General features: G+C 35.4%; 1 long non-coding RNA gene across 3 annotated transcripts; it reads left to right on the plus strand.

Moving 5' to 3' along the window:
• Positions 1-12,117: 12,117 nt before the first annotated feature.
• LOC110743288 lies at positions 12,118-28,790 on the plus strand. Of its 3 annotated transcripts, none has more exons than XR_002522099.2 (4): positions 12,118-13,089; positions 16,693-16,792; positions 19,519-19,673; positions 28,611-28,790. It is a non-coding gene; the product is annotated as an uncharacterized LOC110743288 (long non-coding RNA). The 3 variants fall into 3 exon arrangements; XR_002522097.2 differs by having other exon boundaries at positions 19,525-19,673; XR_002522098.2 differs by having other exon boundaries at positions 19,569-19,673.
• The last annotated feature ends 43,299 nt before the right edge of the window (positions 28,791-72,089 follow it).

A 72,089-nucleotide genomic window follows, 5' to 3' on the forward strand; every position in this document is an offset into this window, starting at 1 on the left:
TACAATTGTATGAAGAGGGAATAACCAGACAGAGGTTTAGAAATTGACTCTATTTATTAGTTCTACTTTTCCCCCTTAGTGTTTTACGAAGAATTGTAAAAATTTTTCTGTGCATCTGAACCCAAATCACATATCAATGTAGACAGATTACAATAATGGTGAGAAGCACACACTCTAAAACAAAAATGCTACTATCTGAATCTTAACTATACTATTTGCTGTTAATGTAGGCAAATTACCAGTTTTCTGCATTGGTACAAAATGATGAAATAGCAGTACTTGTTTCGTAAGATGAATTTAATAATTAATTATGTTAACACACATAAAGCTCTTTGAAAATTAGGTGGCACAGATTGAGTCATTTTTGTTTGCTAATATTATTAAAATATTAATGTATTAGTCAGGTTTCTTCAGAGAAACAGAACTAATAAGATGTGAATATGTAGTTGACCCTTGAATAACACAAGTTTGAACTGAACAGGTCCACTTATATGTGGATTTTTTCCAATAAATACATTTGTCTCTCTATATCCTTGCATTCACAAGGAAACATAGATAGAAAGAACAGTATTATTAATAGAAGAAACCCATGAATACAGAGGGCTGACTTTTCATATACATGGGTTCCTCAGGACCTAATGCAAGACCTGAGTATGCATGGATTTTGGTATACGAGGGGTTCCTGGGACCAATCCTTCAATCCTTTGGATATAACAACGGACAGTTCTCTCTCTCTCTCTCTCTCTCTCTCTCTCTCTCTGTGTGTGTGTGTGTGTGTGTGTGTGTGTGTGTGTTTGTGTGTGGAGAGAGAGAGATTTTAAGGAATTGGTTCATACAAACATGGAGGCTAGTAAATCTAAAATCAGAAGGATAGGACAACAGCCTGGAGACATGGGGAGGAACCAATGTTTCAGTTCAAGTTTAAAGGCAGTCAGCTGGCAGAATTCTTTCTGGCTGAGGGGAGGTCAGGCTTTGTTCCAGTAAAGCCTCAACAAATCGGATGAAGCCCATTCATGTTATGAAGGTAATCTGCTTTGCTCAAAGTTTACCTGCTTAAATGTTAATCTCATCCAAAAAACACCTTACTAGAATCATCCAGAGTAATATTTGACCAAATATCTGGACATTGTGGCCCAGCCCTGTTGACATATAAAATTAACTATCACAATTGTCACAATTAATAACACAGCATTCCCTTAAATTAAATAGTTCTGCTAACAAAGAAAAAATCTCCATCTTTTGCCTTTTAACCTCTAAATATAAAGAAGCACTTGGTTTATTTAATTATTTTACTAATAGAGGTATATAAGCAGTAAAACGTCTTTATTTCAATACACTTAAGTCTGGACTTTCAATTACTTCATTCCTCAGAATTATTTTACATCTTATTAATAATTGAATTTTTCCCACACTATCATGAAATAAAAATATAAATTATAGTTCACAATATGGGTAGCAGATTGAATATAGAGTTGAAACTTGAACAATACTGGCAAGAGATGTGTTGACCTACTCTGTTACTGTTGAAAATCTGTGTATAACTTTTGTCTCCCCCAAATTGCAACAACTCATAGTCTCCTGCTGACCTTATTGATAACTTAAACAGTCCATTAACACATGTTTTCTAGGTTAGGTATACTGTTTACTGTATTCTTACAATCAAGTAAGCTAAATAAAAGCAAATGTTATTGAGAAAATCATAATGAAGATATGTTTATTATTTATTAAGTAGAAGTGGGTCATTGGAAAGGTTTTCATCCTCATAGTCTTTACACTGAGTAGGCTGAGGAGAGTCAAGAGGAGAAGGTTGTTCTGCTGTTTCAGGTGTGGCAGAAGCAAAAGAGGTGAAGGAGGAAGCAGGAGAGGCAGTCACACTCAACTCACTGTAACCTTTATTGAAAAAGAATCTGCATATAAGTGGACCTGAACAGTTCAAACCCATGTTGTTTAAAGGCCAGCTGTATTTGTCAAATATAAGATGATTCCAGACATAATTATTTTATTGTTAAAAATGTGAAAGGAAAGTATCTTGTGCCCCCAGAGTCACTAAGAAAAACTCAAGCTGGCAACTGCTTAGGGCAAACCTGCTGCCATTAGATTCAAAGTCACCCCTCTGCGCACTGAGACAGATGCATATCTGATTTGCCTCCTTTGGAAAGGCTAATCGGAAACTCCAAAGAATGTAACCATTTGTGTATCACCTATCTGTGCTTCCCTCCCAGCTTTGAGTCTTCCTGCGTTCCCTTAAAGTTTGTACCACATTTCCAGACCAAACCAATGTACTTCTTACATATATTGATTCATGACTCATGTCTCCCTAAAATGTATAAAACCAAGCTGTGCCCCAACCACCTTGGGCACATGTCATCACAACTTCCTGAAGCTGTGTCACGGAGTGTCCTCAGTCTCGGCAAAATCAACTTTTTTTTTTTTTTTTTTTGAGACGGAGTCTTGCTCCGTAGCCCGGGCTGGAGTGCAGTGGCCGGATCTCAGCTCACTGCAAGCTCCGCCTCCCGGGTTTACGCCATTCTCCTGCCTCAGCCTCCCCAGTAGCTGGGACTACAGGCACCCGCCACCTCGCCCGGCTAGTTTTTTGTATTTTTAGTAGAGACGGGGTTTCACCGTGTTAGCCAGGATGGTCTCGATCTCCTGACCTCGTGATCCGCCCGTCTCGGCCTCCCAAAGTGCTGGGATTACAGGCTTGAGCCACCGCGCCCGGCCAAAATCAACTTTCTAAATTGACAGAGATCTATCTCAGATATTCTAGGTTCACAAAACACTGAAACGTATTGGATGAGTCCTACTATATACAGGGATTAGGTATATGTCTATTAAGCAACGATGCACATATGCTAGCTGTAGAGGAAAGGATGACCATCCTGGATTTTTTTTTTTTTTTTTAACAACATAATCAGCGTTTAGACAAATGATTTTGTGGAAAATGTGGATTCATATAAGAATAATTTTTTTAAAAATACGACAAAATCAATTATATCATACTGGTGTTTGAAACTGTTTTTAATTATAAAATACAGCAAGTTGAATTAGAGCAGACAAATGTTTTAAGTTCTATATGTCAATTAAGCAAAATCATTGTTAATGTAAATATGATTTATATTTTGATTTATCTTGTTTTAGAGTATGCTTTCTAAATTTTATTTCTTCGCAAGCAAGTTTGTAATTATTATCCATAGTTTACAGAATATTTATTAGTGCTCATATCATTTATCCAATAAAATTTATAATTCCAGTGAAGATACATCAATAGAAATAAAGGAGGTTTTTTCTTTTTCATTGCAAATGTTTTAGTACAGGAACTACCACATTCCATAGAAAAATATTTGAAGAAATTGTTACTACATATAAAACACATAAGTTTAAGTAAAACAACCTGTACCAAAATTAAATGTAAAGCTAGCTCCCCCTAATATGATAACATGAACCCATTTCTTATTTTTATGGTTTAGAGTTTTGTTTTCAGCAGGTTGTACTTAAGTGTTTTATTTCATCTTTGCTCAATAGACATTGTTTTGAGTCTTACTTAACAATGTTACCTGAAGTCATGTAACTTTAAAGCTTTATTGCAACAAGAAGCATTTAGTTCACAGGATATGATGGAAGAAAACAAGCGGTTTGCTTGGAGGGAAAAATTTTCAAAGGGCCTAATTAGTAGCACTGAAAGCAGTGGTTTTGCTTAAAGACTAACAGAGCACTAAATTATTAGTTTTGAGTTGGAAAACTTCAAATGAACTCTTGAAATCTATATCATTCAAGCATGTTGACAGATTAATTATTGTTTATTTATATTCATTGTATATATATGAAAATATAAAATTTGTGTATATGTTGTTTATTCTTTGTTTTTTAAAAATACTCATAATGTCATATTGTAGAAATTAGCCTTATTCATATTTAATAAAAAGTAAGTCTGGCTTACTGTTTAGACAAGCCACTAAAACATAAAGCATAATTTTTTACATGCTCATTTGTGTGCTAAACCACCGTTCTTCATTTTAGATCATATTCAAGAATGTTTATGGGGGTCTTTTGTTAATCAGTAAGATCTTGAAAATATTTGATGTCCTCTTGCTGGTTACCCTCTGTCAAGGTACAATTACTGTGTTATTTTCTACTGTTTTCTCCCTTCTCCACTTTCCAATGTCAGCTAAAGAGGAGCTGCAGATGATTAGAGCCAGCATCTTGCTTATTATGCAAGGCTAACTTACTAAGGTGAGTATTCATTTATGGGATCTACCCTATCTTCCTGTTGAACTACCACACTGACCCTTCTTTAAAGGGTAATCAGAAGAAAGTCAGAAAATTTAGGCAACTAAGAAAGAAGATCCACACAGACAAGCATATATCCAGTCGATATTGATATAGGGGTCATCCAAGATCACATTTGGCTCTTTTGCAGGAATAGTGTGGAATATAACTATCTTCATCTACTACCAATGTAGGTGCCTGTTTTTCTCTGAGGATGGAATGTAAAATAATAAAGGGTGCCAACTATAGCAGTGGCTCTTAGTGTCTCCTTCTACATTTTCAGCCTTTCTGATTTCTGTGCATGCTGGTCTGACTTCCAACTGCTAGCACATGAGTCTCATCCCAGTGGGGCATTCTCTCACTGCCAAAGCCCAGTCAGTTTGAATTCCCAGCGGCTCTCCAAACTGGACTCATGGCTTAAGAGGACTGTGAGTTCTCCTGTAGGAGGAACTGTAGGCATCGGTGGTACCAATGGAGACTTCTGCTTACTTTTTTTCCTAAAGTGCCTGACTCTGGGCTGATTTGGGTGAGAGATCTGGTGGGATAGGGAAACAGAGACAGGTACCTCCACATTGCTCTCTTGTGCTTCCAATGACCACAACTACCTCCCTGGCTGCACTCCAGCACTTCCCCTTTGACATCCTGGTTAAATATTAGCTGTTTTTTCATTGCCTCTATTCTTTCTTGTTAGAGAGACAAACACCAGTTGCCTATAATCAACTATCTTGTTGATGTCACTCTGCTACATCTTTTAGATATTCGTGAATAACTAGAATATTGAATGAAAAAGTTATTCTATTCTCTCTATTACTGCATCTTATTTCTAAGCTTTGTAGTACAAACTTTGGTTATTTTAAAAAATCTGAGGTATGTCCTCCCTTAGTATTTAGAAAAGTTATTTCATCCACTGCAGTTCTCAAAATAATGTATATGTATTTTAGAATATGTGATCTCAAAGGTGTTGAAAAATATAATATTATGGATTTAGAATGCTTGATCATTTTAAGAAAAATCATCGTAAGATGGTAAATATTGTTATACATACTGGAAATGTAAAAATAAGCATATCTGCATTACATATTAATAAAACCACATATTAAAAATATAATTATTTTAAAAATCATTAGAAAAATTATGCAAAATAGAATATGCAGAAATGCGATGATGTAGGGAAATTCAACATCAGTATATCATAACATGAGTAGATAAATTTAATACATAAGAACTATAAACTTGTATTAAAGTAGAATTAATTCTTATTCTGTTTTATACCTTAAAATAGAAATATATTATCTTATTGAATATGTACATATTTCTATAATACCAAAAATGGCCACACAGAAAAGCCAAAAATGACCACATAGAAAAGCCAAAATTTTTGTAAGACCAAAAATATAAAACCCTTCAAACCATATTATGATATTATTACAATGTAATAAAGCTGGAGTTAAGATAATAGTAAGTATGATGAAGTACAATAATATTTTCCTAACAGTAACAGCAGTCTATCTTTTATAATCTCTCACTCAAATCCTTTCCTTTATCCACTTGAAGATCCACGTTGTGTTCCTCACATGATCAACTGAGCAGAGAATTCCTGAATTCCACTACAAAGGACTAGCGGCTCCTCTGCTCAAATTTGGCGAGGAAAGGTTCCTGCAAAGTTACTCTAACAAGACAGGAAAGTGCCTCTTATCTTGCCACTAAGTTGTACTACAGCCTTGGATTTTAAGCATTATCTACTAATAGGATAGTGATTATTTCTGTTCTGTTCATTTATGTGAAACTCAGAATTCCAGAGAGAATTGATAGTTCTATATTAAGGCAATCTGAGGAAATGCTGCCATAAGTAAAACCATTTTTACTAGCATAGCGAAGCATTATTTTAAAATGTGTATATACATATATATTAAATACCCACACACACCTCTCAAGAAATTTCAAGTGATAGAAACAACACAAAATGTAACCTTTGCCCACAGCAGAATTACATTAGAAATAATAACAATAAGATATATGGACAATCTCTAAATAGTTGAAAATTATGCAACATGCTTCCAAATAATCCATTAGCTGAAGAAGAAATCACAAAAGAAATTAGAGGAGAATTGTAATGCTCCCAACACAAAGAAAAGATACATCTTTAAGGTGATGGATATCACAATTACTCTGATATAATTATTACATGTTGTATACATGTATTAAAATGTGGTATGTACCCTCAAAACATGTACAACTATTATATAATCCTAAAAATAAAAAAAATTAATTGAATATTATTAATGAAGCATATCAGATTTCATGTGAAGCAGAGGAATAAATGCTTAGAGAAAGTGAATAGTTTCAGTGCTTACAATAAAAAGGGTAGAGGTTTAAAATAAATTACCTCAATATCTACCTTATGCAGCTATAAGAGAAGTAGTCTATTAAATCTGAATAAGGAGAAACAAAATGATAATTGGTGAAAACATCAAATAAATACAAAATATACAAACAAAAGATGACTCATTAAGACTGCTGGTTCTTTAGAAAATTTGGTTAGAAAAAATTAAAAATATCAATAAAATAAATGAAAGGATAGCTCACTTATCAGAAGGGCAATAAGAAAATATTCTGAAGAAGGTAACATTGATAAATACAACCAATTAAATACCAATAAATAAATACCTTTAAAAAAACAAAACTAAACTAAACTAAACTAACAACAAAACTGACCTAAGAAGAAATTAAGGACCAAAAAGTCCTGTTGATGCTAAAGATATTTAACATATAATTTATAATTCTTTTAAAAATCCACTAAGGAAGCTACACAGGAGTCTTTTTTTTAAATAGAAAAGAAATAAGCATTTCCCAATTTTCATATAACAGCAGTATAACGCTTATACCTAAATCAGACAATATTAGTACAAGGCAAAACATTTGTGAGGAACAAAGGGAAAGTGTGTGTGTGTGTGTGTGTGTGTGTTTTAATGGTATACAGTATGTGTTTTAATATGGTATGGTAAGACATGCAGACACAGAAATGACTGTCATGAATGAATGTGATTTTATTCACAGTTCCCTAGAAATAGAGGCATGCTGTGTCATGTCAATAGGCCAAATGTGAACAACTAGGTTCTCTCAGGAGGCAGAGAGAAAGAGAAATAAATTCAAGAAATTTGATTGTGGTTTCTGCAACAAGGAGCAGGTAAAGTAGGGTAGCTAAATTAGGATTGACTAGTTTAAAATTTTCAACAAGCTTTGGGGCATACTGGCTGTATTTGGTTGCCTGATACCTGTCTCAGGGTGATTAGGACAGGTGAATAGTGGTCCAGATTATAAGAGCCAGATATAGTTGGCTGGTGAAGGTATGAATCCATGATTTGTTTCTTTGCCTATGAAAGGCACACTCAAAGATGAGTTTTCTGCTATCTCTAGAAATTAGCTAACCCTGGGAAAGTCAGTCTGTCCAAGGTTAACAAGACGCCAAGATGTTAGAGTACAGAATACAGAAAACAAAAAGCATGATTAATATGGTGTGTAAGCACTGAAAAAAAAATGTGTTTAAATTGTATTTTTTTGGTTTTAAAAAATATATCGAACACTTTTATTATAAAACATAAGGTACTCAGATAGTTCTCATGGGACAAGAAATGTAAAATGTAAAATGTAGAAAGCTACTAAGTTTGGAAAGCAATTTGGCATGAGCAATTAATATTTTAAAATTTATATTTTATTTAAATACATTTTTAAACAGGAAATGTTATTTCCAGGAATAAGACACAGACAAGAAATACACACAAGATATATAAGTGATGTTAATCATGGAATTATTTGTTATAGTATATATTAGAAATGAAATTATATTAGAAACCTGTAAATAAAAGATTAAATAACATATAATGTATTCAATATGTAATTGAATAAATATAGCAGTTGAAAACATAAACTATTGTTATTTATCTAAAATGACATAGCTAAAATGAGGATAATATAAAAACTGTAAAAATATCTTCATAGTTTTCAAAAGTAGTAAAAAATGAAATGTTTCTAATGGATACACGTGCATATATAAAAGTATAAACATATTTAGAAAAGAATCATGCCAAAAACAGTCCAGCATCATCATGATACCAAAACCTGGCAAAGACATGAAAACAATAAAAACTTCAGGCCTGATGTCCCTGATGAATATCAATGCAAAAATCCTCAATAAAATACTGGCAAACTGAATCCAGCAGCACATCAAAAAGCTAATCCACTATGATGAAGTCGACTTCATCCCTGGCATGCCAAGCTGGTTCAACATACACAAATCAATAAATGAAGTTCATCACATGAACAGAACCAATGACAAAAATCACATGGTTATCTCAATAGATGCAGAAAAGGACATCAATAAAATTTAACATATTCAACATCTCTTCATTTTAAAAACTCTCAAAAAACTAGGTATTGATGGAACATATCACAAAATAATAAGAGCTATTTGTGACAAACCCACAGCCAACATCATACTGAATGGGCAAAAGCTGGAAGCATTCCCTTTGAAAACCAGCACAAGACAAGGACACCCTCTCTCACCACTCCTATTCAACATAGTATTGGAAGTTCTGGCCACAGCAATCAGGCAAGAGAAAAAATAAAATGCATTCAAATAGGAAGAGAGGAAGTCAAATTGTCTCTGTTTGTAGAAAACATGATTCTGTATTTAGAAAACTCCATTGTCTCACTCCAAAATCTCCTTAAGCTGATAAGCAACTTCAGCAAAATCTTAGGACACAAAGGCAATGTACAAAGGTCACAAGCATTTCTATATATCAACAATAACTAAACAGGCAGCCAAATCATGAATGAACTCCCATTCACAATTGCTACAAAGAGAATAAAATACCTAGAAATACAGCTAACAAAGGATGCATAGCAACTCTTCAAGGAAAACTACAAATCACTTCTCAAGGATATAAGAAAGGACATGAACAAATGGAAAAACATTCCATGCTCATGGATAGGATGAATGAATATTGTGAAAATGGTCATACTGCCCAAAGTAATTTATAGATTCAATGATATTTCCATCAAACTACAATTGACATTCTTCACACAATTAGAAAATAACTTGAAATTTTATGTAGAACCAAAAACAGCCCATATAGCCAAGGCAATCCTAAACAAAAAGAACAAAACTGGAGGCATCACGCTATCTGACTTCAAACTATACTACAAGGCTACAGTAACCAAAACAGCATGGTACTTGTACCAAAACAGACATATAAACCAATGGAACAGAAGAAAGATCTCAGAAAGAACACAAACGTATGCAACCATCTGATCTCTGACAAACCTGACCAAAACAAGCAATGGAGAAAGGATTTCTTATTTAATAAATGGTGCTGTAAAAACTGGCTAGCCATATGCAGAAAACTTAAACTGCACCCCTTCCTTACAGCTTATACAAAAATTAACTCAAGATGGATTGAAGACTTAAATGTAAAACCCCAAACCATGAGAAACCTAGAAGAAAACCTAGGCAATACCATTCAGGACATAGGCATGGATGAAGATTTCGTGATGAAAATGCCAAAAACAATTGCAACAAAAGCCAAAATTGACAAATGGGATCTAATTAAACTAAAGAGCTTCTGCACAGCAAAATAAATTATCATCAGAGTGAACAGGCAACCTACAGAATTGGAGAAATTTTTTGCAATCTACCCATCTGACAAAAGTATAATATCCAGAATCTACAAGGAACTTAAACAAATTTATAAGCACAAAAACAAATAACCCCATCAAAGAGCAGGTGAAGGATATGAACAGACATTTCTATAAAGAAGACATTTATGCAGTCAACAAGCATGAAAAAAAGCTCAAAATCATTGGTCATTAGAGCAATGTAAATCAAAACCACAATGAGATATCATCTCAAACCAGTCAGAATGGTAATTATTAAAAAGTCAAGAAAAAATAGACGCTGGTGAGGCTGTGGAGAAATAGGAATGCTTTTACAATGTTGGTAGGAATGCAAATTAGTTCAACCATTGTGGAAGACAGCGTGGTGATTCGTCAAGGATGTAGAACCAGAAATACCATCTGACCCAGCAATTTTATGACTGGATATATACCCAAATGAATGTAAATTATTCTATTATAAAGACACATGCACACATATGTTTACTGAAGCACTATTTGCAATAGCAAAGACATGGAGCAAATCCAAATGCCCATCAATGATCGACAGGATAAAAAAAAATGTGGTACATATACACCATGGAATAATATGCAGCCATAAAAAGAAATGATATCAAGTCCTTTTCAGGGACATGGATGAAGTTGGAAGCCATCATCCTCAGCAAACTAAGCAGGAATAGAAAACTAAACACCACGTTTTCACTCATAAATGGAGTTGAACAATGAGAACACATGGACACAGGAAGGGGAACAACACACACCGGGTCCAGACTAGGGGTGGGGAACAAGGGGAGGGGGAGAATAAGAACAAATCACTAATGCATGCAGGGCTTAAAACCTAGATGATGGGTTGATTTGTGCAGCAAACCACCATGACACTCATATACCTATGTAACAAACTTACACATTCTGCACTTGTATCCCAGAACTTAAAGTATTTTTTTTTTTAAAGGAAATAATAGTATTGAAAAAATGTGTTTAATTATATTTGGAATAGAATAGATGGAAAAGACAAAAAAGCAGCAGGTCGATGAAAGCTCAAAATATATCCCTATTATTGTTATATTACCTTTAAAATAAATGGTTTAAAACATGCAAGAAAATGTTTCTGTTCAATTCTTCTTAGTGAAATTCAATAATATATTTGAGAAAATTTACTGAAGTTTCTTTGAAATAGAGGCACAAACCTATCATCCACTTTCTCAAAAAAAGTTGTGGCAACATGAAAGAAGAGGCAGAAGCAGACAAAAGCAATTATTTGTAAGTTTGCAAAATTTATGAAAAAATGCTCGGCCGGGCGCGGTGGCTCAAGCCTGTAATCCCAGTACTTTGGGAGGCCGAGACGGGCGGATCACGAGGTCAGGAGATCGAGACCATCCTGGCGAACACGGTGAAACCCCGTCTCTACTAAAAAATACAAAAAACTAGCCGGGCGAGGTGGCGGGCGCCTGTGGTCCCAGCTACTCGGAGGCTGAGGCAGGAGAATGACGTAAACCCGGGAGGCGGAGCTTGCAGTGAGCCGAGATCGCGCCACTGCACTCCAGCCTGGGTGACAGAGCGAGACTCCGTCTCAAAAAAAAAAAAAAAAAAAAAAAAAAAGAAAAAATGCTCAAATATATTGAAAAGAAACTAAAGATGAATTTAGCTGTGGGGAAATCATCACATGAGAATTTCTGTGAACTCATCACTTCCTTGTTTAAGGAGAAGGTTAAAGTCTTAAAATATGTTAAAAATTCTTGCAATAGAGAATAATTTTATATCAACAATAATTTTGTTATGAGATTAAATTTTAAAACAAGTCATTTTGGAAAGCACTCAATTTTGATGAACATTTAAGGTTTTGTTTTTTCCCCAAACTGCCATTACTGTTAAAAAAATAAAACTGGTTGTCCATACTCAATACTATCATATTTGGGACCCCAAGTTGAAACAGATAAAATAGTCCCATAAATTTTTGGATAAACATAGTGGTCTTAATGCTTGAAACTTACATTTTTTAATATAACTTTCTTCCTCAGGAAAGGAGCTTCAGACCTCTCAAAAAAGTATCAGAGCACTGAAACTCACCAGATCATCACATTAAGTGAGATTCCAGACTTCTTGTTAATTACGATTACTTCTTTGCCCTTCTCTACTTCCGTTTTTTTTTTTTTTTTTTTTTTTTTTTTTTGATGCATTGCTTTATTTCTTCCCTGCTAAATAAACCCCTAGTTTTAATTGGTCAGGGAGATGGAGTTGAGACTGAGTTCCCATGTTCTCAGCTGCTGAGGCTGATTATAGCCTTCTTCCTTGGCAATACTCATCTGTCATTGGCTTTCTGTACAGTGAGCAGCAGGACCTAGACCAAACCCCTGCCCTCCCAATTTTGGCTGGAGGTAAGTTTTCATCTCTCTCTGGCCCTCTCTTAGTGAGCCCCAATGGTATTCCTGATTCCTTTGGAAGAACTACCTTTGTAATTTTACATCTGTGTCCAGATAGGTAAGTTTTCTTTGTGGGCCCAGACAGCACGGTCTGCTCTTCTCAGTTTGAGAAACTTTTAAAGGAATTTATATTTGCAGGTTGAATAATCCCAACTGACAGAGAGGGAAGCACCCCAACTGTTTCAGTATGGACACGCCTGTGGGTTTGTTTGTAATTGTTGTGTGAGTGTCTGGGCAAGTGAGTATCTTTTGTGGGTACCAAAGAGCAGGATAGGTTCCTCTCAATTCAAAAAATTCTAAAGAAATTTTTGTTTACAGATTGAAACTCCCTGACTCTTTCAGTTTGGACACTCCTGGGACTTGTTTGTTGTTGCTGAAGTTAGATTATGTTTTGGTGATTGTGTGTGTTTGGTATAGTTGTGGGAGATTAGGATTCAGTCAACTGATACTCTTTTCTAACACTGGCCCCAGTATTGTTTGGAATCTGGAATTTGCTGTTGAATGGGAAAATGGGATAAAAGTTCATATATCCAGACTTTTGTGCTGCTATTCTAAGCAATGTTGGGCCTGGTTAGCATGTGATGTTCTCCTTTTGTTCTGTTTGGCCCCAGTGTTCTTTGGAGTCTGGGGAGGTTTGGCCTTTAAGAATCAAACTGCCATGACAACTGCTTTACCCAACATTTTGGTTCACAGACTTAACTAAGATCAGCCATGTGGACAGATTTGTAGACTGGTGAGTTTGTATTGCTATCTTATGGTTAGAGTTCCACAGTAAAAGTTATCAGATCTTTGTTTGTGTGTGTGTATACATATCTAGGTGCATTTATTTGTATGTACATTTATTGTTATATGTTGTGTCTACTAAGTTGGGTAATAAAAGAGCATTCATAATTTAGGTAAAGAAAGTCCAAGCAAATTTCAAGTTCATGTGGCAAGTAACCTTTAATGAATAAGCTGGCTTTAAAATTATTGAACAAGTATAAGAGAAATGCCTTCAGAATTGCCAACATACCATTTTTTGTCTGGATTTTACATTTATCTCTGGTAGATATTTTGCGGTGTCTGGATTTGTCATAGAAGATTGTAAAACTATCAACACAGCCAAACAAAATGATCTCGGTTTGTGCATCTTCTTTGACAAATGAGACTAATTTAATGTTGTTAGCTGAATCGTCTGAGTTATTGGCAAAAATATCTATACAGTTAACTTTGTGGCTCTTATGTGAGCTCCTGATGTTCACTGGGTACTAAAAAATGTTTAACAAAGAAATAACTAACTTTAAATAATGATGTCTAATATCTCAGTTTTCAGAAGTTATTTAGATAAAATGTTAAAAATGATATAATTGAGTACTTGTAAATAGGATAAATGTTTGAAGTAAACTTTTGTGTAATTTAAAATCTTAAAATTATTTTTGATGCTCATTGGATATCTGGTTCATTCCCAATTAAGAAAGGGTTATGATATGGGAAAATATGTTTCTAAAGACTGTGGAATTATTCTCTAAAAAATTCATCTGATAGTTCAGGATTTCTTGCTTTCTAGGATTTCACTAAAATTCAAGGTTACTAAGAATAAGAATTATAGTTAATCTGTAATTCTGTTTATAAACTGTAACAAAATATGTGTTTTTAGTGAAAAAAATAATAATTTTGTGTAATTCAGAAGTTATCTAAAAGGTAATTCAAATTATGCACTTAACTAAGGTTATTTGTGAAACAAGGTAGTAAGGAACTAGTAGGCAGGGGAGAGGTGTAAAGAAAGTTATGGATATGAAGATATACTTTTGGAAAGGACAGTTGTAAAGAAAAGAGAACAAATTTGTATAAAATAGGTCTTGTTTAGTGAACTTTTGTCCTAAAGTAAAATGGTTATTAAAAAAAAAAAAAAAAAGGACAAAATGAAAAGGCCACTCATGTTATAGATGGTCTTTGTAAGTTATATGCAGCTCTTTCCTGTTTCTGTGTATGTCTGTCTTCATATGCATACAGAGAAAATAGAATGGTGGAAAAGTTTAGCTAGTATAATGTTCTTCAAAACCTGATAGAGATTGGACGCAGTGGCTTACGCCTGTAATCTCAAAACTGTGGGAGGCTGAGAGGGGTGGATCATGAGGTCAGGAGTTCAAGACCAGCCTGGCCAATATGGTGGAACTCCGTCTGTACTAAAAAATACAAAAATTAGCTAGGCGTGGAGGCATGTGTCTGTAGTCCCAACAGTTTGAGAGGCTGAGGCAGGAAAATTGCTTGAACCTGGGAAGTAGGGGTTGCAGTGAGCCAAGATCATGCCATTGCACTCCAGCCTGGGTGACAGAGCAAGACTTCGTCTTAAAAAATAAAAAAAAATTAATAAATTAATAAATAAAATGATAGAAAATTGGAGAAATTTGGAATTTTGCGAATTAACATTGCTCATAGTTAAGAGTCTTAGTTTTGATGAAGATAAAGAAATAAATATTATAAAGAAGTACATTGAGAGTTTAGCAATTTTTTTTTTTTTTTTTTTTTTTAGAGGGATTCTCACTCTGTTGCCCAGGCTGGAGTACAGTGGCAAGATGTTGGCTCACTGCAACCTCTACCTCCAAAGCAATTCTCTTGCCTCAGCCTACCAAGTAGCTGGGATTACAGGTGCCCACCACCATGCCCAGATAATTTTTCTATTTTAGTAGAGGTGGTGTTTCACCATGTTGGCCAGGCTGTTTTGGAACTCATGAACTTAAGTGATCTGCCTGCTTTTGCCTTCCGTAGTGCTGCGATTACAGGCATGAGCCAGCACACCCGGCCTGGCAATTCTGTTTTAATATAGTTAAGCATGAAGCCAAATTTCACACACATGCTTGCATTGCTTTATACTATATTTGCTATATTGCATAGATGGTCTAGCACTAAAGTAATTACTGGTCATGTACCTAAGTAAATTTTTTAATTGCACAAAATGGATAGTGGTATCAGTGGATTTAAAGACATTAATTTGTATACTACGAACAAAATATACACTACGTGTTCTTTTAGGCTCTAGGTAATACCCTAGCCTCTAAGGTAATCTGAGCAGGAGAAAAATTGGGGGTTGGTTTTCTGTGTGTTTGTTTTTGTTTTAATTGTTATTTATTTGCTGCATGTTCTTTTTTGGGTTTTATTTTTGTATACATAAGTTACAACTATTTTTTTTTTTTTAGTTTCTAATGGAAGGCTTTTATTTGGTTCTATGAATAGTCATTGTGTTTATTATGCATTTCCAACAATTCATCATTTGTTCTTTTTATCTAGAATTCTAAGCTACCTTTGTCAAACCTGAAAAAATTGATAGAGGGCACCAGCCATTTAAAATTTGGTTGGTTATGCTTACTTCTGCTGCTCTAGAAAACTACAAAAGCTTTAGGAGTCCTGGCCAAAAAACAAAACAAAACAAAACAAAACAAAAAAACCCAAAGACCTATTTTACAAGCTCTGAGTAGAAATAGTACACTATTTGTTATTTAAAAAAGCAGGGAAGAATCAAAATGTTCAAGTGATGTCTATCTCCAAGGTAATTCAACTTAATGATTTGAGTTGGTTTCAGATTTTTCCCAATGGGTAATGAAGAAAAACTGTGATGTGGTTACAAAATTATAATGTTAAATAATTGTTGGCCCTATATTTAAGGAAGTTATATTGGTTGGAAATTTTCTCAAGCTACTTTAGTTGTGCTTACTATTATTAAAATTAAATGATCTTCATTAGAATTAAGTAGTGCTAAAAGTCTGAGACTTTCTAGTGACCTTTGATCCTGAGCCATTTATCATTGATGGACCTTCATGTGTGTACCTGAAAATAAAACTATTCAAGTGTGACACTGGTTTGAAGATTTTAGTGATGAAAGTGACCTAATCAGTTGTCAGTACTGTATCTAGAAACCAGTCTTGGAAAGACACAATGATGCTGTTTTAAATAGTTGAAAAGCAATTATTGTGTGCTTTTGTTCTTAGTTTTTCCTTGTTTTATTGTATAATATTTAAGTGAAAAGAGTTTATTTATCCTTATATTGAACTTTCAAAACTAAAACTTGCATTTACTATTTTTTTAATGATGGAGAGAAAAGTTAGTTGTCTTACTTTAATAAGTTTGGCATAGGACTTAGTACATTTTCAGTGCTCTTGATCACAGTTCTGTCACTAGAATCCTAGCAATTAGACATTAGCAGCGAGTAATCAAATTACTTCAATACAGTGGTTTGAAATGCTACAGACAGTAATTCATAGACACCAAATCACAGTGTTTTAATTTGTGACATGTTAGAGAGTATGATAGAACTTTCTGTAGTATAAATGTTCTTTTAACTAATTATTGTGCTGTTAAGTTACAGGACTTTGACTCTCTGGATCTGAAGAAGGCACCAATCCCTGCTAAACCATGAATATTGACACCAGCTGCAGCATCATCTTCAGACTCAGGAGAAGGTGACAATCAAAATGAACTGCTTTTGTGAGACGTGGGGCCAGAAATTAAAACTACTAAATCACTATTAAATCCCTCTAGGTCCAGGGACTATTGGCGAAATGTGAGCACATGAGTTTGTAAGGGCTGATATTGAGGGATAAAATTAATTCAGAGTTTTTCTATAAATTAAACATTAATATCAAAAGTACACTGATGCAAGTCTAGCATCTGAACCTGTGTGTCGGAATAACAGGGTTCTTTTGGAACATTAATCTCCTCTTTTTTCTTTTATTGATCTTCTTTTTGATGGAAAATCATAAAAGGTTATAAAAAGTTTACAGAAATCTTACCTGTGGTCAATCTGATTAAAATCAGATTTGTTTAAAAGATTTTATTAAAATTAGCTTTAATATTAATAACATACCATACAAAGATAAAATTTGGTTTTCTCTTTTGAAGAAAATTTTTATGTAAAAGAGGATACAAGATTTATGTTTACCTTTTGAGTAAATTGCAGGAAAACAATGGAGGGGGGAGACACAGACTTAGTTGGCCTATGCCTTACTAAGCATTATGTCTTATTGTTTGGGAAAGAATCTCCTTTCTATCAAAAGATAAATGTTCTATTTCATCATATTGGCTAAATGAATGACCATTATATAGTGACCTGTCATTCTATTTTGTGATATCAGGTGTCTTAAAACTGATATTTTTAAGAGCAATATGTCAAGTTCTAAATTCAGTTTTTTTGATGTCAAACTAACTTTCTGGATATGAGGTTCCACGAAGTCCAAGAGAGACATATTAGGTTTACTAAGCTTATGTGTTATGTTAGAATTATGCAGGAAGCATTGTCAAAATTCGGGTGGTGTTTAGTTTCCTTTGGGTTATATCTATATGTTAATAGATTGCTGTTATTGTATATTGCAGGATGATATGAGATTTCTAGAATTCTGATATGTCTTAGTAATAATTATGATTATTATGTCAACTTGTGGTATGCCACAGAAATAACCAAATTTCCTTGTCAACTGTGTCTTGAACTATGGCTGTCTTAAGATTTTTGTTATCCAACTTTTATGTTTTGCTTTGATCCTTCTCAAAATAATGGCATAATCAGCAATAGTCCAGGGCTTGCTTTTTGGAGAGAGTTCATGAAAAGGACTCTTTAAGGCAGGTTTCTGATAACTTTGGATGTTGTTCCATTGCATAGGGAAGAAACATCCTCTGTACTAATTGAAAGACTGATGTGTTTATAAAGATTATTAACCAAATATGAAACAGGAGTTGATTGCATGGACTGAACTATTAGAGGAGTGAAGTAATTTTTATGTCTTTTGTTGTTGTTGTTTGGAATATTGCTGATTCCTTTTTTTTGTTTTTTTCAGGGTCCGCAGATATTTTTTTTCCTTTGAGCTATTTATAGCCGTGATATATACTTTAAGTGTATTGAGTATACATTTTCTTTTCTTTCTTTCTTTTTTTTTTTTTTTCCCAGACAGAGTCTTACCCTATCCCTCAGGCTGGAGTGCAGTGGCATGATCTCGGCTTACTGCAACCTCCACCTCCTCTGTTCAAGTAATTCTCCTGCCTCAGACTCCTGAGTAGCTGGGATTACAGGCACCTCCCACCATGCCTGGCTAATTTTTGTATTTTCAGTAGAGACAGGGTTTCACCACTTTGGCCAGGCTGGTCTCGAACTCCTGACCTCAGAAGATCTGCATGCCTCGGCCTCCCAAAGTGCTAGGATTCCAGGTGTGAGCCACAGCACCCGGCCTTTGGTATACATTTGTAAATACAATTTGAGTCATATTTCTCTCTCTCTCTGTGCCTAATTGCCCCAGAATTTACAAACTATTTGTGAATATTCATAATTCACAGCAATATATTTGTTTGCATACATTTAATAAGAAACTGTTTCTTTTATAATGAGAGTCAGTTAAGAGACCGGGTTATTTTTCCAGGGCCTTGTGAGAGGTTGTAAAATGACCCTGTGAGAGGTTCCAGCAAAATCAGTTTAGGAAAACCTAAATGGGCCATTCTTATTGTACTCTGCGTGGGCAATCAGGCCAAGTATACGGTACTGATGCTATTTTGCAGGTGGATTGGTCCTGCTGTGATTTATTTTTGATGAAAGTAGGAGATTGGAGAGAAACATTGTGTTTCACAAGAAAATTCTAAGAGCATTAGATTAACTTTTGATTCCTGGGTAGCCACATGGTCACCCATTGCATGGAGCTCTCTGTGATAGCCCTCCTCAGTATGAAGCACTCAGGAAGACTGATGACCAGATTCCCCATGCTGGAGTGCAGTGGCACAATCTGGGCTCAATGCAAGCCCCGCCTCCCGGGTTCACACCATTTTCCTGCCTCAGCCTCCCAAGTAGCTGGGACTACAGGCGCCTGCCACCACACCTGGCTAATTAGTAGAGACAGGGTTTCACCATGTTAGCCAGGATGGTCTCGATCTCCTGACCTCATGATCCACCACCTCGGCCTCCCAAAGTGCTGAGATTACTGCTGTGAGCCACTGGGCCTGGCCTATATTTGTTTTATCTAAGTTCCTTCTTGGGGAAAGGAACTTCAGGCCTCTCAAAAAAGTATCGAAGAACTGAAACTCATCAAATCACCACATCCAGACAGTGAGATGATTACCCCTCATTCATCATGATTGCTTTCTTGCCCCTCATTTGTTCCTGTTTTGTTATACATTGTTTCATTTTTTTTCCTGCTATATAAACTACTAGTTTTAGTCTTTCAGGGCGATAGATTTGAGATTGAGTTCTCATCTTCTCAGCTGCAACGACCGATTAAAGCCTTTTTCCTTGGCAATACTCCTCATCTCAGTCATTGGATTTCTGTCCAGAGAGCAGCAACACCCACATCAAAGTCTCATGTTTTGGTAAGAAAATGACTGTAGATTTTTCATTTATAATTAAGTTATCTTTTCTCTACAGTCAATCACGATGTTCCACATGTCAAGTGTAACAATGAAAATTATGAAGTAAACATTAAGAATGATAAAAGAGTATAACACTTTAAAACTAATATTAAAAGTAAAACAGCATAAATCATATTTATGAATTTAAATAAATAGTAAGATTAAAAGTAATGTATAACTGTAAATACAAATTATATAAAGAAGATGAACAAAAATGATATAATATTTTCTTACATAACTAGAGATAAGATTTTTAGTATGTCTAAAAGAAATGCATCTTTAGTAAGGTTAGGTTACTATATTGAATAAAGAAATTATAGTTTCTAAAGGTTATAATTTATTTAATTTTATTTTTAAATTTATTTTATTTATTTATTTTTGAGATTAAATCTCTCTGTTACCCAAGCTGGAGTGCAGTGATAGCAACCTCAGCTTGCTGTAACTTCTGCCTCCTGGCTTCAAGAGATTCTCCTGCCTCAGCTTCCCGAGTAGCTGGGATTACAGGCACCCGCCACCATGCCTGTGTAATTTTTGTATTTTTAGTAGATAAATGCCTTCACCATGTTGACCAGGCTGGTCTCAAACTCCTGACCTCAAGTGATCTGCCTGCCTTGGCCTCCAACAGAGCTGGGATTACAGGTGTAAGCTACTACACCTGGTCTAAAGGTTATAATTTAATTAATCTGCTCCTCTGGTGGGAAGTTCCCAGCATAGGGCCGGCAGCATGTGGAGTGTGCCTTTGCAGTATTAAGCCTTCAGCATGGTTTCATTAAAGATTAGCTTTATGGAATACATATGCTTCTTTCACAAACACACTTCAAGCTCCTATATACAAATAAATATTGCTTGCCAGATTATTTATCATTTTTTAATTGAACACCTACTAAAATTATTTAACATAGTTGTTATGAAAGTTTATTATAAATTAAAAGATTTAAGGAAGAATTTAACATGGAGTATTTTTTAGTAAAATTAGTTTTCTAGAGGTAAGGTTTGTAATATATCTGGAATAATTGAAGGACAACTCAAAATGATATGCCAGGAGGAGAAAAGTACATAGTGTTTTTTAATTTGTTGTTTTTGTTTTTGTTGTTGTTGTTATAATACTTTAAATTCTACGGTACATGTGCACAACATGCAGGTTTGTTACATATGTATACATGTACCATGTTGGTGTGCTGCACCCATTAACTCGTCATTTACATTAGGTATATCTCCTAATGCTATCTCTCCCCCTACCCCCCAAGATAAGACCCAGTGTGTGATGATCCCCTTCCTGTGTCCAAGTGATCTCATTGTTCAATTACCACGTATGAGTGAGAACATGCGATATTCGTTTTCTGTTCTTGTGATAGTTTGCTGAGAATGATGGTTTCCAGCTTCATCCATGTCCCTACAAAGGACACAAACTCATCCTTTTTTATGGCTGCATAGTATTCCATGGTGTATATGTGCCACATTTTCTTAATCCAGTCTGTCACTGATGGACATTTGGGTTGATTCCAAGTCTCTGCTATTGGGAATAGTGCCGCAGTAAACATACGTGTACATGTGTCTTTATAGCAGCATGACTTATAATCCTTTGGGTATATCCCCAGTAGTGGGATGGCTGGGTCAAATGGTACTTCTCGTTCTAGATCCTTGAGGAATCGCCACACTCTTTTCCACAATGGTTGAACTAGTTTACAGTCCCACCAACAGTATAAAAGTGTTCCTACTTCTCCACATCCTCTCCAGCACCTGTTGCTTCCTGACTTTTTAATGATCGCCATTCTAACTGGTATGAGATGGTATCTCATTGTGGTTTTGATTTGCATTTCTCTGATGGCCAGTGGTGATGAGCATTTTTTCATGTGTCTGTTGGCTGTATGCATGTCTTCTTTTGAGAAATGTCTTTTCATATCCTGTGCCCACTTTTTGATGGGGTTGTTTTTTTCTTGTAAATTTGATTGAGTTCTTTATAAGTTCTGGATATTAACCCTTTGTCAGATGAGTAGATTGCAAAAATTTTCTCCCATTCTGTAGGTTGCCTGTTCACTCTGATGGTAGGTTCTTTGCTGTGCAGAAGCTCTTTAGTTTAATTAGATCCCATTTGTCAATTTTGGCTTTTATTGCTGTTGCTTTTGGTGTTTTAGACATGAAGTGTTTGCCCATGCCTATGTCCTGAATGGTATTACCTAGGTTTTCTTCTAGGGTTTTTATGGTTTTAGATCTAACATTTAAGTTTCTAATCCATCTTGAATTAATTTTCATATAAGGAGTAAGGAAAGGATCCAGTTTCAGCTTTCTACTTATGGCTAGTCAATTTTCCCAGCACCATTTATTCAATAGGAAATCCTTTCCCTATTTCTTGTTTTTGTCAGATTTGTCAAAGATCAGATGGCTCTAGATGGGTGGTATTATTTCTGAGACCTCTGTTCTGTTCCATTGGTCTATATCTCTCTTTTCGTACCAGTACCATGCTGTTTTGGTTACTGTAGCCTTGTAGTATAGTTTGAAGTCAGGTAGCCTGTAGCCTCCAGCTTTGTTCTTTTGGCTTACGATTGTCTTGGCAAGGTGGGGTCTTTTTTGGTTCCATATGAGCTTTAAAGCATTTTTTTCCAGTTCTGTGAAGGAAGTCTTTGGTAGCTTAATGGGGATGGCATTGAATCTATAAATTACCTTGGGCAGTATGGCCATTTTCACAATATTGATTCTTCCTATCCATGAGCATGGTATGTTCTTCCATTTGTTTGTGTCCTCTTTTGTTTCGTTGAGCAGTGGTTTGTAGTTCTCCTTGAAGAGGTCCTTTACATCCCTTGTCAGTTGGATTCCTAGGTATTTTATTCTCTTTGAAGCTATTGTGAATGGGAGTTCCCTTATGATTTGGCTCTCTGTTTGTCTGTTACTGGTGGTGTATAAGAATGCATGGATTTTTGCACATTAATTTTGTATCCTGAGACTTTGCTGAAGTTGCTTATCAGCTTAAGGAGATTTTGGGCTGAGACAATGGAGTTTTCTAAGTATACAATCATGTCATCTGCAAAGAGGGACAATTTGACTTCTTCTTTTCCTAACTGAATACCCTTGATTTCTTTCTCTTGCCTGATTGCCCTAGCCAGAACTTCCAACACTATGTTGAATAGGAGTGGTGAGAGAGGGCATCCCTGTCTTGTGCCAGTTTTCAAAGGGAATGCTTCCAGTTTTTGTCCATTCAGTATGATATTGGCTGTGAGTTTGTCATAAATAGCTCTTATTATTTTGATATACGTTCCATCAATACCTAATTTATTGAGAGGTTTTAGCACGAAGGACTGTTGAATTTTGTCAAAGACCTTTTCTGCATCTATTGAGATAATCATGTGGTTTTTCTCTTTGGTTCTGTTTATATGCTGGATTACATTTATTGATTTGCGTATGCTGAACCAGCCTTGCATCCCAGGGATGAAGCCCACTTAATCATGATGGATGAGGTTTTTGATGTGCTGCTGGATTCGGTTTGCCAGTATTTTATTGAGGATTTTTGCATCAATGTTCATCAGTGATATTGGTATAAAATTCTCTTTTTTTGTTGTGTCTCTGCCAGGCTTTGGTATCAGGATGATGTAGGCCTTGTAAAGTGAATTAGGGGGGATTCCCTCTTTTTCTATTGATTGGAATAGTTTTGGAAAGAATGGTACCAACTCCTCCTTGTACCTCTGGTGGAATTTGGCTGTGAATCTGTCTGGTTCTGGACTTTTTTTGGTTGGTATGCTATTAATTACTGCCTCAATTTCAGAGCCTGCTATTGGTCTGTTGAGAGATTCAACTTCTTCCTGGTTTAGTCTTGGGAGAGTGTAAGTGTCCAGGAAATTATCCATTTCTTCTAGGATTTCTGGTTTATTTGTGTAGATGTGTTTATAGTATTCTCTGATGGTAGTTTGTATTACTGTGCGGTCGGTGGTGATGTCCCCTTTATCATTTTTTATTGTGTCTCTTTATTTCTTCTCTCTTTTCTTCTTTATTAGTCTTGCTAGCGATCTATCAATTTTGTTGATCTTTTCAAAAAATCAGCTCCTGGATTCATTGATTTTTTGGAGGGTTTTTTTGTGTCTCTATCTGCTTCAGTTCTGCTTTGATCTTAGTTGTTTATTGCCTTCCGCTAGCTTTTGAATGTGTTTGCTCTTGCTTCTCTAATTCTTTTAATTGTGATGTTAAGGTGCCAATTTTAGATCTTTCCTGCTTTCTCTTGTGGGCATTTAGTGCTATAAATTTCCCTCTACACACTGCTTTAAATGTGTCCCAGAGATTCTAGTATGTTGTATCTTCATTCTCATTGGTTTCAAAGAACATCTTTATTTCTGCTTTCATTTCATCATGGACCCAGTAGTCATTCAGGAGCAGGTTGTTCAGTTTCCATGTAGTTCAGTGGTTTTGATTGAGTTCTTAGTCCTGAGTTCTAGTTTGATTGCACTGTGATCTGAGAGACAGTTTGTTATAATTTCTATCTTCTACATTTGCTGAGGAGTGCTCTACTTCCAACTATGTGGTCAATTTTGGAATAAGTGCTATGTGGTGCGGAGAAGAATGTATATTCTGTTGATTTCGGGTGGAGTGTTCTGTGGATGTCTATTAGGTCCACTTGGTGCAGAGTTGAGTTCAATTCCTGGATATCCTTGTTAATTTTCTGTCTTGTTGATCTGTCTAATGTTGACAGTGGGGTGTTGAAGTCTCCCATTATTATTGTATGGGGGTCTAAGTCTCTTTGTAAGTCTCTAAGAACTTGATTTATGAATCTGGGTTCTCCTTTATTGTGTGCATATATATTTAGGATAGTTAGCTCTTCCTGTTGAATTGATCCCTTTACTATTATGTAATGGCCTTCTTTGTCTCTTTTGATCTTTGATGGTTTAAAGTCTGTTTTATCAGAGACTAGTATTACAAACCCTGCTTTTTTTTGTTCTCCATTTGCTTGGTAGATCTTCCTCCATCCCTTTATTTTGAGCCTATGTATGTCTCTGCATGTGAGATGGGTTTCCTGAATACAGCAGACTGATGGGTCTTGACTCTTTATCCAATTTGCCAGTCTGTGTCTTTTCATTGGAGTATTTAGTCCATTTACATTTCAGGTTAATATTGTTATGTGTGAACTTGATCCAGCCATTATGATATTAACTGGTTATTTTGCTCGTTAGTTGATGCAGTTTCTTCCTAGCCTCGATAGTCTTTACATTTCGGCATGTTTTTGCAATGGCTGGTACCGGTTTTTCCTTTCCATGTTTAGTGCTTCCTTCAGGGTCTCTTGTAAGGCAGGCCTGGTGGTGACAAAATCTCTAAGCATTTGCTTATCTGTAAAGGATTTTATTTCTCCTTCACTTATGAAACTTAGTTTGGCTGGATATGAAATTCTGGGTTTAAAATTCTTTTCTTTAAGAATGTTGAATATTGGCCCCCACTCTCTTCTGGCTTGTAGAGTTTCTGCCGAGAGATCTGCTGTTAGTCTGATGGGCTTCCCTTTGTGGGTAACCCAACCTTTCTTTCTTGCTGCCCTTAAGATTTTTTCCTTCATTTCAACTTTGGTGAATCTGGCAATTATGTGTCTTGGAGTTGCTCTTCTCGAGGAGTATCTTTGTGGCGTTCTCTGTGTTTCTTGAATTTGAATGTTGGCCTGCCCTACTAGGTTGGGGAAATTCTCCTGGATGAAATCCTGAAGAGTGTTTTCCAACTTGGTTCCATTTTCCCCCTCACTTTCAGGCACCCCAATCAGACGTAGGTTTGGTCTTTTTACATAATCCCATACTTCTTGCAGGCTTTGTTCATTTCTTTTTCTTCTTTTTTCTTTAGATTTCTCTTCTCACTTCATTTCATTCATTTGATCCTCAATCGCTGATACTCTTTCTTCCAGTTGATCGAGTCAGTTACTGAAGCCTGTGCATTTTTCACGTATTTCTTGTGTCATGGTTTTCATCTGTGTCGGTTCGTTTATGGCCTTCTCTGCATTAATTATTCTGGTTATCAATCCTTCCACTCTTTTTTCAAGATTTTTAGTTTCTTTGCGCTGGGTATGTAATTCCTTCTTTATCTCTGAGAAGTTTGATGGACTGAAGCCTTCTTCTCTCATCTCGTCAAAATCATTCTTCGTCCAGCTTTCATCTGTTGCTGGCGATGAGCTGCGTTCCTTTGGAGGGGGAGATGCACTCCTATTTTTTGAATTTCCAACTTTTCTTCCCTGCTTTTTCCCCATCTTTGTGGTTTTATCTGCTTCTGGTCTTTGATGATGGTGACGTACTGATGGGGTTTTGGTGTGGGTGTCCTTCCTGTTTGTTAGTTTTCCTTCTAACAGTCAGGACTCTCAGTTGTAGGTCTGTTGGAGATTGCCTGAGGTCCACTCCAGACCCTGTTTGCCTGGGTGTCAGCAGCAGAGGCTGCAAAAGATGGAATACTGCTGAACAGCGAGTGTACCTGTCTGATTCTTGCTTTGGAAGCTTCCTCTCAGGGGTGTACTCCACCGTGTGAGGTGTGAGATGTCGGTCTGCCCCTAGTGGAGGATGTCTCCCAGTTAGGCTATTCAGGGGTCAGGGACCCACTTGAGCAGGCAGTCTGTCCCTTCTCAGATCTCAACCTCCGTGTTGGGAGATCCACCGCTCTCTTCAAAGCTGTCAGACAAAGTTGCTTGTGTCTACAGAGGTTTCTGCTGTTTTTGTTGTTGTTGTTGTTGTTGTTTAGCTGTGCCCTGTCCCCAGGTGGAGTCTACAGAGACTGGCAGGCCTCCTGGAGCTGCTGTGAGCTCCACCTAGTTTGATCTTCCCAGGGCTTTGTTTACCTACTTAAGCCTCAGCAATAGCAGGCGCCCCTCCCCTAGCCTCGCTGCTGCCTTGCGGTTAGATCGCAGACTGCTGTGCTAGCAATGAGGGAGGCTCCGTGGGCGTGGGACCCTCCTGGCCAGGTGTGAGATATAATCTCCTGGTGTGCCCGTTTGCTTAAAGCACAGTATTGGGGTGGGAGTTACCTGATTTTCCAGGTGTTATGTGTCTCTGTTCCCCTGGCTAGGAAAAGGGATTCCCTTCCCCCTTGCACTTCCCAGGTGAGGCGATGCCTCGCCCTGCTTCAGCGCTCGCTGGTTGGTCTGCAACAGCTGACCAGCACTGATTGTCCGGCACTCCCCAGTGAGATGAACCCAGTACCTCAGTTGATAATGCAGAAATCACCTGTCTTTTGTGTCGCTCGCGCTGGGAGCTGGAGACTGGAGCTGTTCCTATTTGGCCATCTTGCTCTGCCCTCCGAGATTATGTTTTAAAGGATTAACAGCAAAACTTTTGCTTCTTACAAAAAATGAAAACACCAAAACAGAATAAATCAGAAGACAGTTTATATATTTAATTTCTAAAGATTACATCTGCAATGTAACAATTTAAAACATATTTCATGGCTTATGCTGTATTTTCCTTGTTTGCAGTCACAGAAATACATTATTTTAATTCACCTAAAATCACTAAAATGTTTATTATAGGATCAAATGAAGATGAATATATAGACAATTATTTGTCATTTTGATTGTGTATTTTAAAATATAAAGCTATCCTCAGCAACCTCATTTCCACCCACTTTAATTTTCACTTGTTGTAACAGGACAGTATTTAAAGTAACATTTAATTTATTGGATCTACTATTAAATGGAGTATAATTTTCCCTTAAAATAGTCTAAAAGTACATATATATGTGTAAATATATGTATACATATATACATATTTGTATAGGTATGTATCTACACACATGCACACAGTTTAAATGTGTATATATATTTGTGTATGTATTTTAAGGTAAATTGTGACTTAATGAAATAGAAAATATATTTTTTTGTAGCATTATGTAATTAGAAACAACTGTTTGAAGTTTACTGAAAAGCTAATGAGCATGAAGTTTTGGGAGACACTTCGAATACATTGATTAGTTAGGAGAAGGTAGGAAATTGCTGTTTTAGTATCCATGATTTAAAAATTTGGCTTATTTTGTGGGACTTTTAATGATGCAACACTACCTCTAACAGTATTATAAAATCGTCCTAAGATTACAAAGTTCTTTACTTTTAAAAGACAATTAAAATTTTGCACAGTTGATGATTATACCCTCTCTCTTAAGAAAATTATAGATTCAGTAAGATATGAAAGAGATCTCATGGTTCTGAGAGCCAGTGTAAGATAGTTAACAAAAGCAACCTCTGAAGTTGCAGCTTCATATTTACCCACACTAAGATTGTATTTTAGATAATATTATCCTGAAATATACATACTATTTTCTTTTGCTGAAAAGGACAAATAAAGAATTCAAAAGTTTTAGATAATTAAATTAAGGAAGGATGACTTATGGAAATACTTGAGGATCTGTGTAGCTCCCTCTACACTTCCATTTGACTGTGTTTTCATTTACTTCCTGAAATTGTTTTAATTCCTTGGATAGCCTTGGATAACCTAGCATATCTGGAGTTAGGATAATTAGTCCCTTTATTTGAATGACTCAGAGAGGTTTAGACAAATATAGATAAAGTAGAAAACTTGTTTTAAATGTCTTTTCAATAAATAAATAATTAAATGTTTGTTCAACTAAACTTTGAGGCCAACACACTTATTGCTGCCTTCAGCAGCCTCTCTCAGTCTCCTGAATCTTAATGTTACTTTCATAATTTTGTATGTAATCTAACTAAAGAGTCAAAAAATTGTTAGGAAACCTTTCAACAGATGAGGTGACCTTTTACTCTGCCTAGAATAGTGAATCTCACAGCATGAACCACTTACCACCTGCTTCAGGATGTTTGTTTAAATTCCTTGAAGAAAGATGCAGAAATCTGTACTTATTGAATCTTTCAAAGTAGTTATTAAGCATATGAAAAATTTAGAGCCTTTAGTATCAAATAACACATTTATTTATTATATTTTCTTATAGGTACCAAAGACTTGAACTTAAAACCATAGCCTGGATCTTTCTCTTTGTCAATCTTGATGGCCACAAATATTCACGAGTCCTCACGTCACAAGAAAAAAAAGTTTTGAATTTCTCTCATCACCTTGATGTTTATATTTATGGTGTTTGAAGTTAACACTTCATATAAATGTGCCATGGGAATTGACTACCGTTCTTTACCCTTTCGTTTTTGTTTTGGTTATCCTTGTAAGCATTATCGTATTACTATGGGTTTGAAACTACAGTTTATGTGATTGAGTTTCAATATAATATTTTCATTTATATATTTCTGTTGGAGAGAGTTGACCCAGTTACTCATAAATTGAGCTGCTGTCTGGAAACATTTTCTGAAAAGAAGGAATTGAAAGAAACTAGAGTTGAGCCTTGAACAACGTGGGTGTCAGGAGCACCAAAATCCTGTGTAGTTGAAAACCTGCATACAATTTTTGAGTTTTAAAAAGTTTGATTGCTAATAGCCTACTGTTAAGTAGAAGGCTTACCAACATCATAAACAGTCAATTAACACATATTTTATATGTTTTATTAATATGTATTGTATACTGTATTCTTACAATAAAATAAGCTAGGGAAAAGAAAATGTTATTAACAATCATACGGGAGAGAAAATATATTTACTATTTATTATGTGGAAATAGATCATTGTAAAAATGTTCATCATCATAATTTTTATCTTCACATGAGTGGGGAGAGGACGGGGAGGGATTAGGGGAAAGCATTGGTATTTTCTCGGGTGGCAGAAGTGGAAGAGATGGAGGAGGTGGGAGAGGAAGCAGTAGAGGCAGGCACACATAATATAACTTTATGGAAAAACATCAACGTTTCTGTCTAAATTTTGCTTTTACATGTCTCTAAAAATATTTCTATAAGGTATCAATCCTTCTACTGTTTGCATAATTGCCATCAAAAGGAGTCTTGAATAAACATCAAAAGGAGCCTTGAATAATCAGAACTCTTCTGCCAGATTGTCTAATGTTAATTTGTTTCCATTTGTTTATGGAAATTGCTTCTTCTACATCTTCTTCCTGATTGTCTGGCATTGGTTCAGAAGTACTAGTCTCCATGAAGTTAAATCCTGGTGCTTGCTTCTCTTCCTTACTAAGAAGTGTCTTTTGTATCCTTTTTGCTGTTGTGGTGGTAGTGGTTATTGTTGCAGAGTAGAATGCTTTAATCTGTATTAAAGATATCTGTTCAGGTAGGTATCTTTTCTCTTCAATAATTTTCTTAATTGTGTCTGGAAACTTGTCTGATTCCTCTTGGTTGGTAGAAGCTACTTCTCCTGTTATCCTGACTTTTTTTTTTTAAGCCAAACCTTTCTGAAATTATCAAACTATCCTTTGCTGTCATTAAACTCTCCAGCTCCAGATCTTTCACTTTTCTTTTGCTTTAAGTTGTCATGTAATGATTAATGATGACTTTTTCTCAAATCACAGTAAAGTCTACAGGTATGCCTTTCTTATCACAATCCTGCACCCACATAAAAGCTACATTTTTGATATGAGATAAAAAGGCATTTTACAAAAAGTGCCAGGTTTTTATGTCTTGTAGCATAGCTATAGCAACAGTTTTACAAATTTCCTTTTCTTTGTAGTTATAGCCCTTATATTGGACTCATTTATTTTGAAATGGTGAGCAAGTACAGCTACAGACCTCAATCTACAGTATGTATCACATAATTCATTTTTTTTCTTGAAATATTATGACTTTTTTCTGCTTCCTTGAAGCACTTTCATCCCACTAGTGGTACTTCATATGGGTTCTATGGTGTTATGTGAAGTTTATAGTACTTCAGTAAAAAAAAACGAAAAAATACTCAAGAACTATGAGAGTTCCCTTTTTACTGTGATATGCAATTTACTAGGGAGAGGGATTGCTCAAGCAGAGATGATTAGTGTCACAGAGTGTTTTAAGCAGATACTTGCAACACTTGAGTTCACTGCAATAGCAACAGGAGGTAACTACAAAAGTATTGCAGCAGTACAGTATGTAGCAGAGTTAATTTTATACAGTTATGACTGAATGTTGGCTCAAGGTTTGTTTACATTTCTGTAGACTGTAAGTGGCTCCCTGTATAGTCTATAATTATGTGCATGAGTATTGATTAGCTTTCTATGATAGATTTGTGTATATTTTATGGTAGCAAAAAATAAATAGACTAGTATCTTCATATATTTTATGTATTCCTGACATACCTCCATTCAATTTTTCTTATTTAAAAAAGTATTTCTAGGCCGGGCGCGGTGGCTCAGGCCTGTAATCCCAGCACTTTGGGAGGCCGAGACGGGAGGATCACGAGGTCAAGAGATCGAGACCATCCTGGCTAACATGGTGAAACCCCGTCTCTAGTAAAAAAATACAAAAATCTGGCCCGGCGAGGTGGCGGGCGCCTGTAGTCCCAGCTACTCGGGAGGCTGAGGCAGGAGAATGAGGTAAACCCAGGGGGCGGAGCTTGCAGTGAGCTGAGATCCGGCCACTGCGCTCCAGCCTGGGAGACAGAGCGAGATTCTGTCCCAAAAAAAAAAAAAAAAAAAAAAAAAAAAAGTTTTTCTAGACTATGTACTTCATCTGCAAGTTTTCCAAATTTTTGCTAATCCCCAAAAAATGTTTCCAATATATTTACTTGAAAAAATATATGTATGTGTGCACCTAACTATGTTTCTCAAGGGCCAACTCTACTGGCTTATCTAACTTGCTTTATATTCCATTTGTTTTGCTCATAATTCTGTGTCCTATTCAAAATATTGCTCTTAATAAATACTAAAAGTGGATAAGACCATTTCTGAATACATCACAACCTCTGGATGCTAAATAAGACACTGCTACTGATCTGATGGGTTAATTTTAAGCTATTTCTGTACCTTGGATGCCCAGTCCAAATATCTCCCATAGTTACTGGTCCTGATTTCTAACTTTCCAGCAAACCTCATGGTTGAGATGGCAATCATTTTGACAATCTCTCATAGAGAGATTAAATTTAAAAAGCCAGATTCCCAAATAGTTGTACAATACATATCTTTGTTTAGAAATACAGAGCTCCAGTATATGTACGTACACCGCCCCACACACAGACACACACACAGACACACACACACACAGAGAGAGAGAGAGAGAGACATAGAGGAAATCAATTTTCACTTTAGATAATTTATGAGCTTATCATTTGTGTTACCTGTGACCATAATGACAGGCACAGAAAAATGACATCTACAAGATTCATGGATTAGTTTTAGTAATTTGATTTGCTCTTATTTATGAGACAGCATAGATATCACTTTCCTAATTAGTTTAGTAGTTCTATAATAGAATGCCATATATTTTTCATCTTAATTCCAGATACATAAATGAGGTTAAATGTTTTCAGCAAGTAATTCTCCTAATTCTCACTAATTCCCATCAAATATAATCAATCACAACATAGAAAAGAAAGAAAAATATCATTCGGTAGCTAATCTGAAGCTCTGTACCAAATTCATTAAGCAGGATTATTAATATATTTTCCATAATTATAAAATCTAACAAATTTACAAATATTTTATGAATATTGCTTTAAAGAGTCATTATTCTTTCCTAGTTTTAATATTTATTATCTAAAAATTAGAATTTTGAATATGTGTATATGGGTGTAAATGTATGTACCTCTCGATTCAAGAAATATTTAGAAATTCTAAGTATATCTGTCTTGCTAGAAGACAGAAATTGATAGTTTTAAGTTTCTTGAGAGGAATGCCAGGTATTTATCCTGCATATGTCAGTGAGGATAGGCTAGTCAGTGTCCTATCACTAGAATAATTTTAATTTCAAAGTAGACTAATAGGAGTTGACTGAAGTCTGCCTGTGCACATTCTTAAGTGATAATAAGTATAGAATTACTCATTTGTACAGGCTTATGTCATAAGCTTGCTGTCTAAATGATGAATACATAATTAAATTAAACAGAATTGAGACAGATGGTTCTAGCTTTTGATAAATGTGCATATCTTCATAATCAGATAATAAGTCTGCTGCCCGGAAGATCAATTGGGATATAATAACTTTGAAAACTAAATCATTTCATTGTTTGGCATTTATGAGACATGGTAAAAAGCAAATTCCATTTTAATTTACTTAAAATTTTGCTTATTGTCTTCCCAAGCACTTGTTTAAAAATGAAAAAGCAGATATTGTTATTTTGTTTCCTTCTCATACAGAATTATTTATTTTGCTCTATAGACTTCAGAAAATTATTTCAAAACAAAATTGTTTTTATTGGTAGCTTCTCCTGGGTAATAAAGAGAACATAAAGCAAAATATAAAGAATTTTAAGTAAAATATTGGATATTAATAGTATAGAAAATGAGAATAAAACTATTGAATGTAGGCTGGGCATGGTTGCTCAAGCCTGTAATCCCAGCACTTTGGGAGGCCAAGGCTGGTGGATCACTTGAGGTCAGGAATTTGAGACCAGCCTGGCCAACATGGTGAAACTCCATCTCTACTTAAAAAAAAAAAAAAAAAAAAAAGCCAGGCGTGGTGGTGCACACCTGCAATTCCAGCTACTGGTGAAGCTAAGGCAGGAGAATCACTTGGACCCAGGAGGCAGAGGTTGCAGTGAGCCAATACCGCACCACTGGACTCCAGCCTGGGTGACAGATGGAGACTCCATCTAAAAAAAAAAAATTATAAAAACCTATTGAATGTATTTTCTTTATGTATATGTATAAACTAAAAACAGATTAGTATGTGTGCTTATTCTGAGAAAATGCTTGGCTATTTGGTACATTAGTATTTGCTTTTCTATGCTTATTAAGCATTTTCAAATAAAATGCACATATGAAATTTTACTAAGAATGTATTTTAAATGTACTATATGTATATGATTGGGAAATCTAAGTGATAAGTTTATTTTTTAGGAAAATTTATTTTGCTTTTAGGCTAACTACTTATAATGTATTATTTTAATTTTTTATGCATCAATAATGCTATAACTTGCAAAGACAAGTTAATGTAATAATTCAATGTTATTATTGATGATATTTAATATTATCCTGTTAATATAGATTTACTTTTGAGGATGTTTTGGGGTTGTAAGAGTTAGTTACTTGCTTCTTTTGCCTAGTACTTTATTTTAAAATCTACTTTATTTAGTTAGTTTCAATTTAAAGAACAATACTATTTAGACATGCTTGTTTTTCAAGTGAGTTTTATCTAAGCTATTCTGTTTTTAGCAACTAGATTGACAAACAGTATAAATTAACCAGTTATTTCTAACGACTGTCAAATTGACGAGATCTAAGTGCAGATTTATTATCTAAAATGTTTTACTTTGTTGATATATTTTTATTCTCAACATCAAAATTGTATTATTTGAAATGTTCTTATTAAATTCTAGTAATTAAAACCAAAGAAATTCCTTCTTTATTCAGAAAACAAACAGTTTTTAGAACAAAGTAACAGATGTGAATAGTTATAATTGATGAAATTTAAAACTAGGAGTACAGTCTTTCTTAAGTTAGGAAACATAAATTATCTTTATAGCAGGAAAAGTAATACAAAATATGAAACACCCTTTGCATTTCATAAGTCTGATGGTAATGGTAGACATTAGACAAAATTGGGAGGTCAGAGGGGTTAATATTTACAGGTATGTGATGTTACGGAATTATAGAAAATGTGCTTCACTACAAATCTGTGAAGGCAATCCTGTTTCAGAGCATCTTTTGGTTTCTGAAACAGCCATTTTGTTTCTTATTGCTCATGAATTTTTGGAAGTTCTAAGTAGTTATTTCATATTTCCTGAGATCTTGTGATGTGCATTTGGAAGTCTATGAACTGATTTTGTTTTAATCAAAATCTTAGAGCTGTTGGCATCTGTATTAGTTTGCTAGGGTAGTAATGACTGGGTGACTTAGCAATTTATTATCTCACATGTCTGGAGGCTAGAAATATGACATCAAAATATAGGCAAGGCCATTCTATCTCAAAAACCCATAAGGAAATTCTTTCTTGCCTCTTCCTAGTTTCTGGTAGCCCCAGACTTTATTAGATTGTAACAGCATAATCCAATTCTTACATGGCATTCTGTCTATATCTATTAAGCTGGTCCTCCTTCTGTGAATATTTGAATCTATGTTCAAACTGGTGCCCTTTTTGTAAGGACACTAGTCTTATTGGATTAAGTCCCACCTGAATGACCTCATCTTTACCTTGACTACATATACAAAGACTTAATTTTCAAATAAGATCAGTTTATGAAGCACTGGTGGTTAGAACTTCAACATACAGCATCCAAGAATGTTATTATAGAAATATTATCCTCCCCTTTATTTCTTCCCATTCATTATTCTGCTTCTGACTTTATGCATTTACCAGATTCTCTGCCCCATCCCAGATGATGGAATTGATATTGATAAGCCTTAAGTTGATATTGATAAGCCACAATATATATTGATAAGCCACAATATAGTACGATTTCTCATTTGTTCCACCACATCATTTTCCTGATTTCTGATGCTGAGTTATCTAAAAGATGATGAAGGGGCAGAAATCTCCTTGGATTATTTCAGATCTAAAACTTTATTTATTATCAAGAATATACACATTGATTTTTTTAAATTTTCGGCTGAAACTATGTACTGTATTGTACTCATCAATTAATTTATGTAAAATATATTGAGTGTCTACTATATGTTCTAAATACCGAAAATGTGCTAAATAAGGAAGAAAAAGTTTATAGCTCGTGGGGATTACATACTAATCCTACATATCAAGAAAAATCTGGCCGGGCGCGGTGGCTCAAGTATGTAATCCCAGCACTTTGGGAGGCCGAGACGCGTGGATCACGAGGTCAGGAGATCGAGACCATCCTGGCTAACATGGTGAAACCCCGTCTCTACTAAAAAATAACAAAAAACTAGCCGGGTGATGTGGCGGACGCCTGTAGTCCCAGCTACTCGGGAGGCTGAGGCAGGAGAATGGCGTGAACCCGGGAGGCGGAGCTTGCAGTGAGCTGAGATCCGGCCACTGTACTCCAGCCTGGGCGACAGAGCAAGACTCCGTCTCAAAAAAAAAAAAAAAAAAAAAAAAAAGAAAAATCTAAAAACATGTGTTACATTGAAAAGTGGATGTGATGAATGGTGAAGGGAGAATTTCCTGCTTTTCTTTCAAAAAATTATTGAAAAACCACAAAAGAGAGGAACCAATGAAAACACAAACTCAATATGAGCAAACTTCATGGAATTACAAATTCAGTGAAAGCATTGACCTAAGCAGATTTTTTTTTTTTTTTTTTTTTTTTTTTTTCCTGTGAGGGATTGAACAAGAAATAAAGTAAAACAGAGTGTTCATGATTTTAGATCTTAGAAAATATCTGCTATGGTAACTGAGAGTCATAATTAAAATATCAACTATTAAAAAGCAAAGTAAAGGAAAGAAGAAATAAACAAACACTGCCAAAACTGACAATTGTTAAATAATGAAAATACTATGCAACTTGGTAAATACCTGACTATAAATAGAGTAGCTGTAATCTTTGCAAGCCACTATGTTCTAGACTTTAAATTTGGTCACTAAAATAAGGCCGTGACTAGATATTTTAAAGAATATTTAATTCTAAGACAGAGTATTACTTTAGAATACACAAACATTTCCTTTGGAATTCAAAAGTTACTCTAACCCAAGCCTCTTCTATGATCCAGGATGCATTGCCTGCCTTATATCAGACACCTTAACTTCTGAGTATTCATTCAGTGTTATTTTTCCATCACGGACTCCCTTTACTTGTTGCTATGTTCTTTTCCATCGTAACTTTGGCTTTTACTTAGCCTATCATAATCTGTCCTGTTCAATTTCACACCAAAACCTTTTAAATCCTGGTTTCAATACTTCCTGCTTTATATTCTAAGAATTTATTGATTCAAACTAATGACAAATGACTAGATCTCTCAGGTTATATTTGTTGAGCAAAAGACATTGTAATTTACTGGGTAATTTATTTATTTCTTGCTGCTTGGATAGGTAGTATTCCTGGTTAATCCAATTGCTCTTAATGTGGACAAGAGTCATATACCATTAAATAAACATAGAAGGAAGCTTAAGCACGTCTATTAACAACATATTTTTACTTAAAAGCATATATACTTTTGTTCCAGTACTTAGAATGTACACAAATTAAGCATTGCTAGTATATCTACAAATTTCCATAACTTTCTGAATTTGGCAATATACGCAAAAATTCCAAATGTATATAATATTTGATCCAGCATTTCTATTTCATGGAGTCTCTATAAGTAAAATATCACATGTGAAAAACAATATATACAAGCTTGAAGCATTGTCTGTAAGTTCAAAGATTGGAAGAAATCTAAATTTTTTAAATCAAGCTCCCATTTAATATTATTCTACAGTCATTTAACAAAATAGTTTGCTTACATAAAACATATTGAAGATTATCTTAAATTTTCATATGATATTTTCTGCAATATGAATCATTAAATTAAAAAAATATGGATTATTATGTATATGGTAAAAAGATATGTATTTTTGCTTATATATTCAAAATATTTCAGATATAAAGAAAACTAATATTTTGCTCATGGTTAGCTCTTCAGGTGACTCGTGTTTAGGAGACAGATGCTTGGAGAATTTTTACGTTCAATTGTGAAACCTTTGCATGTTAGGTCATTAGATTTTTAACTACCTACTGAAACACTATATTCATTAAAATAATCCAAAATTACCATAGCTTATAAGAAGAATAAATTGTAGGAAATTAAGTTCAAAGATCGTTCAGAAATCTCTTAAAATCTTGAAGGATGATGATGTTTTGGATTAGTACTAGGGCAGATTTAAGAGATGTAGTAAGTAAAATGGATACTATTTGCTGTAAGAGTGAATATGGAGGAAGAATGAGAAAATGCGAGGAACCAAGTGTAGCTCCCAGACCTTTGACTTGATCAACTGGATTGATGATGACACGACTTGTAGGCATTAGAGAAATTTTAGGGAGATAAGTATGGCGAGGGATAAAATAAGAATAATGTGCATTCCTCTTGGGAGATTAGAAGCAGCCTATGGCAGGAATCACATTCAACTGTGACTGTCCCATCAATCAGTGCATAAGTGAGTGAACACTCTAGGATACTATGCCAAAAAAAAAAAAAAAAAAAAAAAAAAAAAAAAAAAAAAAGGCAGAGCAAGAGCAGTCATGTTTCTGCTTTCATGGTAACTGCGGCTTTATTTAATGGGGCTAAGGAGTGGTTGCCTGTGAAATCTCCATGGGGAAGACATGTTAGGCTAAGAGATAATGATGAATAGAAACTGACTAGAATAAATAGGAACTGTGTATAAAGAAGACTTACGAACTTATGGGAAAAAAAAAAACAACAAGAAGAAAGAAAACAGTCATGTCTGAAGTAAAGAGGTACACAGAAGCTAAAACACAAATGGTTGATAAGTATCATTAAAGGTATTAAGGCTGGGTTTTAGCAAATACTTTAGAAAATGAACTAATTCTAACAGATTCCTGGGGGATACATAGCAAAAAAAAATTATTGTACATTTTAATGAAATTTTACTATTTAACTAAGCTTTTTTAACTATTTTATTTTTGTACTTTATAAGCTGGATTTCTTTGGATAACCAATTAACAGGAAAAAATCCTTCACAAATAGGTACAGTTAGGGCAGTTTTATAGCACAGAGGTTCTCTCAACATGTTTATCGTTGAAACATTAAGCTTCTAATGGTAACATGAATTTTAAATTAATATGACACATGACAGATGAATTAAATTTTCTATAGGAAATATACAAACACAGTTGGTATTAAAGTGATGGTCACAAGGAGAAAAAAGTAATTTAGTTAAGAAAATAGAAAATGCCCTCTATGATATAAATGATAGAATGGAATGCCTCATGCTCATGCTGTGTGCTTTATAAAGGTATTTCCTCTTAATGCCAAACAATAGAGCAAACAAGGCATTTTTATTAGATTGTTCTACATTTTTTCACACAGTGGCAATTTGTGTCTATTTGTAATTAAAATGACATTAAGTAGCCCTATTTTCGGTTATATAATATCTCACAGTAAAGGTTTCATATAAAAATCTTCACTGTTTTTATAGACTCGGTTATATAATAGGTATTACTGTGTTCCAGTGTAAAAATAGTGAAACATTGTCTAAACACTTTCAAAAGAAGACCTGTTTGGAACTTAATCATATATCACCTTTCATTGTTTCTTAATTGATTCATTTGTGTTTGTCTGAACAACTCTGAAAATATATGGAACAGAAAGATTACAAATATTTGTATCATTGAAGATTTACCAATGATATGTTTAGACAATGTATTTAGAAATACTTACAAAAAGGCAGAATGAATCTCTCTTCCTTTTCCTCCCTCCTTCCCCGCCCCTTCAACTGTATATGTCTCTTGAGATTTAGACTATGAGTCATTTCCTTAGCTAATCCTCACTTCATATACACTGTATATACTTTCCTAGGGCTGCTGGAACAAAGTACTGCAAACTGGGTGGCTTACGACAACAGAAATTTATTCTCTTTCAGTTTATAGTGGAGGCTAGAGGTTTGAAATTGAGGTGCTGGCAAGGCCGTGCTCTCTCTGAAGCATCTGGAAGAGGATCGATCATTCTTCCCCCACCAACCCTAGTTTCTGGTAGCTCCAGGCGTTCCTAGTGTATAGTACCAAAATTTCAATTTCTGATGCCATCTACATATGACTGCTTTTCAATTGTGTCTGTGTCTAAATTTTTCCCTTCTTTAAGGATATCATTTATATTGATTCACAGATCCATTCTACTCCAGTATGACTTCATCGTAGCTAATTGAATCTACAGTGACCCCATTCTCAAATAAGGTCATACTCACAGGTGCTGGGGGTTAGGGTTCAACTATTTTGATAAGGAAAACAATTCAGCCCACAGCATGCACTGAGATGCATACAAAACAAAACAACTATACATTAGCTAAATTAGGATATGACTGACAGAAATATTTATCGCTTGAAGAGGGATGGGATTTTCATTACATGTAGTACTGCATGTGTTATTATAACACCGCATGTGTTATTATATGTATTTCATTACATGTAGCACTCCATGTGTAGTACTGTAATGCTGAAAGTATTATTACATATATTGGCTTAAGCTAGTTAATCTATTGTTATAAAATAGAGAACTGATCTCACACTTTAAACAATATGAAGGTTCTTTCATGTCAGGGAAAGGCTCAGAAACTCTTAAAATGGGAATTTTTGTGCCTCAGAATTTGTACTGGCAACAATAAGTATTATGTGCTCCATACATTCTAAATGAGTACCCTACAATTTATGTAAGGTCAACTAAAATATCAAGAAACTATGCCTCTTGCAACATCACAAACTATTGTATATTACACATACATATACACACAATATAATATGTAAGATATATAATTATATATTACATACATAATTTATCTGAAACTCAAAAGTTTGTTGACAGCATATTTTTGAAAATAAATATTAGTTGTATTATTTTTTCCTTTTCTCTCTCTCTATAGCAAGTGAAAGGGGGTTGGTAAGGCATTCCTAGAATGTTTGGCATCTATTTCCTGGAGTATGGAAGACAAGAAGCAGTACCTGATACTCATTGAAGAAAATTTAATATCAGATAGTTGATTAGAGGTCCCCTGAGGCAGAGCTAGGAGTATCCTGCACTTTCATTTATAAAGAGACAACATATCAAATGTTTCATTTATAAAGAGACAACATATCGAAAAGAACAGATGTTTCAGAAGGTGTTTGAACACCCTTTATAAGACTTTTTGACATAATGGATTCTAACAGAAAGAGTCTTTTGGGTTTCATGTGCAGAAGTCAAATTTGATGAGCAATGCATGAGCAATGAAATAAAGAGTCAATCATCAGTGCCAAGGAAGAAGACATCATTTGTTTCCAAGCATAGATTGTAACAACAAAATAATTACACTACAAGAATAAAAGTGATATGTGCCATTTGGTTAAAAAAGATATCAGTATCATATTAAAACTGATCTTTCGGGAAATCTGCCCTGCACCCTTTACTCATCTTATCACCCCTACCCAAGTCCTGACATGTCTACTTGAGCAAACTTAAAGTAAGGGGAGATAACATGAGAATTAAAAAGGCAAACCCTACCAATCTTTCCCTGCTGTAGGTTTCCAAGATTAAGTCATTACAATAGCTACGGAAAAAAAGATGAAAGCTTAAATTTAATTGAAAGTTCTATTTAGATTGTGCTTTACTTTTAAATCTGAAAATTAGCTCCTTAGTAACTGAAAAGTTAAAGATCTGACTGAAATATATAGAACAGAGGGGCAGGCATTTGAAAGAGATTGTAAGAGAATATATATTTTAAAATCTATTTTGTAATTTAACTTGAGATTACTTTTAAATGAGTAAAATACACATAAGTTGGTGAGTATAAATGCCAAGGATTTACTGTACTGACTTTACCATGAGATCCTATGTGAATCTGGCTACCCAAAAGAACTATATTTTTTTACTTCTCTGTGAAAAAATCCCACATAGTTGATGGCCTTCTTCTGTTACACCAAGGTGAGAGGCTGAGTGCTCTTTAGGTAAGCTGTCACATACCACCGCTACGATTTTCTTCCTTTCTTTGCTTGACACTGTACTGGAATTAAAAAAAAAAAAAAAAAAAAAAAACTGAATGGAGATTTATGTTGAGCACAGGACATGTCCAATTATTTAATTAGAGTAATGGGAATATTTTCTAGTGAAGCATAGAATTTGCTCTAGAGGTTTTGTCTTGTATAAGGGGTTTCTAATATTCTGAAGTGATTGAAGTTTGATGAATGGCTAGATTGGCATGTCATATAAAACTCTTTCCTGATTTCAAAGAATAAGCCTCATTGAAGATCATCATAGAAAGTAAAGACACAGCAGGAAGTGGAGGAGTTTATTTACCTGTGAAATTTTATGACATTTGGAATATACTTGGCAATCTTTAGGACTTTTGTTGGTAATTTGTGGAAAGTGGAAGATAAGAAAGAAGAAAAAAATAAGCAATACACCCCATCTTTGTATTAAATACAACACCGATTTTTAATTAAGAAGGTTTTCTGTCATGAACTACAGGTGGATATATAGAAAAAAAAATGACTTTAAAATTAAGTGACTTCTCAGCAGCCTCAATGGATGCCTGGTGGAAAAATATGAAACCCAGAAGATATGGCATTATCCATCATAGAGGTATGTCTCCAAGGGAAATGAACTCATTTATGAATAAGTAACCAATCTCCCTCCATGTTAGTGTTAATGTGATTCCATTATTACTTCTAGAATGGTGAGACCTGATGAAAAAGTAAGAGTGCATACAATGTATGTGGCGAAAGAGACGTGGCTCTGTAGCTGAGGAAAAGTGGAAAATGATAAGTTACAATAAATTAAGAAACACTTATATGATAATGAGGACTCAGAAGCAAAGGGAGACTTTGCCTGAGAATAAAATAAAAACACATTAGAGATATAGATGCATACTTTACTCAAAATGAATTTTTTTATTATTATTTTTACTTTTTTTCAGATGGAGTCTCACTCAGTCACCCAGGCTGGAGTGCAGTGGTGCCATCTTGGCTGACCGCAACCTCCGCCTCCTGGGTTCAAGCGATTCTCCTGCCTCAGCGTCCTGAGTAGCTGGGAGTACAGGCGCCTGCCGCCATGCCTAGCTGATTTTGTATTTTTAGTAGAGACGGGATTTCACCATGTTGGCCAGGCTGATCTCAAACTTCTGACCTTGTGACCCGCCTGCCCCTGCCTAGGCCTTCCAAAGTGCTGGGATTACAGGCGTGAGCCACTGCACCTGGCCCAACTGAACGTTTTATAGCTATGTGTATTGGGATTTAATAATCACACCATAGTCATCACTACGTTATTTCTAATATAATGACCCCTTAGTTCATTTAATTTTATCTGTTACCATTTTTAACTTTATTTAGTCACTTCTCTCCTTTTCTCATCATACTGTGCAAGTACATATGTTTTATATTTTGTGAACATGGTTGTCCTGAGGATCATTATTGTCATACTTCCATGTTTATTTTTAAGGGCATGCCTTGATTATAGAGTATGTTTTAAATAAACTACTATTACATTTTGAAAACATTTCTTTATATGCACTTATCAATGTTTAGCATTAGGAAATTTTACAAAACCACAACAATGCAGAGTTGTGTAGACAAGAATAATATGGTTTGGATCTGTGTCCTTACCTAAATCTCACATTCAATTGTAATCCTCAATTGTGGAGGTGGGACCTGGTGGGAGGTGATTGGATCATGATGGTGGTTTCTAATGGTTTAACAGCATTCTCTTGGGTACTGTTCTCATTATATTGAGTGATTTCTCATGAGATCTGGTTGATTAAAACTGTGTAGCACCTCCCCATCTTTCTCTTCCTCCTGCTCTGGCCATGTAAGATGTACCCAACTCTTGCATTGGCATGACCTGAATGTGAGACCTGGAGTCAAAGGAGATCATTTTGGGGCTTTAAAATTTGACTGCCCCACTGGATTTTGAACTTGCATGGGCCCTATTACCCTTAGTTTTGGCTGATTTTTCCCATTTGGAGCAACTGTATTTACCCAATACCTGTACACGCATTGTATCTAGGAGGTAACTAGCTTGCTTTTGATTTTACAGGCTCATAGTGGGAAGGGACTTGCCTTGTCTCAGATAAGACTTTGGACTGTGGACTTTGGGTTAATGCTGAAATGAGTTAAGACTTTGATTGATTTTAAAATGTAAGAACATGAAATTTGGAGGCATCGGGGCAAAATGATATGGTTTGGCTTTGTCCTAGCCTAAATCTCAACTTGAATTGTATCTCCCAGAATTCCTACGTGTTGTGGGAGGGAACCAGGGGGAGATAACTGAATCATGGGGTCTGGTCTTTCCTGTGCTATGCTCATGATAACAAGTAAGTCTCAAAAGATCTGATGGGTTTATCAGGGGTTTCTGCTTTTGCTTCTTCTTCATTTTTCTCTTGCCTCTGCCATACAAGAAGTGCTTTTCACCTCCTGCAATGATTCTGAGGTCTCCCCAGCCATGTGGAACTATAAGACAAATTGAACTTCGTTTTCTACCCAGTTTCGGGTATGTCTTTACCAGCATGAAAACGAACGCATACAGATTTGCATGGCACTAGTCACTACTAATGTTGAACATCTTTTCATGTACTTATTTGCCATTTGCATATCAACTTTGAAGAAATGTGTATTTAAATATTTTGCTTACATTTTACTCATTTTTTCTTTTTGCTTTTAAGTTTCAAAAGTTATTTGAATATTCTGGATATTAATTCCTTATAATATACATGATTGGCAAATATTTTCTCCTGTTATGTATTTAGGTTGTTATTTCACTTTATGCTGACTTTTGATTTATAAAAATTGGTAATTTTAACAAAGTTTAATTTGTCTATTTGTTCTTTTGTTGGTCATACTTTTGGTTGTATGTCTAAGGATCCATTGCCATATATAAGATTGAAATCACACTTCTATGTTTTCTTCTCAGAGTTTCACTGTTTTAATTTATATGTTTAGGTCATTAATTTATTTTGTATTAATTTTTATATGTGAAGTAAAGTAGGGGTTCAACTTTATTTTTTTGCATATGGAAAACTAGTTGTGCCAACATCATTTGTTAGAGAAATTATTTTTCTTCAATTTAATGGATTTAATCTCCTTGTCAAAAATGAGTTGACCATTATTTCTGGACTCTTCTATGGATTTTATCATATTCTATCATGAGGATAGACATGGTCTATATGTCTATGCCTTACCAGTTCCACACTGTTTTGATTACCATAGCTTTGTAATAAATTTTGAATTGGAAATATGTGAGTCATACAACTTTGTATTTTTTTCAGGATTTTTGTTTTTATTTTGTTTACTATTCAAGGCCACTAGCAATTAATATGAAACAACTAGATTGACTGTTTTGTTTCGGACTAGAGACTGTTGGAATTTTGATAAGGATTACAATAAATTTATAGAAGTATTACAATTTTAACACTATTGACTTTCTTTTCATAAACATGAGATGTCTTTTCATTTATTTAGGTCTTTAATTAACTTCAGCAGTGTTTTATAGTTTCAGTATGTAAGTGTTTCACTACCTCGGATGAATGTATTTCTGTATATATTTTTCCTAATAGTGCTATTGTAAATGGCATTGCTTTCTTAATTTGCCTTCCAGATTGTTCATTGCTGTTGTACAGAACAACTGATGTTGTGTGTTGATCTTATAACCTAAAATTTTGTTGAGATAGCTTGTTAGCTCTAGAAGCTTTCTTAAGGATTATTTGAAATTATATATGTAATTTCAATATATATGTAATTTCTATATATTTCATGAATAAAAATATGACTATAATGTATATGTATTAATACATGAATATATATACACATGAATACATGTGTAAAATACATATAGGAATAAACATATACAAACATATATATAAAAATCAGGCTATCTATTAAAATAGACATTTTGAACAATAGATTCAAGGTGTTGTTCCATCTATTATTGAAAAATGGGGTATTGAAGTCTCCAATTATCATTGTAACATGGATATTGAAGTCTCCATCTACAATTTTAAAATGTCTATTTTTTCTTTAATTTGGTAAATGTTTGCTTCCATATATCTTAAGCCTCTTTTGTTTGGTGTAATTATGTTTATAATTGGTAATCTTTTGATGAATTAAGATTTGTAGCAATATGTAATAGCCTTTTTGTCACAAGTAACACCAAGAACATGGGATTGACTCAAGAATAGACATATAACAATAAAAGAGTTCACAAGCCGACTGTTACATATAGTCAATTTATGCCATAATTGAGACTGTATTGCAATGAAGAAGGGATAACCTTCTCAATAAATGATGCTGGGCAATAAGAAGTCCATCTAGAAAACATGTGCCTTCTTTCTTAACTGAAACAATAAGCAAATTCAATTCCTGTGAAATCATAGATTTAATTTAAAAAATAACTTGGCAGATGATATAGGAAAATGTCTAAATTTGCTTAGCCTAAACAAATATATCTTCAACAAGACACATTATCCATTAAGTACAGGATAGCTAAATTGGAATTCTTAAAATTAGAAACACAATGCTTAAAATGTATATACTCAAAATATGTTTAAATGAAATACATAACAATTTTTTATTATTTTGTTAACAATTTCTTTAACAATTATTTAATTAATACTTAATAAAAATAAATGATCATTGAATGAAAATATTAGCAAAATAGCTGAAGAAGCCCTTCACACATAAAAAAATATCTAAATGGCTGATAAGCCTATGAGAAAGGAGAAATCAACATCATTCATTAAAAAACAAGTTTTTGTTAAATCCAACATGTGATATTAGTAATCACAACTCAGAAGGCATTAAGAAAAATAAAAAGGACTGACAATAAAGAGAATAAAATGTTAATGTTGCACAAGAAAAAATATATATATATATTTTATATAGATAGGATATAACAAGCAATAGACACCCGAAATAGCCTTAAACACTCTGAAAGCTAGATGACCAGTGACAACCCTGTTTTTGAAAGTCGTAAGGTCAATAAGTGCTTTATTCAACAGACCATGATTCAATGACTGAAGTTAAATCAATCGCTAAACACACCATTTCTAAAAGTTTGCTAATCCCTGACTTCCACCAACTTAAAATTCCTGTATAAATTTGAATGTTTTTTATATTTAGAAACACTGAAACTTGAAAGCACATCCTTTGGATATCAAAAACTTAGAATACTTTCGGTTTCACATACTGACCTGAAGGTTCTTCCTTTGAAGATAAGAATATGAGCAAGGATAAGGAACAACTGGAATTTTTATATATTGCTGATAAGAGAATAAAGAGAAAGAACCTTTTTGGAAAACCATTGGGCAGCATTGACTAAAATTGAGAACAAGCCTGCTTGTAATGTGGTAATTCTAGTACTATATATTACAAAATAATAATGATTGTATAATAGAGGTTTTATCATCTTAATTTATCATAGCCAAAATTGCAAATATCTCAAATATGAATAATGAAAATAATAGATTATTAAATTATGTTAGATTTATACAATGGAATACAATTTACCAAAAAATAAACCTATAGAAATAATTTGAATATCACAGACATAGTGAACACAGCACATGTGGTATGATTTTATTTATGCAAAGCTCATAAATTAAAAAATCTCAATTGATTTGTGTATTTTACTAAATGTGTATTGTCCTTTAGAAAATATATAGTTAAAAAAATAATTACTATGAGTGAGAACCAAATTAAATACAAACAAAAACCATTTATAGTATAATCAATGTAAACCAAAGATACAGAGATTTATTTAAAAAAAAAACACACACACACACTTTTAAAAGTCATTCTACCTTAAAAATCAAATAAGAAAAACTAACAATTGATTTCTATATGATGAACCTGGGCCAGCGCTCCATTTACCTCACTTCCTCCAGCAGCACCAAGTGCAGGTCTAACCAGAAACTCATGAAAGCAGTTCACATTCCTGGTATTGGTGTTAACTCATTCCTGTATCTATAAGACTTTGAAATGGCTAGATATTTCCTGGTTCTTGGTGCACAATATGCTGGCAAATAGCAACACATATCTTTAAAGAAGAATTAAAATAAGTATTGAAATTACTTGCAGTGACTTTTTTTCCCCCTATTCAATGGTATCCAGCCTACAGTCATTGGGTTTATAACTGCAAATTGGCTCAGACATCAAAATTGAGCAAGAAATAAAATTTTTATTGGAGTGGTTGATAATATCTTCCTGTTTTTTTTATTCTACAAATTGAGCAAAACTTTAGTCTTTTGACCAACTATCTTAACCCTGAAAACTGATCCATTAACTCATGCCGGAGCTTCCTTTAGATCAAGACACTATAAATGCCAATTTCTTATTGCTTTTATTTTATCACTTTGCATACAATAACAATCGGCTTCTATACTCTGAGATCCCGGAACCATTATTAATAGCAGACGTTTCATGTTCATACAGCAGCCTTCTCTGTCATCTTGCTTTGCATAGAGCAATCACTACAAGTTTCTCAAAGAAGCAAGTGCTGACATTTTCAATGTCCTCAATCTGTTAATATTCTAATAGTTTGTTTTTTTCCCCTTTTCCACATATCTAATGATGTTTTCCTATTAGTATGCAAATATAATTGAGACTTAAAGTAGTTAATTGTCAAGTTGAGTAACGTTTTATTTGTAATTTCAGAAGAATGCTGAATTTTCTGCTACCATGGGATTATGTGTGCCCTCTACATCAACGTAATTCATTCCATTCCCATCTATCTAGACTCAAGCCAAGCAATTCAGAGGTGCTATCGCTATTAGAATATTCATACAATATTGAATTTGATATGTCTATTGTACTGCATTTAATCACATATACCTATTTCTAGCTGCTACTGACTGTTCTCTGTGAGTGATGTTAAAGAAGTGCTCTCGGAAAGGTACTTTTTTTTTTTTTTTTTTTTTTTTTTTTTTTTTGAGACAGAGGGTCACTCGGTCACACAGGCTGGAGTGCAGTGGTGTGATCTAGGCTGACTGCAATGCCCACCTCCTGGGTTCAAGCAATTCTCCTGCCTCAGCCTCCGGAGTAGCTGGGATTATAGGCGCACCCAACCACGCCTGGCTAATTTTTGTATTTTTAGTAGAAACAGGGTTTCACCATATTGGCCAGGCTCGTCTCAAACTCATGACCTAGGCAATCCACCTGCCTTGGCCTCCCAAAGTGCTGGGATTATAGGCCTGAGCCACCACGCAGGGCCAAAAAGGTATATTTTTATCATTAAACTACATTTTGGTCTTGCTTGCTCTAGGGACTTTCTATAAACTTGTGTCTGTGGCAAATTGAATAATATTGCAGGATCTGGTGAACAACTGACCTTTATTTTTGAACATTTTTCATGTACTTTTGAAATAACCACTGCATGAAAAGAGTTAAGCAGCTAAATTGACTTCTTGTGTATACCATTTGCACACAAATCAAATATTCCAGCTTTCAGTATATCTTTTCCTGATTTTATTTGCTCAGTTTTGGATGAAAGTTCTGAAAGCTGGTAATCTATCGAGAAAAATAAATACTTCTATCACTCTATGTTCTAAAAGGCATAAGCTATATGAAGCTCAAAGTATCTCCCCATAAAAATAAACACAAGAATAAAAGACAATTTATACAAATTAATTTTCAAGTTGTTTAAGTTTTGTTTGCTTAGTGTAGAAGATAATTGCTTTTCTAAGTAATATAGTTACTATTTCTTGAGATTATTTTCTTTAGAGTTGTTAGAAATAGACTTTCTTGTATATGCTTTCATTGGATTTCTTTAAAAAATTTTAAATACAGGTATAAGCTACTTTTTTCAAAAAAGCAAAGCAATTTAAAAATTCAAACATTGTTAGACTATGTAGTGCTTTTCAATAAACTTGAGATGTAGACTAATAATTGTTTTGTTTTGTTGCTTACATTTAGCTCTGAAATGTATTCAGAGCTCTTCCCTCAAACACAAAAACAAATTAAATTTTAATTTAAAAATTACTGGTGAAAACTTTTAAAATATTGTATTTTTGGGAGGAAGATGGAACTTAACTGTTGAGTTCAATTATACTAATATATTATTCCAATGAATTCCAAAATTAAACTTTTTACAAAATTTTATCACTTTCCATGCATTTTTTTTCCCCCGCTTATTGACAGATACAGAAGTTTGGATTTGTGTTTATAGAAACACTTTATATAATGAGATTAAAAATATGAGAAGCTCATAAGTAGTAATTGGAAAATTACTATATGAGGTACTAGCTAATAAAACTAATAAATGTGTTAACTTGAATCTTACAACAAAAATTTCTGATCTGGTTCTTTGGAAAAACCTTAGGTCCAATTTATATAAAACACTCTTGCAATCAGCTTCCCAGTTTATTTCTTTTGAAATAATTTACTCTCTCTTCCTATTTTTGCTGAGAAAATACTACTTCAAAGATAATGTTCATAAAACTGTGGTAAAAAACTATACTTACCATAGTATTTCTCTTACCACATGATTTTATATCACTGAGAAAAAATACTATATGGGTCAATTTTAATATTTGTAATAGAGAAATGATACATACCGAATTGATGTGCTGGTAAATGTGTAAAAATTGACTCTTGGTTGAGGGAGCTCTATTTATAGTCTTTGGCAATTTGTGTAATATAAATACTTCTAGCAGTGCTTATTTCAAGCTACCAGTATGACATATTGAAAACAAAGTTGCAAAAACAAGCAACGTTCAAGTCTGAATAAGATGCTTCCAGTACACCACACTTTACCTAAAATTGGAGTTTTGAGGTAAATGTGTGATATTTTTTGTTAATGACTTTGCACATAAAATAACATTAAACAATTTATTATAATTCAGACAGGTTACAACTCTAATCGTAGATTTTTTTAATCCTAATTACTCATAGCTTTGCTTGTTTATAAGTTCTACTACTTGAAAATACCCATATGCTATGTTTGCTATCTTCTAGCTTTCATTAAGTAGGCAGTAGTGGTAGGGACAGCAGAAGTAAAGTGAAGTTGTAACAGTAATGAAAAAGGGGTTAACTACTTTCTGCTAATGAAGTATCATAATATAACTTCAAGGCAGGCACCACCTAAGAAGTAGGGAGGTTTACTACTTCAGTCAGAATTCCATCATATAAACAAAACTATAGAAAAGATAAAAAATATGGAATGTAATGTAAGTGTGTGACCTTACATAATTGTACCAGTTAGTAAACATTTATGTTCTTTTTAGAAAAATCTTACTGGGACTGAATTTTGGAAGGGTAGACAGTGGAAAGATAAAATGGATGTGTACTGGGGGAAAAAAAAAAAAAAAAAGGTGAAAATGTTAAAACCCGTAAGAAAAACCTAGAAAATGTATTGGTCTTACATTGCCTTTAAATCTCAAATTTTGTGATACAGGTGATCTGCTGGAGAATCTGTCCACTTTTATCACAGGCTAAATATACCCCGGTCCAGGAATTGGAGAAGCTGAAGGAGGGCACGGGATGAGCTGTAGACTCAAATGCTCTTTCAAACCTACAGAGTGAGCTAGCATTTTATCAAAAAGTTCATGGGCCACAATAAAATCTGGGACTGTGATCCTTTTCTTATGACTAAGGCTTCACTTCTGCCTTCCAAAGCTCATGCAAGTTCACATGGCCCATGTTCCAGGACAATATATAGAAGACATTTATTAGAAACATAGTTTTAGTTTAAATAAATTGACATAACACAAATTCTCTACAGTTAAAATGGTTTCTAATTGCTCTAAAAGTTAAGCAATACATTCCAGTTAGTCTCAAAGATACAAATATTTCCAGGGGTTCTTTTTTTTCCCCACTCTTTAATCTCCATGTTTTCTTTCCAAATCTAATAAATTTCTGTTAGGTAAGTACTCCTAACTCAATATAGTTATTTTCCTCTAAATTGAGTGTAGAATTAGAAGATTTTTAGAGATCTAATAAAATTTACTATTCTGGAGTTGAGGCTTTAAAATGAAAACAAATTCAAGGTTGTTGATAGATAATTTGAGAAGAAATAATTTCCTATACAACCCACATTTTTTTAAAGAATCTAAGTGGATATTAGATGAGTTTGTCCATTATTTATATTCTAATAAGGTGGACAAAGGAAAGAAAGCAATGTTAAATTGCTCAAGCATGACATGGTTTGAAAGGATAACGTGACCATAAGTCAGCTGTCAGACTATTTCGATTCCTAAACTTTGGATCCTATCCATTGTTCACAATTGTATTGTGAACAATAAATTATATCCTCAAGTAGGCCTCTTCTATCTTCAGCTCTCAGAATGAATTTTAATCTAAGACAATTAATTCTTTTTTTTTAAGCATGCAAATATATTTAATGTAAGTTTTACATGACACAGTGTATTAGTCTGTTTTCATGCTGCTGACAAAGACATACCCAAGCCTGGGTAATTTATAAAGGAAGAGGCTAAATGAACTCACAGTTCCACATGCCTGGGAGGCCTTACAATCATGGCAGAAGGTGAAAGGTATGTCTTATGTGGTGGCAGCAAGAAAGAATGAGAACCAAGTGAAAGGGGTTTCCCTTTATAAAACCATCAGCTCTCATGAAACTTATTCCCTACCATGAGAACAGGATGGGGGAAATTGCCCCCATGATTCAATTATTTCCCACCAGGTCCCTCCCACACAGGAGCTACAATTCAAGATGAGATTTGGGTGGGGACACAACCAAACCATATCATTTTACCCCAGCCCCTCACAAATCTTACATCTTCACATTTCAAAATCAATCATGCTTTCCAACAGTCCCCCAAATTCTTAAATCATTTCAGCATTAACTCAAAAGTCCACAGTCAAAAGTTTCATTCAATACAAGGCAAATCCCTTCCACCTAGGAGCCTGTAAAATCAAAGGCAAGTTAGTTATTTCCTTACCATGTGGGTACAGGGATTGGGTAAATACACTCATTCCAAATGGGAGAATGGGCGAAAACAAAGGACTAAGACAATTAATTCTTAGTTTCTTCAAGACTGAAAGTCTTTGAGAAGTAAGCCTTGCACTAAATCTCTACCAGAAAAAGCATAATTGTAATTAACTGAGCCAATTTGATTTTATTATCTTGAGCAGAAGAACAAAGTATAGGTTAGTTATTTACTGAATTTTTAGAGGAGAAAAAAGCAAAAGGCCACAATGAAAATGTAATGAAAAAGCAATAGAAGCTTTGTACAAATGAAATCCATGAATAAATCGAATAATAAGAACAGCAAAATATTTAAGCAGAAAAATTATCTTGGCCAGTAACTGTAACTCACAGATTACCTGCCAAGCAACTATTCCTTTTATCTAAAAGTCTAGGGCAGACAGCATATCTGTCCTGAATAAACATAATGAATGAGTGGCTAATGTAATACTTTGTGAATATTTAGAGCCTCCCGTGTTTTATGAGTCCTTGATGCATACTTGATTCTTTTATCTTTCTCTATGTTCAGCATTCCTTATGTGCTACCTTTTTTTTTATTTCAAACACTTTTTGCAAGCTACTTTATTCTACTATTATTTTCTGTAATAGAATAGAATATGTGTAAATATAGCAAACATACATAACAAATGTATTAGATCTTCTTTATTTGATACAAATTATATATTAAAAGACAATTTTTCTATCAGAGGGGAAAATTATATTTAAAAGAACAAAAATGCATTTAGTTCTTAGTCACATTAAATACAGTTTTAAGATCATGCATTAGGGTGGAGCAAGATGGCCGAATAGGAACAACTCCAGTCTCCAACTCCCAGCGTGAGCGACACAGACGACCGGTGATTTCTGCATTTTCAACTGAGGTACTGGGTTCATCTCACTAGGGAGTGCCGGACAATTGGTGCAGGTCAGCTGCTGCAGCCCGACCAGTGAGAGCTGAAGCAGGGTGAGGCATCACCTCACCTGGGAAGCGCAAGGGGAAAGGAAATCCCTTTTCCCAGCCAGGGGAACTGAGACACATAACACCTGGAAAATCGGGTAACTCCCACCCCAATACTGCGCTTTAAGCAAACGGGCACACCAGGAGATTATATCCCACACGTGGCCAGGAGGGTCCCACGCCCACGGAGCCTCTCTCATTGCTAGCACAGCAGTCTGCGATCTAACCGCAAGGCAGCAGCAAGGCCGGGGGAGGGGCACCCGCCATTGCTGAGGCTTAAGTAGGTAAACAAAGCCACTGGGAAGCTCGAACTGGGTGGAGCTCACAGCAGCTCAAGGAAACCTGCCTGTCTCTGTAGACTCCACCTCTGGGGACAAGGCACAGATAAACAACAACAAAAGCAGCAGAAACCTCTGCAGATGCAAATGAATCTGTCTGACAGCTTTGAAGAGAGCAGTGGATCTCCCAACACTGAGGTTGAGATCTGAGAAGGGACAGACTGCCTGCTCAAGTGGGTCCCTGACCCCTGAGTAGCCTAACAGGGAGACATCCCCCACTAGGGGCAGTCTGACACCCCACACCTCACAGGGTGGAGTACACCCCTGAGAGGAAGCCTCCCAAAGCAAAAGAGATCAGACATTTTACTATTTGTTTAAGCAATATTCTATCTTCTGCAGCCTCTGCTGCTGACACACCAAGGCAAACAGGGTCTGGGTGGACCTCCAAGCAATCTCCAACAGACCTACAGCTGGGGTCCTGACTGTTGAAAGGAAAACCAGCACAAACAGGAAGGACACCCACACAAAAACCCAATAAGTACATCACCAGCATCATCAAAGACCAGAGGCAGATAAAACCACAAAGATGGGGGAAAAAGCAGGGAAGAAAAGCGGAAATTCAAAAATAAGAAGCGCATCTCCCTGGCAAAGGGCGCAGCTCATTGCCAGCTGGATCAAAGCACAGACCGGAGGAATGACTTTGTGAGATGAGAGAAAGAAACTTCCAGTCCTGGCTTCTCAAACTAAAAAGGAGGAGTGCATTACCAGTGCAAAAGAAACTAAAAATGCTTGGCTGGGCGTGGTGGCTCAAGCCTGTAATCCCAGCACTTTGGGAGGCCAAGATGGAGGATCACAAGGTCAGGAGATGAGACCATCCTGGCTAACATGGGTGAAAACCCGTCTCTACTAAAGAGTACAAAGCAGCTGGGTGAGGTGGGGCGCCTGTAGTCCCAGCAACTCGGGAGGCTGAGGCAGGAGAATGGCATAAACCCAGGAGGCCAAGCTGGCAGTGAGCTGAGATCCGGCCACTGCACTCAAGCCCGGGCGACACAGCAAGACTCCATCACAAAAAAAAAAAAAAAAAAATCTTGAAAAAATAGTGGAAGAATTGATGGCTAGAGTAATTAATGCAGAGAAGGTCATAAACGAAATAACAGAGATGAAAACCATGACACGAGAAATATGTGACAAATGCACAAGCTTCAGTAACCGACTCGATCAACTGGAAGAAAGAGTATCAGCGATTGAGGAACAAATGAACGAAATGAAGCGAGAAGAGAAACCAAAAGAAAAAAGAAGAAAAAGAAATGAACAAAGCCTGCAAGAAGTATGGGATTATGTAAAAAGACCAAACCTACGTCTGATTGGGGTGCCTGAAAGTGAGGGGGAAAATGGAACCAAGTTGGAAAACACTCTTCAGGATTTCATCCAGGAGAACTTCCCCAACCTAGTAGGGCAGGCCAACATTCAAATCCAGGAAATACAGAGAACGCCACAAAGATAATCCTCAAGAAGAGCAACTCCAAGACACGTAATTGCCAGATTCACCAAAGTAGAAATGAAGGAAAAAATCTTAAGGGCAGCCAGAGAGAAAGGTCGGGTTACCCACAAAGGGAAGCCCATCAGACTAACAGCAGATCTCTCGGCAGAATCTCTACAAGCCACAAGAGAGTGGGTGTCAAATTTCAACATTCTTAAAGAAAGGAATTTTAAACCCAGAATTTCATATCCAGCCAAACTAAGTTTCATAAGTGAAGGAGAAATAAAATCCTTTACAGATAAGCAAATGCTTAGAGTTTTTGTCACCACCAGGCCTGCCTTACAAGAGACCCTGAAGGAAGCACTAAACATGGAAAGGAAAAACCGGTACCAGCCATTGCAAAAACATGCCAAAATGTAAAAACCATCGAGGCTAGGAAGAAACTGCATCAACTAATGAGCAAAATAACCAGTTAATATCATAATGGCAGGATCAAGTTCACACATAACAATATTAACCTGAAATGTAAATGGACTAAATGCTCCAATTAAAAGACACAGACTGGCAAACTGGATAAAGAGTCAAGACCCATCAGTCTGCTGTATTCAGGAGACCCATCTCACACGCAGAGACATATATAGGCTCAAAATAAAGGGATGGAGGAAGGTTTACCAAGCAAATGGAGAACAAAAAAAAGCAGGGGTTGCAATACTAGTCTCTGATAAAATAGACTTTAAACCATCAAAGATCAAAAAAGACAAAGAAGGCCATTACATAATAGTAAAGGGATCAATTCAACAGGAAGAGCTAACTATCCTAAATATATATGCACCCAATACAGGAGCACCCAGATTCATAAAGCAAGTCCTTAGAGACTTACAAAGAGACTTAGACTCCCATACAATAATAATGGGAGACTTCAACACTCTACTGTCAACATTAGACAGATCAACGAGACAGAAAGTTAACAAGGATATCCAGGAATTGAACTCATCTCTGCAGGAAGCAGACCTAATAGACATCTGTAGAACTCTCCACCCCAAATCAACAGAATATACATTCTTCTCAGCACCACATCACACATATTCCAAAATTGACCACATAATTGGAAGTAAAGCACTCCTCAGCAAATGTACAAGAACAGAAATTATAACAAACTGTCTCTCAGACCACAGTGCAATCAAACTAGAACTCAGGACTAAGAAACTCAATCAAAACCGCTCAACTACATGGAAACTGAACAACCTGCTCCTGGATGACTACTGGGTACATAATGAAATGAAGGCAGAAACAAAGATGTTCTTTGAAACCAATGAGAACAAAGATACAACATACCAGAATCTCTGGGACACATTTAAAGCAGTGTGTAGAGGGAAATTTATAGCACTAAATGCCCACAAGAGAAAGCAGGAAAGATCTAAAATTGACACTCTAACATCACAATTAAAAGAACTAGAGAAGCAAGAGCAAACACATTCAAAAGCTAGCAGAAGGCAAGAAATAACTGAGATCAGAGCAGAACTGAAGGAGATAGAGACATAAAAAACCCTCCAAAAAATCAATGAATCCAGGAGTTGGTTTTTTGAAAAGATCAACAAAATTGACAGACCGCTAGCAAGACTAATAAAGAAGAAAAGAGAAAAGAATCAAATAGACGCAATAAAAAATGATAAAGGGGATATCACCACCAACCCCACAGAAATACAAACTACCATCAGAGAATACTGTAAACACCTCTACGCAAATAAACTAGAAAATCTAGAAGAAATGGTAATTTCCTGGCCACTTACACTCTTCCAAGACTAAACCAGGAAGAAGTTGAATCCCTGAATAGACCACTAGCAGGCTCTGAAATTGAGGCAATAATTAATAGACTACCACCCCAAAAAAGTCTAATACCAGATGGATTCACAGCTGAATTCTACCAGAGGTACAAGGAGGAGCTGGTACCATTCCTTCTGAAACTATTCCAATCAATAGAAAAAGAGGGAATCCTCCCTAACTCATTTTATGAGGCCAACATCATCCTGATACCAAAGCCTGGCAGAGACACAACAAAAAAAGAGAATTTTAGATCAATATCCCTGATGAACATCGATGCAAAAATCCTCAATAAAATAGGCCGGGCGCGGTGGCTCAACCCTGTAATCCCAGCACTTTGGGTGGCCGAGGTGTGTGGATCACGAGGTCAAGAGATTGAGACCATCCTGGCTAACATGGTGAAACCCCGTCTCTACTAAAAATACAAAAAACTAGCCAGGCGTGGTGGCGGGCGCCTGTAGTCCCAGCTACTCGGAGGCTGAGGCAGGAGAATGGCGTAAACCCAGGAGGCGGAGCTTGCAGTGAGCCGAGATCGCACCACTGCACTCCAGCCTGGGTGACACAGCGAGACTCCGTCTCAAAAAAAAAATAAAATAAAATAAAATAAAATACTGGCAAACCGGATTCAGTAGCACATCAAAAAGCTTATCCACCATGATCAAATGGGATTCATCCTTGGGATGCAAGGCTGGTTCAACATTCGCAAATCAATAAACATAATCCAGCATATAAACAGAACCAAAGACAAGAACCACATGATTATCTCAATAGATGCAGAAAAGGCTTTTGACAAAATTCAACAGCCTTTCATGCTAAAAACGCTCAATAAATTTGGTATTGATGAAACGTACCTCAAAATAATAAGAATTATTTATGACAAACCCACAGCCAATATCATACTGAATGGGAAAAAACTGGAAAAATTCCCTTTGAAAACTGGCACAAGACAGGGATGCCCTCTCTCACCACTCCTATTCAACATAGTGTTGGAAGTTCTGGCTAGGGCAATCAGGCAAGAGAAAGAAATCAAGGGTATTCAGTTAGGAAAAGAAGAAGTCAAATTGTCCCTGTTTGCAGATGACATGATTGTATATTTAGAAAACTCCATTGTCTCAGCCCAAAATCTCCTTAAGCTGATAAGCAACTTCAGCAAAGTCTCAGGATACAAAATAAGTGTGCAAAAATCACAAGCATTCTTACACACCAGTAACAGACAAACAGAGAGCCAAATCATGAATGAACTTCCATTCACAATTGCTTCAAAGAGAATAAAATACCTAGGAATCCAACTGACAAGGGATGTAAAGGACCTCTTCAAGGAGAACTACAAACCACTGCTCAGTGAAATAAAAGAGGACAAAAACAAATGGAAGAACATACCATGCTCATGGATAGGAAGAATCAATATCATGAAAATGGCCATACTGCCCAAGGTAATTTATAGATTCAATGCCATCCCCATGAAGCTACCAATGAGTTTATTCACAGAATTGGAAAAAACTGCTTTAAAGTTCATATGGAACCAAAAAAGAGCCCGCATCTCCAAGACAATCCTAAGTCAAAAGAATAAAGCTGGAGGCATCACGCTACCTGACTTCAAACTATACTACAAGGCTACAGTAACCAAAACAGCATGGTACTGGTACCAAAACAGAGATATAGAGCAATGGAACAGAACAGAGTCCTCAGAAATAATACCACACATCTACAGCCATCTGATCTTTGACAAACCTGAGAGAAACAAGAAATGGGGAAAGGATTCCCTATTTAATAAATGGTGCTGGGAAAATTGGCTAACCATAAGTAGAAAGCTGAAACTGGATCCTTTCCTTACTCCTTATACGAAAATTAATTCAAGATGGATTAGAGACTTAAATGTTAGACCTAATACCATAAAAACCCTAGAGGAAAACCTAGGTAGTACCATTCAGGACATAGGCATGGGCAAAGACTTCATGTCTAAAACACCAAAAGCAACGGCAGCAAAAGCCAAAATTGACAAATGGGATCTAATTAAACTAAAAAGCTTCTGCACAGCAAAAGAAACTACCATCAGAGTGAACAGGCAACCTACAGAATGGGAGAACATTTTTGCAATCTACTCATCTGACAAAGGGCTAATATCCAGAACTTACAAAGAACTCAAACAAATTTACAAGAAAAAAACAAACAACCCCATCAAAAAGTGGGCAAAGGATACAAACAGACATTTCTCAAAAGAAGACATGCATACAGCCAACAGACACATGAAAAAATGCTCATCATAACTGGCCATCAGAGAAATGCAAATCAAAACCACAATGAGATACTATCTCACACCAGTTAGAATGGCAATCATTAAAAAGTCAGGAAACAACAGGTGCTGGAGAGGATGTGGAGAAATAGGAACACTTTTACACTGTTGGTGGGATTGTAAATTAGTTCAACCATTATGGAAAACAGTATGGTGATTCCTCAAGGATCTAGAACTAGATGTACCATATGACCCAGCCATCCCATTACTGGGTATATACCCAAAGGATTATAAATCATGCTGCTATAAAGACACATGCACACGTATGTTTATTGCAGCACTATTCACAATAGCAAAGACTTGGAATCAACCCACATGTCCATCAGTGACAGACTGGATTAAGAAAATGTGGCACATATACACCATGGAATACTATGCAGCCATAAAAAAGGATGAGTTTGTGTCCTTTGTAGGGACATGGATGCAGCTGGAAACCATCATTCTTAGCAAACTATCACAAGAACAGAAAACCAAACACCGCATGTTCTCATTCATAGGTGGGAACTGAACAATGAGATCACTTGGACTGGGGAAGGGGGACATCACACACCAGGGCCTATCATGGGGAGGGGGGAGGGGGGAGGGGGGAGGGATTGCATTGGGAGTTATACCTGATGTAAATGACGAGTTGATGGGTGCTGACGAGTTGATGGGTGCAGCACAGCAACATGGCACAAGTATACATATGTAACAAACCTGCACGTTATGCACATGTACCCTAGAACTTAAAGTATAATAATAATAAAAAATAAAAAAAGCGAAAAACAATATAAAAAATCAACAAAACAAAAACAACAACAACAAAAAGATCATGCATTAATTTAAATACCATATTTAAAATGGAGAGGTGGAGAAGCATTTCCAGAATAGTGTAGTAAGGACCTCTGTAAAGCTATTCTTCCATTAGAGGAATCAGAACACTGGAAAAATTGTCAAAATTGACATTTTCAGGACTCTGCAAATTAATAAAAGATTTGACACACTTTGAGGAGTGTTTATTAAAAATATAGCTGATTTCCATTAAAAACAGAGTGATATGAGGCATTTTAACTTGCCTGTACTACGCTCTGTCTCTAGATATGTGTTAATCTTGAAAGGCAGCATTCTTCTAACCATAGTTGTGAAAACCATCATCCCAGCAGCCACTGGAGAGAGTAGAATGGCTTTGGAGCTTTCCAACAGAGCCACATCTCCAGAGAACTATTATTATTTTAACTATTTGGAATCATATTGGGAAAAAAAATCCCATTCATACAGATAGTCTTTATTTGAACCTGACTCAGAGATCATTCAATGAAAGATCCTATTATTAGAACATTCGCTAAAAATAATTAGCCACAAATTATGTATCACTGCAGTTACCCAAGATGGTAATACTAGTTTTGGCAAACAAACGCTGCTTTAAAAAATTTAAAAGAAAAATTTAGAAAATGAGATTTTTCATAGGAGAATTTGAGGAGCTCCAAAATATTCTTGGGGATGTAGAAGGCCACACACATGAGCAGGTTGCATTTATGCCCAGGAAAGACAAGAGGAGGCCCTAATGTCTTATCTATGGCTGACTTGGAGGCTCTGGGCAAGCAGGAATTAAAGGCTAAGGCAGAGTTGAAAACTGATGGTGCCTTGAGAGAGTACCCAGCCACAAATACACAGAGCCTCTTGGCAAATGGTGGAAAGCAGCTTAAAGGCATTAAAACAATCTGTGTCTAATCAGTAGCTGATTAATTATGTAATCAAACAGAGACTTCAGAACTACACATGACAAAGAATACAGACTTTGTAGAATGAATCCAGGAAAATGATTCAACAAACAGTACCAATAACAACACAAATAGCAGCAACAGTAAACCCCAGTAGTAGAATATTCTAATTCTAGAGTTGCCACATGTAATTATTTAAAATGTGCAGCTTCAACAACAATGATAATAATAACAAAATATGAGACATATGAGGAAACAAAAGTATGGTCAATAAAAGGAAACAAATCAGATAAAAGTATGGTCAATAAAAGGAAACAAATCAGTAGAAACTCTTCTCGATGAAGCCCAGATGTCGGAATTACTAGACAAATAATTTAAATCAGCTATTATAAATATTTTCAAAATATTATAGAAAGTTATGTAGAAAGATTTTTTTAAAAGCTTAAGGAAAATGTCCTATCAAATAGAGGACAGTAATAAAAAGTTAGAAATTATCTTAAAAACACAAAAAGAAATTAAGTGTTAAAAAGTTAAATAACTGAAATTGAAAAAAAAATCACTAAAAATGCTAAACAACAGACTTTAACTGGCAGGAGAGAGACAAATGAACTTGAAAACAGGTTAATTGAGCATATTTAGTCCGAGACACAGAATGAAAAAAAACTGAATAAAATAAATAGAGTATCAATTTTTTAAAAAAGTGAGACACCATTAAGTGTACCAATATGAACATAATACTGCAGATGTAAGAGAGAAAACAATAGAAAAAATGTTTTAAAAATAATAACTGAAGCTTTACAAAGTAGAAAAAATAATACAAATAATCTACACATCAAACTAGCTTAACAAATTTCAAGTAAGGTAAATTCAAAGAGATCAATGCTTAAGCATATCAGCATTAAACTGTAGAAGAAAAAAATTCAAGGAAAGCATGATTTAACAAATGCAATAATTGTCAATAAGATTAATAGCTAATTTCTCCACAAAAATTATGGAGGGCAGAAAGCAGAGAGATAACACAGTCACAGTGGTTAAAGAAAATACTGCCAATCAAAAACTTTATACCCAGCAAAACATTACTTCAAACCCTACAATAAAACAGACAGAGATTTTTCAGGGTAAAATAAAAACAGCACAGAGTTATTTGAGTCACGCAACAGAATTAGGGCTGTATGGTAAGCTACACAAAAAAAATATAAAACATATAAATGCAATAATTTTATTACTTTTTTCTGCTATTTTTCTTTAACTTTATAAATTCATAATGATAAAACTCTGTTCTGGGGCTGATAACATATGAAGGTATACCTTGTATGACAATTATAGTACAAATGAGGGAAAAGAAATGAAGCTACATTAAATATATTTTTGTATATTATTAAAATTAAGTTGGTATTAATTGACTAGATGTTTTAAGTTTAGATATTAATTATTATCCCCAGGATCACTACTGATAAAATAATTTATAAAGTATGGTATACTAGAAACATTTATTTAACGAAAAATAAGGCAATAATGGAGGAACAGAAGAACTAAAACACATAAAACATGTAAAAAATGCAAGGCATCTTCTTCACAAGGCAGCAAGAAGAAATACTGAGCAAGGGAGTGAAAAGCTCCTTAAAAAACCATCAGATCTCACCTGAACTCACTATCATGAGAAGAGGATGGGGAAAACCACCCCTATGACTCAATTACCTCCACTTGGCCCCCACATTGACACATGGGATTATGGGAATTATGGGGATTACAATTAAAGATGAGATTATGGTGGGAATACAAAGTCTAACCATATCAGTCAGAACCTTAAAAAACAAAGCAAAACTATAAACAACAACAAATAAATAATAATCCATTGCTTTTGTTCTCAAACAATCAATGAGCTGTGTGTATTGTTCATGGTATGTGTATCTGTGTGTGTGCTGGAAGACAGAGGGTGGGAATTTGTGTTTTAAATTAATATTCTTCTTACCACACAGCACACCATAATATTAAGAAATATTTTACATAATTAACTTTGAAAGATATAAGTTGCTAACATTTAAATGATAAAGTAAATTATAAATACTTAAAAGTAAGTGTCTTCATTTAGTTTCTCTTATGTTCATTATTAAATAGTAATAAAGTTCATTTGAAATGCTTACTTGTGATAAAACAATCTGTCCTGGGATCATTAGAAATCCAAGCTTGTCTGTCATTCTGTTTCTGACAATGAAAGAATGGAATCACTTTTATTTATTATATTACTAGTAGAAGAAAAAGAGAAATTATAGGAAACATATTGTTGTTTGTTTTGTTGTATTTTACACTGCAGTAGAGTTTTCTGTCTAAAGCTATCTCATATAATAGTCTAATAAATAAAATTACATATGTCTTTTAATACTTCTCTTGAGTTGAATTTCCTCATTAAGAAATGTATTCTCTACTATAAGTAGAATAAAACTTAGTGGAAGATTCTAAAGAAAGATTATAAAGGACAAACAATATTTTAGTGCTTTATCAAAGTTGTACTTACACTGAGAAAATTGCAGCAAAATATTCACAGTTAAATTCCTTATTTCATCAGAGTAACTATGCATGACAAAAAAGTCTTTAATGTGTTTCCCCAGAAAATAAACATGAGTCCAAATGCAAATTAATGGTATTAATAAGATGTTTTTGTAAAACCTATTAAGTGATATTAATTTAGAATAAGCATACTACTGAAGTAAGTAACTTTATTAGATGTTTCATGACCTGAATAAATACTTCTGGTGAATAGTGACATGTATTATGTAAAAATTTCAAAGTAATTCAAGCCTGAACCATTCAGAATTTTAGGCTTTTTAAACAACACAGAAAACAAGTCACTAATGCTGATGATTCATTTTATGTGACAACTTGATTGAGCCACAGGGTGCCCAGATATTTGATTAAACATTATTCCAGTTGGTGTCTGTGAGAATGTTTCTGAATGTGATAAACATTTGAATTAGTAGACTGAGTAAAGCAGACTGCCTCCTCTAATCCCTTGAAGGTCTGAATGGAAGAAAAAGTTTGAGTAAGAAATAATTTGCTGTTTTTGTCTGATTGTCTTCAACCTGGGACCTTGTTCTTCTTTTGCCTTCATGACTTGGGCTTAAGCTGGAACTTAAATCATCAACTCGTCTGGTTCTCAGAACTTTCGTCTCAGATTGCAACTATACCATTAGCTCTCTTAGGTCTCCAGTGTGCTGACAACAGATCTGGGGACTTCTTAGCCTTCATAAACATGGGAGACAATTACTTATTTAAAAAATTATGTGCATAATGATAGCTCTCTTTCTATCTCTCTGTCTCTCTCCCTCTTGTTTCAGTTTGGTTCTGTTTCACTGGAGAGCCTGGACTAATGCAGTGCACTAGTGGATTACAAGTATGGAGCACGTTCCCATATATGAGACAGAAAATACCTAGTAAAATAAGGCACAAGATTAGAAAACAAAAAGTGAAAGAAAGGAAAGAAAGATCAGTAGCAAAGTTTTCTTCACACTAAATGAACTGGGAAATGTTGTTTTAAAAATTTCGCATTCCTCTGTGAAAGCTGGAAAGATATTTAGAAAATAACTAAAATAACAAAAAAGAGATATATTTTTAATTATTTATCTATCACCAAACAAATATAGAGATAAGGTTAAAACCGTCTCACAAATAAACTTTATTTTAGATAAAGTTGTTTCTATATTAAGTATGTATATCAACTTATTTATATAATATCAAAGCGAAAATCATACCAGAAAAAGTTTCACAGGCAAAGAAGATAATATTCAAGGTTGTTGAAATAGGGGAGAGAGGCCAGAAGGAGAGGTGACCACGTGCTAGCAGCCCTCCCTCACTCTCGGTGCCTCCTCAGCCTCTGCCTCCACTCTGGCCTCACTCCAGGAGCGTTTTGGCCCGCCACTGCGCTATGAGGGCCCCTCTCCGGCTGGCTGAGGTGACCCTCTGCTTGCGGGGAAGTGTGAAGAGAGAGGCGCGGGCGGGACCCGGGGTTGCCCAGGGCGCTTGCTGGCCAGCGGGGGTTTCAGGTGAATGCAGCTGGGCAAGCTCTGCACTTGACGCGGCCAGCTGGTGCCTGCTGGGCTTGATCAGAGGCAGAATCCCTTGCAGGAACCGCCATTCCCTCTTCCCGGGATCCTCAGTCATCATAGCAGGTCTCCGTTTCTTTCTTGCTTCCCTCTTTTCCTCTTGATTGTCTGGGATGAGCTCCCTCTGGGCTGCTGGAGTGCCCAGGGTAGGTGCTGCAAAGTCCTGCATCTAGTGCCAGTGAGAGGTGAAGCTGGCTGCCCTTCCGGGATGGGTGAGGACTTGGAGAGCTTTTCTGTCTAGCTAAAGGATTGTAAACGCACCAATCAGCACTCTGTGTCTCCTAAAGGTTTGTAAACTCACCAATCAGCACTCTGTGACTAGCTAACGGTTTGGAAAGGCACCAATTCAGCACTCTGCCAAAATGGACCAATCAGCAAGATGTGGGCGGGGCCAAATAAGGGAGTACAAGCTGGCCACCACAGCCAGCAGCAGCAACCCGCTTGGGTCTCATTCCAGGCCGTGGAGTCTTTGTTCTGTAACCCTTCACAATAAATCTTGCTGCTGCTTACTCTTTGGGTCCTTGCCACCTTTGTGAGCTGTAACACTTACCATAAAAGTCTGATGCTTCACTCCTGAAGCCAGTGAGACCACGAACCCACCAGGAAGGACTAACAACTCCAGACGTGCCACCTTTGTGAACTGTAACTCTCACCGGGAAGGTCTGCAGCTTCACTCCTGAGGCCAGTGAGACCACGAATCCACCGGAAGGAAGAAACTCTGGACACATATGAACATCTGAAGGAACAAACTCTGGACACACCATCTTTAAGAACTGTAACACTCACCGCCAGGGTCTGCAGCTTCATTCTTGAAGTCAGCAACACCAAGAACCCACCAATTCCGTACACAAGAATACAGTCTTAGCTTGTATTAGTTTGTTTTTGTACTGCTGTGAAGAAGTACAAAATTGCCCAAGACTGGGTAATTTATAAATAAAAGTTGTTCAATTGACACAAGTCAGTATGACGGAGGAGGCCTCAGGAAACAATAATCATGGCACAAGGTGAATGGGAAACAAGGTACCTTCTTCACAAGGCAGCAGGAAGAAGTGCTGAGCAAAGGGCAGGGAGAGCCCCTTATAAAACCATCAGATCTGGTGAGAACTCACTCATTATCAGGAAAACAGAGTGGGAGAAACCACGCCCATAATTCAATTACCTCCACCTGGTCTCTCCTTTGACACGTGGGGATTAGGGGAATTAGGTGGATTACAATTCAACATGAGTTTTGGCGGGGGACACAAAGCCTAACCGTATCAGAGCACAAATTTACTGAAATAAAGGGCTAGAGAGGTTTTAATAGTTGTGGTGGGGGCTCTTGGCTTTACCCAGAGGAGAAGGAAACTTTCTCCTATCTTCATGTTGGAGGTAGTCTTACAAATTAGAGAAAGACATCCGCCAGACTCAGACTTCTAACCCCCACAGAAACTGGGAGACAGGTGCATTACATTTCAAGTAAATGGCTTCCAGGTTCTTAAGAAAGACAGTCCTAATTTGTAAAAATTAGACGATTTTTTAAATACTTGCATTTCAAAGATGTAAATAAATACTTTAAAATGAGAAGCTTTTTAAAGTAAATTCTCTAAGAAAAGGTAGATTTTGTTCTAAAGTCAGATAGTGGTTTATCTAAAGTTTAGTCAAACTGAGAGGAAGATGAAAGTCCTATTGGTCAATTGGTAAGAAACGTCATCTAACTCATCATGGAAGAAGAAATAAAAACAGCAGTTTCATTTTTTAATATATCAACATTTTCCAAAACTTTTCAATGTATAAAGTAATAGCTAAGCACTTTTAGTATGTTTGAACCATGTCTGGATATAGTATGCCTGCTTAAGTGAAGAAAAACATGTGTATTGAATAATAATACATCAAAATTTCATAGTAAAATGGTCAAACATTCAATAACTCTAACTGAAGTAATAAGTATTTCCGATTTCTTAATTTATAGATATTTTGAAGATTAGCATGCTGGTCTTTATTAATACTATATTCTTTTTTGGAAAAAGAAATTATACTAAATTGGAAATTAATTTGGCTTAGGTAATTAGGCTTATTTAGAGACTTGTTGAAATCTATAAGATCCTCAGTGACCAAATTATACAGTACATATCAATGCACTATATCTTTGTGGTTTAATTTTGTTGTTGTTGTTGTTTGCTGAATGCCTTAGAACTACAAAACTGTGAAAAGGACTTGCAATAGATACAGTGTTGATACAGAGGCTGATTTCTAAGGAGAAAGAAAATCTGTTACAGATGTATCATTTATATCACCATCTCCTATTCTTTAGTAGTACAAAGATCACACTGGAATAGCTGTTTACCAACTTAGCCAATCTTGGTTAAAATGCTGTAATAAAAGTGAAAGCCAACAGGGGTAAAAAATAATCTCACATGTATGTTAAACTGTTCTTATTGGAGTGGAGAAAGACAGCACTCTGATTACTCTTAAATTTCTTCCTTACGTTCTCTGAGCATTCCTCTGCACTTTCAGCTCAGCAGCGACTTTCAAAGAGAGGCAATGCAGAAGACTTGATAAACCAATACTTAATGCTTTAGGTGGCACTAAGGAGCACTGGGAATCATTAAGAGAAGCAATATCTAAGAGCAAGGCTCCAAGTTGTGAGTACTATTAGTAGAAAATCCAACATAAAGAAATCAGGAATTCTATTATAAGCCTGGAGATTGAAACTGTGGAGCACAGCTCAGCTATTTAATAAAATGCTCCAGTTGTTATGTCTAGAGCTAAACTTGTCTCTAAAAATGCTTCAAGATTTATTCAAAGACACCTGAAAGCTTTATTTTTAATGGAAAAAAAATCTGTATTTGGATTAAAGACAATGGCCTATCTCTCATGAATTTTAATTGTCTTTGGCACTGGATTTATCATTATCAATGTTATCATCATCCTCTACACAATCATCATGGTTCCATGTAGGTTCTTAAAAATAAGTCATATTTTTAAAGATGCAAAAAATTCCTTCCTTTTACCACCTTTCACTTCCCAGAAAATAAGCAAGTATTACATACACTGGGTTTTGAAACGTGGGAAATGGTAGAATTTATTATAGCAAATACATATAATAAGCTAAGATAATTTTATGCTGCAGATATGGAGGGAAAATGCAGCTATCGTTACACCTCTCTCCTTAGGGTAGAGGTACCTAAATATGCTAATATATTTGGACCAGTGCTAACAACTGTGGCTTACTGATTTGAAATCCCCTAAGGAAATTACATTTAAATTAAAATCTATTTGCATTAATAGCAAGGTGTGAAAACAGACATTAGGGACCACAGGCAAAATTAAGATTTAATTTAGAATTTTTTTCTTCTTAATCATTAAGAATACACCAGGAAGAAAAAATATATTTACCTCCCCGTGGTACTGAGATAAATATAGACAATGAGATGGAAAAGAACAATTAGATCCACATTCAAACCAACAGAGAATGAGAATTTTCCTCTGAATTTTTGACAAAGTTTTTTTTTTTTTTATAAGAACATATTTTGTAACAGATTCAATCTCTTTAATAAAGAAGGACTGCTTACTTGCCCATTTTGTTCTATCAGTTTGCCAAATTATATTTTATTTTATTTTAAGGAGTTTGTTCAGTTTAACTAAGTTGTTAATTTTTTGAGATGGAATTATTTATATCTTGTTACTATATTTCAAAATGACTGCAGAGTCTGTAAGGACCCTCTGCCCTCTTGTCCCCAAACCCACCCCCACATTGTTATATTCTTATATTGGAATATTGACAATTTATGATGTTTTCTTTCTGCTTTTTTTTTTTTTAACTCTCAGTCTAGCATGTTATTCATCTGATTAATGAAGCTAAGAACTAGCTTTTGGCTTAGTTGATTTTCTATATTGAACATTCCTTTCTATTTCATTGAAAAATGGTTATTGCCTTTCTCTACTTTGAGTTACTAAAATGTTTCTAGCCATGGAGATACCACCTTAGATAACTTTTTAAAAGGTACTCTTGCTTTTTAATTAAATACATTTTACTTATAAATTTCTATTTTATCATTGTTTTAGTTACGTCAAATAAGTGTTGACATGTATTGTCATTGACATTCAGTTTAATTTTTTTCTGTTTTTAATTGTGATTTCTCCTTTAAATCATAAATAATTCAGATGGTTATTGTGTTGATTCCATCTACTTAGAAATTGTTGTAGTTGTTTAATTCCATTGTGATCAGACAACACATTTTATAGGACATCAATCATTCAAAATATCTTGATGATTTCTCTATGGCCTAGCATATAGTCAAATTTGCTAAATGTTCTACTTCTCCTTGAAATTATAACATTGTTTTATGATCTGCATGTTTGCGTTTCGCCAAAAATTAATGTATTTAAATCCTAATCCCCAGGGTGATAGTGTTAGGAAGGGGAGCCTTTTCGGAGGTGATATGTCATAATGGTGGAGCCCTCTGGAATGGGAAAAGTGCCCTTATAAAATAGTCCCAAAGGAACTCATTCATCTCTTCCACCATGTGGGTACAGGCAAGAAAGCATTATCTATTAATCAGAAAGCAGGCCCTCCATTGGTATAGACTAAGACATTGTGTTATATTGGTTCAATGTTCCAAAAATGGATCTGTATGGATCAAGGTATTACTTGAATTCATAATTCCTAACCATTACTGAATTTGTTCTGCTTTTCCTAGTTGTTGATATATATATATTAAATTCCCCTTTCTGATTACAGCTGTTTCTACTTCTTTTATTTGTCAATTTCTTCTTCCTTTATAAATTTTGAAGCTATAATGTTGGATGTATATGCATGTAGGATTATGTCATTTAATGAATTAATCACATTTATTACAGTAAAAGACATATTTTACATATTACTGTAATAAATGTTTTGCCACAAAATTGAGTATGTGTGACTAAATATTAGTATGGCTCAACCAGCTTTCTTTTATTCAGTGATTTTATATAATATAAATATTTTTATTACTTTGTTTTAGCCTCTGTGTTTTATATTTCAGATATGTCTCTTAAAAGTGGCATATTGGGCCTGGCGCGGTGGCTCAAGCCTGTAATCCCAGCACTTTGGGAGGCCGAGACGGGGGGATCACGAGGTCAGGAGATCGAGACCATCCTGGCTAACGCGGTGAAACCCCGTCTCTACTAAAAAATACAAAAAACTAGCCGGGCGAGGTGGCGGGCGCCTGTAGTCCCAGCAACTTGGGAGGCTGAGGCAGGAGAATGGCATTAACCCGGGAAGCGGAGCTTGCAGTGAGCCAAGATCCGGCCACTGCACTCCAGCCCGGGTGACAGAGCGAGATTCCGTTTCAAAAATAATAATAATAATACCACACATCTACAGCCATCTGATCTTTGACAAACCTGAGAGAAACAAGAAATGGGGAAAGGATTCCCTATTTAATAAATGGTGCTCGGAAAACTGGCTAGCCATAAGTAGAAAGCTGAAACTGGATCCTTTCCTTACTCCTTATACGAAAATTAATTCAAGATGGATTAGAGACTTAAATGTTAGACCTAATACCATAAAAATCCTAGAGGAAAACCTAGGTAGTACCATTCAGGACATAGGCATGGGCAAAGACTTCATGTCTAAAACACCAAAAGCAACAGCAGCAAAAGCCAAAATTGACAAACAGGATCTCATTAAACTAAAGAGCTTCTGCACAGCAAAAGAAACTACCATCAGAGTGAACAGGCAACCTACAGAATGGGAGAACATTTTTGCAATCTACTCATCTGACAAAGGGCTAATATCCAGAACCTACAAAGAATTCAAACAAATTTACAAGAAAAGAACAAACAACCCCATCAAAAAGTGGGCAAAGGATATGAACAGACATTTCTCAAAAGAAGACATTCATACAGCCAACAGACACATGAAAAAATGCTCATCATCTCTGGCCATCAGAGACATGCAAATCAAAACCACAATGAGATACCATCTCACACCAGTTAGAATGGCGATCATTAAAAAGTCAGGAAACAACAGGTGTTGGAGAGGATGTGGAGAAATAGGAACACTTTTATACTGTTGGTGGGATTGTAAACTAGTTCAACCATTATGGAAAACAGTATGGCGATTCCTCAAGGATCTAGAACTAGATGTACCATATGACCCAGCCATCCCATTACTGGGTATATACCCAAAGGATTATAAATTATGCTGCTATAAAGACACATGCACACGTATGTTTATTGCAGCACTATTCACAATAGCAAAGACTTGGAATCAACCCAAATGTCCATCCGTGACAAACTGGATTAAGAAAATGTGGCACATATACACCATGGAATACTATGCAGCCATAAAAAAGGATGAGTTTGTGTCCTTTGTAGGGACATGGATGCAGCTGGAAACCATCATTCTTAGCAAACTATCACAAGAACAGAAAACCAAACACCGCATGTTCTCACTCATAGGTGGGAACTGAACAATGAGATCACTTGGACTCAGGAAGGGGAACATCACACACCGGGGCCTATCATGGGGAGGGGGGCGGGGGGAGGGATTGCATTGGGAGTTATACCTGATGTAAATGACGAGTTGATGGGTGCAGCACAGCAACATGGCACAAGTATACATATGTAACAAACCTGCACATTATGCACATGTACCCTACAACTTAAAGTATAATAATAATAAATAAATTTAAAAAAAAAAAGTGGTATATTGCTGAATAGTTGATAACTTTGGAATATATGGTCAATTGATATTTAAAGTAATCACAAATATGCTTGAATCAAATCTAAATCTATCTTGTGCCTTTTTTTTTTTTTTTTTTTTTGAGACTGTAATTTTTCTTTCACCCAGGCTGGAGTGTAGTGGCACGATCTCGGCTCACTGCAACCTCCACCTCCTGGGTTCAAGCGATTTTACTGCCTTAGCCTTCCAAGTAGCTAGGACCACAGGTGCGTGCCACCACACCTGACTAATTATTGTATTTTTAGTAGAGACGGGTTTCGCCATATTGGCCAGGCTGGTGGCGAATTCCTGACCTCGTGATCTGCCCGGCTCAGCCCCACAAAGTGCTGGTATTACAGGCGTGAGGCACTGTGCCTGGCCTCTTATGACTATTTTTTTAACCTTCTGTTTGGTGTTTCTATATTCTCTCATATTCTGTCAGATAATCACTATTTTCTATTATGCCATACCCTCCATCTTTCTCTTTATTAATTTTCTTCTGTTGTAAGATACACATACATTAATATTTAGTAGTCACAAAGACTCTCTCCTTAACCATAATGCTGTCAGATT

Source organism: Papio anubis, chromosome 3, assembly GCF_008728515.1.
Source record: "Papio anubis isolate 15944 chromosome 3, Panubis1.0, whole genome shotgun sequence".
Classification (NCBI taxonomy): domain Eukaryota; kingdom Metazoa; phylum Chordata; class Mammalia; order Primates; family Cercopithecidae; genus Papio; species Papio anubis.